The sequence below is a fragment of the Semicossyphus pulcher genome, unplaced genomic scaffold (genome assembly GCF_022749685.1).
Source record: "Semicossyphus pulcher isolate SPU_LCO1_2020_fin unplaced genomic scaffold, fSemPul1.0.p SCAF_17, whole genome shotgun sequence".
Classification (NCBI taxonomy): Eukaryota; Metazoa; Chordata; class Actinopteri; order Labriformes; family Labridae; genus Semicossyphus; species Semicossyphus pulcher.
Window position 1 is genome coordinate 421,890 of NW_027211681.1, and position 72,089 is coordinate 493,978.

Sequence of the window (72,089 nt, forward strand, 5' to 3'; positions counted from 1 at the left end):
CTGGGGCCCCTCCTCATCCCTTACCTCCTCCCCCTCTGCCTTATCCTCTGTAAATTTAACATTCATTTCCACTGCTTCGCAGATGACGACCACCTCTACCTCTCCTGCAAACCAAATTCCACACTCCCACCCCCTTCCCTCTCCTCCTGCCTTTCTGAAATAAAATCCTGGTTCACCTCAAACTTTTTAAAATTAAACAGCAATAAAACTGAAATCCTTCTCATCGGCACCAAATCCACCCTATCTAAAGTTGACAGTTTTTCACTCTCCATAGACAGCACCTCAGTTTCCCCCTCCCCTCAGGTTAAGAGTCTGGGTGTCATCCTCGACAGTACTCTTTCCAATCCCACATCAATAACGTCACCCGGTCTGCTTACTTCCACTTACGTAATATCAGCCATCTCCGTCTTGAGAGGCTATTATAGCAGGTTTGTTTTGTCTGTTTGTCTGTGACAGTGTGGTCTGTGTGTATTTTGTCATTGTGCTTGTTATATCTGTTCGTGTGTGAAAAGGTGGGGTAGGGAGGTAGAGGTGGGAGTAGGAAGGAGAAGGCAGAGAATACACAGTGAGACAGGTGGAGGTAAGTGTAGAGAGGGACAGAAATGGATCCTAAAATAGTTTGAGAGGTGCTGGATGTGAAACTCCACAACCGGTATCCTGAAGGGTCAACGAGCAAGGACAAATTTGTCGTTAAAAGGAGAGCTGACACCTTCATGATGAAAGGTAAGGATGCATGCCATGTGTACTTCAGAAAGCAATGAGCATCTGCTATGGTAAAACTCCCAAAAATTGTAATTACATTTTAATTGCAGATGGCGACCTGCACTACATCTGCAGGCGCAAAATGGAAAGATCGGAGCATCTTGCCAAGGTTGTGCAGAGTGCAGAGGAGGCAAGTGCAATGTTTTGAGAAGTTTAACTCCAGTGAAATTGGCGGACACTGTGGAGTAGAAAAAACTCAGTGCCATCATTAATCGCTTTTATTGGGGAGGAGGAATTAACATTCAGGTTCTTGTGGTGCACAAACGTCTGAAATGCAGTGTGTGTGTATAGAAAACTTAACATTCTGCAATTTAATTTTCAGCTGATAATTCCTCATAGGCCTGCTACATGCTCAAATGACTACTGCTAGTTTTCTATAGTGCAAATTTATGTCCATAACATTTGTCATGATCCTGAAATCATGTTTTTCTGTTTAGATTAACCAATGTGTCCACAGTACCAGGCCAAGAGAGCGATCATCAATGAAAAGCGGGAGTACAAGCCAATAGAGGTAAAGGAAATAATGGCGTACATTGTCAACTTTCCAACACATGCCTTTAATGCTGTTTTTTGTCCTCACAGGTATCGGAGCCTCTCAAACTAGTTGGGATGGATCTGGTGGGTAAACTTAATGAAACAGATGGTGGCAACCAGTACATATGTGTCATGGTTGATTATTTCACCAAATGGGCAGAGGCCTACCCACCCACTAAAGAGTAAGACAGCAGATGAGGTGACAAATTGTATACTCGATTTATTTTGCAAATTTGGTTCACCTAAAAGACTGCCAACAGATCAGGGCTCTGAGTTTCGCAACAAGGTAAAGTAATTGTGCATTATGAATACCAATATGAAACTGTTGTGCTGACATAAGTTTCTATCAATTCAAGGTGAACTATGACTTGTGCGAGAGGCTGGGCATAAAGAGGAGCCTGTGCTCGCCATACCATCCACAGACCAACGGTCTTGTGGAGAAACTTAATGGTACTATACAGAGGTATGTTTTTTTTTGTTTTTTTGTTTTTTTTAATCCTGAGTTATAGTTCCTGTTCCTTTCTGAACAAGCAAATCAAGTACGCTTATACTTGAAAATGTTGCTGTATTGCACCAGAGAACCATCATGTCTGTACTTCAATTTTCCATTTTGAGGTCCCTTAATAAATTGGTAGCTGATAATCCAAAGAATTGGGACAAGTACCTTCCAGTCCACCATGTTTGCTCTGAGGACCAAAAAACAACCGACCACAAAATACAGCCCGTATTTTTTGATGCTTGGGAGGGAGGCCAGGTATCCCTCAGAGGTTCCAGAGGAGTACAAAGTAGGCTTGTCTTTTCATCCTTTAATATTTTTGTATTTGTTCTATCTTTTTGTTGGTTGGTTTGCTGGTTGTTGATCTCAACATTCTAACTGATTTTTGGCAGGTAATGGAAGAGAAGGTCTGTATGTTGGTGGAGAGCGAGACTGTCTGTGAAGGCCAGCAACTTCAGGACTCCACTTTTTCTGAAGTGAAGAAAAATGTCATGAGGAGAGGGGCCAGGCGGACAACTTTAAAGAGGGAGATCTGGTCTTGCGCCAAAATGTGTGTCAGAAGCAAAGGAAAGGGGGGAAGCTGGAGGCAGACATGCTGGGTCCATTCAAGATCCTGAAACTGGATGGGAAAAATGCAGACCTGGTTTCTGAAAAAGGCAAAACACATGAAGGTCCACAATGACCAGTTGACACATTATTTCCAGCCAGAGGAGAGGATCCCTGCCAAATTGAAAAAAGGGATGGATCCTTCTCCTCTGGCTGGCCCATCACAGGCATCAGAGCAAACGTCCTCGAAAGTTACACCTTACAAGGACCCTGAACATCCTGATGCCGAAATATGTGAGTAAACCGAAAATGTACACGACAAATTTAGCATTTCCTAAATAACTGACATTGATATCTTTACAGTAATATGAGACATATGGGCAGGGAGGAGGACACAGACCTTATGGTCAAAAGTTGGGCCTTATAAGGTCTACTCGGAGAACCTTCGGGACCTGGCCCCAGGGAAGGAGTTGGAGAGCGAGGTATTTTACCCTTAATAACATTACTATTGGAGTAATTTCTTTGAGCCTGTTGGAGAAACAGCAGATAACATTATTCTTGTACTTCATAGATTGCGAATGCCTATCTGAGCACTGTTGCCCGAACAACTGGTGCTCTGGTGGTAGATTCATATGCCATTACTTCCCTCTGGCAGGGGAAACAGTAAGATTTGAGAAGAGTAAGTATTTTGTTTGAGTTTTACATTTGCAATATAGTTATCTTTGTTTATGATCTGTTTTATTTATTTTTAGCTTGACCTCATGAAACATGACGTGGCAGTTGGCGCTGTCTGCCATGATGGTCACTGGACACTCATTGTAAGTAATCTTAAATATTAATTGGGCACAAACATGACACTGTCTGTATGAGGGTTTGACTCTTTTGTTCTTCCATAGATAATGTATCTTAAGGAGATGAGGTCTTTGTTCATTGACCCGTTTGGGGCAACTCCAGACAAGATCCATCACTGTAAAGATGTGACAAGGTGAGTGAAATATAAACCATAATTTTTATTAGACAATGCATGTTTGGAAAATATTAAGGGAGCAACACAGGCCACATTAAATACATTTCTTTAACTACTGTTCATTGAGCTAACTCACCCTTAGGAATTATTGAACATGATTCAACTAATCAATCTGTACTCTTAATCTGCACTTAAAAAGTGTCCTGCAATAAGGAAATTGACATGTTCAACCACTGCCCATCCCAAACAGCAGGACACTACATCATGTGGGGTCTTTGTGTGCAAGGTAACACTTTCTTTTTTGTAAATCTCTGGCCATCAGTCATTATGAAGTCATTTATGCTACACATTATTAGCTTGCAGAGCAAATCTTGCTGAACAAAGATGTCCAGTACCCTGTGGACCAGGAGGGTGTGGCCAGGTTGCGGCTGGACATTGCAACGTAATTGTTGAATGATTCAGGTATACAGTACGCTTAACAGTGTAAATGTTGTCTATTACCACTGACACTACAGTAATTCCTGTCTTATTTTTACAGATGACCTTTCCCAGCTCTGCAGGGCCTGTGGCGAGGAGAGCTCATGGGCTGGGGCTGCAACCAATGAGTGGGTAAGAGGATACATTTAACAGGCCAACATTCAGCTTGAAGACTGGGATGCACCTTTGATAGGTTACCTCAACATCACTGGGTGAACACTCTCAATCACACAGCTATTGCAAATGTATAGTTTCATTCACCCAACTTGCATGTCTTAACTTTTGGAGGACAATGGAGCAACTAAGAGCGCATGGGAACACACTGACTCCATACAAAGGACCAAAGCTAAGATTTAAACCCAGAATCTGATAGTCATAACATTTTCAACGATTGCTTCATTGTACATCCTGCTTTGGATGAGTGTGAACCTGTCAAAATGTTTAACAATGCCCTAAAGATTTTTTTCTTTTTCCCTTTCAGATTGAGTGCAAAATCTGTGGCTTCTGGTACCACACAGTGTGTGTTGGCAACCCCTCTACAGATGGAGACTATTATTGTAAAGGTTGTGAGAAATAAAGTAAAAATATATCTGACTATTTTTGTCTTTCCTTCTGTCACAGTATCTGCAATATTTTCTGTGGGTCTAAATGATGATGGGTAGAAAAAGTAGCCAGTTTTGTTAATATATTGTGAAGCTATTTTATTGTCTGGCAACAATATACAATGCTACGAATCGCTCACCTTAGATGCAGAAGGGTTTTATTAAAGCAATTTACAAAAGACAAATTCTGGCACTGGGAATCGTATTGTCTTGTGTCTCCAATGTCCTCGATGTCTCTGTGGTGGTTTTGAGAAATATTAGTATTGAAATTAATAGTGACAGCTGGATTCTGCCGTTCACGCCCAGCAAGCAAAAGATGTACTAGGCCAAATTTTAATAGATTAAGTTAGTTTTTGCTCGCACAGCTTGCAAGATGTATGATAACCAATCATGTAAGCAAAGTCAACAGTGAATACAAGGCTTTGTGTGTCATTTCTTTCACATGGTTTATGTATAGCCATGATTTAGCACTGAATTAGACTAGGCTACGTGAAGTCTGCTTTTAGACCATAAGGCGAAATAGCACAGATGCTTTGGTGTCTAATACCCAGTAAGCTCCAACTGGGATTTCAACATTGAAGTTTGGTTGAAAACAGAGTGAAATCAGTTCTGATCATCTAAGACCTAATTAAAACCTTTTTTTCAACCGCCTAAAATACGGTTACGACATCAACGTGTTAGAAACTAATTTTTATTTAATCACTTTGTTCATTTGTTCACAATAGCAATGAAGGGGTGAGGATATAATGATTGTAGCGTCATTTCTCTAAAATCATTTGGCTGTGTTGGGTGAAATCCTGTCTACACAAAGACGCAATTTCAACACATTTTATCTTGAATATAAAAACCATAAACACGGCACTTTATGGGCTGTATGGTGTAGATGCTGACGTAATTCATTAATACCTAACGAACAATTGAGTGACATGAGAGATCAGTAGCAGACAGAGATAAGAACTCGGTTCGAGTACTGTTGATGCAGGATCGAATCGATATGAAACTAAGTTTGCATAAAATACATTTTTGGGGACTGTGATGCACTGCTCACTTCAATAATAATTTTAGGCATCATGAGACTTGAAAATTGCTGTAAATGTGTGTGAATGTGTATTGAATCTTGTGACAGAAGCAGATGAAATCTAGTCTACACCAATGACTGTATATTTTTATACAGTCTATGGTCTACACACAAACGGACTCGACTTCAGCATTCGTAGTTTTGCTTTTCTGTGCGGACAGATGACGGTTATTGTCGAAATGAAGACAGCTGATTGTTCATGTATTCTGGTCGAGACCACAATGAATGTTGAAATAAATCCTTTCGTGTCTCAAGATACAGCGAAAAGACTGTAGTTATCAATATGTTTATTTCCTAGTTAGTAGACATGGGGTCCTAAAAGGCCACACCCACAACACATCTGCCATACTATCACCAGTCAATTCAACCACCAGTTAATGTGGCACACCGGACAGGGAACTAATGCTACATTAATTGCCCGCACCGGCTAATGGGGACTGGCTAGCTACAGCAGCTAATTATTGAGTTTCCATGGTGTGGAGACGTATTTCCAATTCACTTAGTCCCTGGAGAAGTGGGTATACTCACTTCTGTTTTTGTTCATGCCCTGTTTTTGAGCAGCCCATTCAGCAAAGAATAGACACCCTATTTTATAAACAGTGACATGTAACTGCTCTATTTAGTTCACCCAAAAATGGGTCAGTAGTATTTGCACATTGTCACATAATTTCTGCTGCTTGACCTCCGGGAATAAGTATTATGAAATTATGAAATTACTGACCCAATACTGCCCCACAGCCTAGTGAGAGACAACTACATAATTATTCATTTTGAGTGAACTGTTCCTCATTCCTTACTCCATCCACATCTGAAAATTGGACAATTATTCTCTCACCTTGCCAGTAGTCCATACAGGCCAGTAGTTTCTTTTGTAAACACTCTTGGAACAGCTGATTTGCAACAGATAGTGTAGGCCAGAGTCTGCCACTATTATAATTACTTGACCAGGAGCAGTTTGCAGATATTAAGTCTACAGAAAAACAACAAACGTGATTGACTGACAGGCCTAAATGTAACAAGGTAAACAATGACCAAAAGCTATTCAAATGTGGTAATTCACCCCAGTAATCTTGATTTTTAAGCTTCAGCAATAAAAAAGCGCCCACCCACCGTAGTTGACGTCTTCAACAGCCGTTGTACCGGCATCTTTAGCTGTGGGTGAAGAGGCGGCATGGGCATCCTCTGCGACGGGGGTGGGGGACGGACCGAGCGCGCTACCAGAGTCTGGGCCAACGGAGCTGCTAGCATCGCTAAGAGTAGCTGAGCTGCTGGCTGGTGTAGATTTGCGAGGACATTTGCAATTGAGAAAGGACATTTTTGTTTGAATAGCTCGCTTCATCTTACCTGGCTGTTCATGAACGTTACATAGCGTATTCTAACAGCAAATAGTTTAAAAGGGAACTTACACAATTACCGTTAGGCAATAATTCTTTTCCCAGGTATCACCCGCCCTACTCTGCCTCTGATTGGCTCATCAGTCCTGCATAATGCGTACTGGCCAATGAGAGGAAGCATAGGGTGGGTCATGCATGCCACCATCCTATGAAAAATAATTGGGCAATTTGGCTTGCATACACGAATGTTGCGCATCAGAGGGCATTGAGAAGTGGGTATACGCAATGCTGACTGAAAAATAAGTGGGTATACGCCGGATACCCGCGTATACCCTGCACTACACCACTGCTAACAGCTGAGCTACAGTACGGTCACTAGCGGAACTGAAGAGCTTGTAAATGGATGAGCGATGAAAGAGAGAGCTGAGTGCTTGATCAGAACTACTGCAAGTTTCATTGTGCAGTGGATTAATGAGCTGCACTGATGAAAATCTTATTTTGTTGCAGAGATGAAATAAATACTCAAGGAAAAAAAAGTGTAAGAATAGTCATTATAAGCAAAAGCCCTGCAATAAGATAAACCTTTATTAATCCCGAAGGATATTACAGTGCCAGATAGCTTGATAAAAGTAAAGTAAAATACAAATAATATAAAATCAATAAAAACTTTAGTAAGAGTGAAAATGACAAGGATCAAAATATTCTTTCAGTACAATAACTTAAGGTAGCTTACTGTTGGGATTCACTGCATCTCCAAATTAGTTGTATTGTTGTAATGTCTGTTTAGTCAGGTATTGATTGTAGTTGCGGTTACTTATGCTTACAGAAAGACATTGTCTGCATGCTAAATTAACCTCTCTCTTTTCTAACCCGGCACTCTTAAAACTTACACACATACAATATTTTGGACTGACTTTTTGACCTTTTGACCATCCCATGTGCTCGGTGCAAGTTGGTTGAGACAAAGAACAGCATTCAGTGGCCATCTTTGAATCAGCCATTTTATGAGTTCTTTGTCTCCCCTATTTGCCACTGAAGCCATGTGGTCTCTTAATGGACACATTCTCCATTTTGATCTCTGCCTGTCCTGAGACAGACATGACCTTTTTTCTCTCTCTCTCTCTGTCTCTCTCTCTCTCACACACACACACACACACACACACACACACACACACTTACACATGTAAATATTAGCGTTAGTTAGATTATATGTTTCGTGTTTTACTTCTGCTTTTATTGTCTTTTTAAATAATCCATTGTGTGGAATAAAATGCTGTTTATTTAATGTTGCTCAAGAATGAATACTGCCAATCTCTAATGCGTTTGAACTCCAAATCCTTCAACCTACTAGCTATCAATAATTGGGTTATAGTTATTAATTTAATTATTAATCACAGTCTATATTGATAGTCTAGTATATTTTATGAGAATCAGGTAATTAGATGGTTATTTTCTTAACTTTGTTAAGTGGTGCCCCATACAGAGGTGATTTAATGTAGTTTAAATCATATCAATAATACAATTAATAATTATTTTTAACAATTGTTCATTTCTTTTAATAGCCATTTTTAATACCTTCCTTTACTTAACGAATCTGACTTAGAGGCATAGTCCAGTCCCATCATTACTCATTGTGCAGGATGGCCTATTTCAGAATATGTTTAATATCAGTGGATTGTTATTAAAGCATTACTGCGTAGGCCAACACCACTTTTTATATGTGGAGCTGTTTTTAACTACTTTATATATTTCTTTAAATTCAGTGGGGTAAAAGTATAGATACATTATAAGTTCAGTACTAAAGTAAAGGTTTATTTCTACCACTGTTTATTATTGACATTATATCTAAGAAAGTTTTTATGGCCAGTAAAAATTTTTGACTTACCCACCAATGGCAGGTAGATCAAAAAGCTAATTTTGTACCCTGCTTGGATGTAAATCAGCATGATAAGAACTAACTATAATGACAGGAACCATGTTTGACAAAAACTTATTTGGCTTGCATTTTCATTTTATCTAAAGTCCCATCTGTTAACATGGAGGAGGTGGGCTTTATGACCTATATTGCAGCCAGTCAGTATTTCATTGTTAAGATAATTTCCAGTTTTTTTTTTTGTAGCCCTACTGTGACAGTCATGTGCCGTGTTCAAAATGCCATACTATACTAGCAGTACATACTGACTTGGCCAAAATGTAGTATGTAAGTTTGCAGTATGCAAAATGTGCAGTATACCAAAAATACCCGGATGTCGTACTGATTCTGAGAAAATCTCCAGTATGCATCGGACCAGTCTACCTTGCCTACTGTTTCCCACCAAGCAAAGCACTGGAACGTCACAGCGTCACGGACTGTGGCTGTGTTCAAAATGGCGCACTATATGATACATACTAAATACTATATACTACATGCTATATACTGCACACTGCATTTGGCGGTAGTATGTAGTATGGAGGAGCTTTTCAAATTAATTTTGCAGTATGCTATACCAGGCAGAAATAAGTAATAACTGCCGCTTCTTTAGCTATTGCGTCCCCTTCTGCTGGACTGCTGCTGCTGTCCGTCATTTCAACTGTCGCTTTGACGTTCCAGCACTTTGCATTGTGGGATACTGTAGGCGAGGTAGACTGGTCAGATGCATAATGGAGATTTTCTTTTTGGCAAACTGCACATTTTGGGCGCCGGTTTAGCTCAGTGGTTTAATCGGCGGCCATATACAGAGGCTACAGTCCTCGAAGCGGCGGCCCCAGGTTCAACTCCTGCCCTCTGCCCTTTGCCACGTGTCATCCCCACTCTCTTCCCCTGTTTCCAACACTATCCACTGTCCTCTCAATAACGGCATGAAAGGCCAAAAAAGTAATAATAATTAAAACAAAAAAAACAAAAAAAAACTGCACATTTTGCTTTTGTTTGCATACTACATACTACATTTTGGCCAAATCAGTACATACTGCTAGTATAGCATGGCATTTCAAACACGGCATATGACTGTGACATTAGGACTACAAAAAAAACCCTGGAAATTACCTTAACAATGAAATACATAACAAACCAAGACTAAATTATGACAGGAACACAAACTAAATACAAAACTAAACAATGACAACCCATGACACAAACATAAAGTGAAGTATATAAATCCTGGCCCTTTATTCTCCCAAATGTAGGTTTGAAAACCAAATCCAGCACCACCCTACTGGCTTTAGTCTTTCAAACACAGGGCAACATTATTTTAAAATATGTCATTTTTATTTTATTTTACAAGGCTGTATTATTTACAATAGATGTAATCTAAAAATAAAAAGCTTTTTTTTTATAACCATCCAATGAAACTCATACAGAAATCAAAATAGGCTACATAAGATTAGCAGATATTACCTTGACTTACTCTTGGCCTCAATGAATAATGTTTGATCAGCAGCAGCCATTCTGTTGTTAATGAGGATAACAAAAATCAATGATGTACTTTACATTGAAATGTACTGACTTTAAGTTATCAGAGAAAGCAGACATGCTTTGCTTTGCAAACTACCAGTTGCTAATCTATTACAACTTATTCATACAACCTGTATATAAAGACCTATAGTCTGTGGTGCTAACCTAGCTTAAATATAGCTGTTTTTGAGACGCGGTGTCCATCTTTATATATAGTTATTGCGGTAGCCGTGGAGAAACTAACCAGAATTGACCCAAACTTTGACATATCTTAATAAGTTAATGCAATGGTGCTCTTGATAATTTCATCATTCATGTGTTCATTTTTTAACATAAATCCTAGCATTTGTTTTCTAGTTAGATGTCAAGCTTTTGAGTCATATCAACTCTGTCATCAAAGCTGTAATTTCTGAGCTAGTGAGCTGAAATTATGTTGAAAACAGGGTAAAATCAGGACTGAACATCTAACACCTAATTTTAACTGGTTTCAACCGACTAAAATACAGTTACGTTTATTTTTTCATTAATTTTGATAATTTGTTAATTTCAGCTATCAAGGGTGAAGAAAGTGATAATCATAGCAACATTTCTTCCAAAAATTTTTTTGCAGAGGTGGGTGAAATCCAGTCTACACAACAGTAGGGGCAAACTCAATTATGGTAGCGGTAGCTTGCCGTGGCACATCCGACGTAACACAAAGACGTAATTTCAAAATATTTTATTTTTCACACAAAAATCTAAAATACAGTTAAGCGATATCATAAAGGGAGAAGTTTCAGACATTCCTCACAGAAGGAGAAAAAAGAAGACATGCATGCACAGGTAAATAGGCTGTGCAGCTCTGACCACGAAAGTAGAACAACCCCAGAGGAAAGGGTAAGAAGTTGGTCTGTGTAGTCTTCTTAATAATTGTTGATTTATTTACGATTTGATGTACGTTCTTCATGATTGTACGTCCTGTTTTTTTATTGGCTTGCCATACCCCACAGTGGGTTTTTTTTGCAGACAGACAGCAGCCTATGAAACAGGGAAGGGGGGCAGCTTGTGATGGAGAGAGAGAATGAAGAGAACCCTTTTTATGTTACAATTAACTAATGTCACATTTTTTCCCAACTCTAGTCAATAAATGTGAGAAATGCTTGAGCAGGCCCTGAGTGGGTTAAGTCTGCCAACACAACCACTCTCACCCATTCCCTCTTTCCTCCTTCTTTTCCCTGGAAAGAGGGAGAACCCCTATAGCTTAATTTATTTATTATGTTAATGTGTGTTGTTAGGAAATAAAGTATCTCTTGGTTTGTTAGCAGATACATCCTTACAATGCAAACTATGAGCATGTGAGCATTTTTTGTAAATGGCTTAACAATGTACAAGTGATCAATCACAAACACATGGCAATGTGTGGCAATATTTTTAACAGTCAATTTTAGTGAACGGGCTAGATGACTGTCTATCGTTCTTATTTATTAACTGATTCCCTATTTTTTTTATCCAATAAACAGGCCTTCTCTATGCCAGCATTTGTTTTTTTGGCTCAGTCTGGTGTCTGTGAAGGATCTGCAATGTGCCATGGTGAATTCATTCACCTGTTACCTGTCAAGAAAGATCCGCAAAGAGAAAGTTATTTAGGTATTGCATGTAGTTGTCAATTTGTGTGGGTGTGCATGTGTGTGCTTTTGTAGTGTAAAGGCAGTACCTCTTGGACCAAACATCTTCAGGTAGCAGTGTGAACAGTACGGCTTCTCGTCATACTAAAACACAATTACCGGTACATATTTAATGCATGGTTCTACTTATTCATTCAATCATTTCTAACTACTCATAAATTTCCACATTCATTTGCCTCATATACCTCAGCATGTTGCCCAGGTGTGAGCTGTCTGTTGCACCTTTGACACTTCAAACAGAGAGGGTGGTAGTCCCTTCCTAAAGACCTCTTCTTCTCACCTGAGCAAAAGAAAAAATTGTTAGAGTGCGTTATTTTTTATTGATATTTAACTTAAAAGTCAGTCTTCTTCTCACCTGAGCAAAAGAAGAAATTGTTAGAGTGGGTTATTTTTTATTGATATTTAACTTAAGTCAGAGTAAATGGGAAATGGACTGTACTTATAGAGTGCTTTTCTAGTCTTTGCGACCTTTCAAAGCTGCTTTTACACTACATGTCACATTCACCCATTCCGATTGAAAGAAAACCGACTCTACCACTGAGCCACAGCTGCCCCAGAAGAACTTACAGATGCAAATAGACTGCTTATTTTTTCTAAAACATTATTTGAAGACTTTCAGAATAATGGGACAGTTACTAGTAATTAAATAATACATTCATCAGTACAAATCAAGTTTCAATTGAATTTTAGTTGTTTAGCGCTAAATCATAATCAAAGTTATCTCAAGACACTTTACACAGGAGCAGGTCTAGACCGTACTCTTTAACAAACAAGACAAGAGGAAAATATAAATTTAGCTGGCAGATGATTGGGAAATATGAGAAAGTAAGGCTTTCAGTAAAAAAAACAACAGAACAAAATACATGTGGAATTGATGGTTCTGTTGTGCATCTAACAGGGAGGTTTTAATATGGAAGAGGACTTAACTGAAAAAGACAAAAGGTGGAGGAAACCCAAAGAGCAGCGTAAAGCTTCTTTTGCTAGACCCACATCCTGTTGTTATCATAGATACATGTACATGCAGTTCTGTGTATATGTGTATGTGCTCCAAAAATGTTGTAATGTTACAATGTTACAATTTAATTTAGGAGACACTTTTGTCCAAAGCGATGTACATCTGAAAGTTAAAACAAAACACACAAAAAAAGGAGTAAGATACTGGGATCGAAGTAAAATGTCTTTTTTTTGTCCTCCAAAGACAGAATAAAAGCACTGTATAATAGCAAACAGAAATAAAACAAAGGTGAACTAATGATGCTAACCCAATCCCACTAAAGATGCATATATATGTCAGTATGCTCAAGAACAGGACTTAAATACAAATACAACTAAATAAAATACACTCTGCGTTGCACCTGTATTTGGGAGGATTTGATTTCCATTGCAAGAAAGACTATTATTATTAATTAACCCGCTTTCACCTTTTCATTACTTTTTTATCCACTTGGTCACATTTTGGAAACAGGTTATGCCTTTCTTAAAACCATTCTTCTCATTCACACTTTCTTCCTATTCAGGGAAAATAAGTGAAAGAAACATCCCGAGAGAAAGCTTAAAAACGCTGAGACAATTTGAGAACTGGACAAAGAGAATATGCTAGACATACAGAGGAAGACAGACATGTGAGTAAAAAATGTATTTTACACTCACCAAAGTAAACAGGCTTCCCACAGATTGGACAGTAGCCCACCATGACGTTACATAAGTGTTTATCACACAATGTGGGTGCTTGCACTTTACCTGGTGTGGCGCGAAAATATATCTTAGGAGAGAATAACTGTCAGAGCTGTGAATTGACAGGAAACTGTTGAAGTGCAGATATGTTGCTGTATTGTGAAGTCAAAACCAGGATGTGGTGAGGTAGGCGTCACAGGAAGAGAGAAAAACTGATTTCAGAAGTTAGTACTATTATTGGTGGGAAAAAGGAGATAGACGGCGTCTCTAATCACATCTTTTTTTAATAATAACAGATGTAAGACATAAGACATCATTTTACAGTCAATTGTAAATGGAAATGCTTTGGCTACCCACTAATTACATGGTAGTTAGCGTGATAGATGGAGAGGAAAAGGAAGACAGGGGGAGAAAAGGGAAACAGCTGACAGCAGTGCAATCTGCTTTTTTCGCCCTCATTTATGGATCAGAAAAAAGGAGTTGATCCCTCAATTAAATAGGGAAATTTGGTACACTGCAGGCGGCTGGTGGTTTTCCCCCAGCTCTCTTAGTCTACATGTCTAAGTGTCCTTGGGCAAGACACTGAACCCAAAATTGCTCCCGGTGGCATAGCCATCTGTGTGCAAATGTGATGACTGATTGTCAGTTGGGCACTTTGCATAGCAGCCTCTGCCCAAGACTAGAAAAGTGCTATGTAAGTACAGTCCATTTACCTTTTACTTTCTCTTTTTCTGTAATGTATTACTACACATGCATTCCAACCCCCCCAAGTCATTTATGTACACACAGCAATATTATCTAAGTGCTTCAAAATGCTTCCTGATAAAGTCTCATGTTAGGCAGTTTATCCGAGCTCTTTTCCCAGCCCAGATTAATTGACGAAGCAGTAGTTTGAAATATGTTTGGTGGGACACTGACAGATGTTTTGAAGGTAGTTCAGATTCGAACTATAACCAATTTGATTACTTGGATTCTCCCCCATAATGAGATCTTCCATCCCTTGAGACGGAGCGGTATCTTGCTTAAAGCTGGGTCAAAGTTATCAGATATAATATTTTTAAGTCCTGGGTTCAGAAGTAACCCCCAAAATTTAAGATTTTTTGGGACCCAGTGAAAGTTCCAGTTATGGCAATGTAACAGTACATAGATCAGGGGTCTCAAACTCAATCAGAAAGGGGGCCGAAATTATGCATGTTTAGAAGCACATACCTGTGTAAGCAACTGATGCACACCTTCACTCCATCCTAACAGTGTCCACAGCTCAGAACCTAACCCCAAACATGAATGAACCTGCAGCCAAGAAAAGATACCAAGCATCATAGGGGAAAATAAGAGCAGAGTGCACTTAAACATATTTTTTCTTTTGGAACCTTTTCCCTGTAATTATAGGTAGACTGCTTATGGACTGTACTTATATAGTGTTTTTCTAGTCTTTGCGACCACTCAAAGCTGCTTTTACATATCACATTCATACACTGATGGCAGAGGCTGCTACGCAAAGTGCCCAACTGTCAATCAGTTATCACATTCATACCCATTGGCTATGCCACCGGTAGCAAATTGGGGTTCAGTGTCTTGCCCAAGGACACTTTGACATGTAGCCTGAGGGAGCTGGGGATCGAACCTCCGACCTTCCAATTGAAAGATGACCGACTCTACCACTGAGCCACAGCCGCCCTGCCCTGTGTATGGAGAACCCATTGAAAGACTTAGGGTCTTTAAGTTTTTAGATGTATGGTGGATGAAATGCTGACATATAGAGCACACTTGGTGGGAATGGTAAGTAAATGTGAAAAGGTCACAAATATTATGAGATGTTTAGCTGGGTGTTCTTGGGGGGCAGATAGGAGTCTAATGATGTTGTTTTATAGGGCTATGATAAGAGTCATTTTTGCCTATGGGTGCTTGGCATATGGGTCAGCAGCAAAAACTGTTTGGGTGAAGTTGGTATATTGTTCAGGCCAGAGCTCTGAGGGTGTGCACTGGGGCATTCCGGACCACATCGGTTCCGGTGCTACTGGTGGACAAGTGGTCAAGTTACAAAAAAGTATTATTGTGCTCTGATTCATTAACAGCCTTGATAGGATTGGGGGTGGGGGCCAGACAGGACATAGTGGGGGAAATATCAATCATAATTTTCAAACTGGAGAGACAGGGATGTATTGAGGATTTTTTGTGGGTGTCAGCACATGTTCGGGTTGAGGGCAATGAGGTGGCGGATAGGGCTGCTAGGGCAAGTTTAGGCAGATATAGTGTGGAAGTGCAGGTGCCATTTGACAGGATGGAATGTTGCAATTTAATCAGTGAAACACCACACCATCAAGAGTGGGATGGGATAGTAAGAGTGGGATGCAGAAAACAGAGGACGGAAATTCTTCAATATCCAACCAGTGAAGCCTAGTCATAGATGGAAAATGTCTCGATTGGATGATATTAAACTGACAAGGTTAAGGCTGGGACACTGTGGGCTAGCAAGTGGACTGGTGCTGGTTAGGAAACACAGAAATGGCAACAGTGAACATTGTGGAGTCCTGGAATCCGTAAAGCATGTTTTGATGCATTGCCTTCTCTATGCTAGAGAAAGGAGGATACTCTACATAGAACTAAACAAACTGGGAATTGAATCCTTTTCTTGTGGACCGCTGCTTGGCGATGGGGTGTCTTAAAAACAGAGAAATTAGGAAATTATACGCTTCCTCATCATCACAGACCTATATTGCAAGATATAAGTCCCAGAGGAAAGAAAAAAAACTGCGATGATGTTTCACTGACGGTGGGGGGCGGCAATGTACTAAACCGTGCCTAGTCTGCCGGAAATTAGAAAGAAGTAGAAGAAGAACTTTAGCCAACGTTGTTCTTTTGTGAAGCGCATGCGTAGTGAGCTATATAGGAAGCAGAGTAGACAAACCCGACAGTTTATTTGGTCGATTCATCTTTGAAAAAGCAGTTGCTTTCGAGTAATTGGTTTTCGGGTTATTTACTCATGGTAAGATGAGAAGCTTTTTTTAAATGGAAGGCTGAAATGTTTAGGAAAAATCGGCATAATTTAGTGGACAATTAACATAACGTATTAAAAACTGAGCGACAATGATGTCAGAATGCGACCCGATAGAGACCAGCGAGCCCGAGCAAGACACTGGAGCAACAGCGGTGATTGCTTCAGACTGTAACTTCCACTGCTCGGGCCCTACAAATGTTTTATTTGACGGTAATAGGATAGGTTTTGTGCTTGCGGTGAACCCTGGAGTAGCCGTACGTATTTCGGACTCATGTGAAAGTGTCTTGACAGAGCTCGAGACTGACGGCTCTGGTGAAGAGGCGCTGTTGTTACCATGTTTAACAGGAAGCTCTTCGTCCCCACGGGGTGTTCGAGAGAAGAGGAGCAAGCAAAACAGACACGGCTCGTCGTCGGACAAAGACACCTTGGCCTCCCCAGGTAAACTTATTGTTTCAGATTAACTCCCCTAGATCTGGTTAATGGACAGGTGGTAAAATAGAAAGTTTGGACAGGCTTTTTGTCTCAAGATACAATAGATGCAACTTGGTAAATACATTTTCATGTTATGCAAGCCCTCTGAGAATTGTTGAACCATCTCCAAATAGCTGCAGGTCTTGTGCCTTATTTGGGAACCAAAATCTTGGGTATTAATATGATAAAAAGCACTACGTTGCTGCCTTGGGGCAGTAGATAATTTACTGTTTCTTTTTTTAGCAAACAGAGAATTCTGCGAATGTTATGAAAGCTAGAATCAAGACATTTCCGCAACACAGAATGCATTTATTCCGTGTTTAAATGAAGATCAAGTCTCTGTGTCCTGAGTGTATTTTCCTATCAGTTGATGTAAAAGCAGCATGTTATCATCCATTTGGATGAGAATCTCATCATGAGATGGGCTGTTGTATGAAATATTTGCAAAGCTATTAGCTTACTCACCGGGTCCCATGGTCGGAGTTATGTCCGGTTCCGAACGTAGAATAAGTAGTTCCGGTGAGATGCCAGGGTCATAAAACAAAAAAACTTTTACCCTTCAAAAACAACACGCAGGCAATGGTGATCCATTTTCAACACAATCATACCGGTTTCTCAGGTATGCCGACATAGTAGCCGGTTTACGTTGATTCTGACTGATTCAAGTCATCGTTGAAGAAAAACATGTCGGACTATGAAAGTGATGAGGAAGATGTACCTTTAACAATGGATGCAACGGTACGATCCGTGTCAGGAAAACGATGAAATACATGCGGTGATTTTTTTTTTTTTTTTTATTACTACAGCCTGGAAAATCACAAATTCGCAACATGTAGACATGTATTTTCCTCTGTGTGACAACAAACACCGTCTCACAAGTTACCAATTCCAGCGTGTTCTCTTGGAAACAGCTGATGGGTCACGTCACCTGAGAAAACGGCCTGCCGCAGCCGTCGTGATACTGGATTTGTCAAGAGAGAAAATAGTGCCAAAAGAACGGCGCAGTATATGAAATCGTAGGACGATGATCGTATGTTGAAAATGGATCACAGTTGCCTGCGTGTTGTGTTTTTTAGGGTAACTTTTTTGTTTTCATGACCCTGGCGTCTCACCGGAACTACTTATTCTACATTCGGAACCAGAACTCCGACCATGGGACCCGGTGTGCAAGATTAACTGGTGGTTGGAGATAGTACGGCAGATGTGTTGTGGGCGTGGCCTTTTAGTACCCCACGTCTACTAACCAGGAAATAAAGGTATTGATAACTACAGTCTTTTCGCTGTATCTTGAGACATCAAAGGATTTATTTCAACATTCATGGTGGTCTCGACCAGAATACATGAACAATCAGCTGTCTTCATTTCGACAATAACCTTCATCTGTCCGCATAGAAAAGCAAAACTACGAACGCTGGAGTCGAGCCCGTTTGTGTGTAGACCAGATTTCATCTGCTTCTGGCACAAGATTCAATAAACATTCACACACATTTACAGCAATTTTCAAGTCTCATGGTGCCTAAAATTATTATTTAAGTGAGCAGTGCATCACAGTCATCAAAAATGTATTTTATGCAAAATTAGTTATGTATGGATTCGATCCTGCATCAACAGCACTCAAACCGAGTTCTTATCCCTGTCTGCTATTGACGATTCGTGTTATAGAGTTGTTCGTTAGGTATTAATCAGTTACGTCAGCATGTACACCATACAGCCCATAAAGTGCCGTGTTAGTGTTTTTTTATATGCAAGATAAAATGTGTTGAAATTGCGTCCTTGTGTAGACAGGATTTCATCCAACACAGCAAAATGATTTTAGATAAATGACGCTACAATCATTACATCCTGACCCCTTTATTGCTGTTGTGAACAAAATGATTAAATAAAAATGAGTGTCTAACACGTTGATGTCGTAACCGTATTTTAGGCTGTTGAAAAAAGGTTTTAATTAGGTCTTAGATGATCAGAACTGATTTCACCCCGTTTTCAACCAAACTTCAACGTACTCATTGTTTTAGAATGTCATTAAGGTGAAGGAAAAAAACGTCTATATCGTTTCATATGAAACATGATCGTGGTAGACACATGTTGAATCACAAGTTAATCTGGGCGTTTCACGTTGACACCACACTACTTCCAGCTGAATGTGAACATATATTTTTCACTTACAGGCTGTATTAAGGCAGAAACACATCTCATATTAACTTCACATTAGATTATAAAGACGAGCGATAGTAATGTAAGACTGACAACAAGATTTGTTTGGGAATAATTTATTGACGTTTGCATCGTTTTTAACAGGCATCGAAACAATCACCTACGTTGACGCACACGTAAATTAATTCTTGTCAGTAGCAGTACTTAATGTAGGCTAATTATTATCGGGGGTGGGGGGGCACAGTAAATATAAATTAACTTTACATCAGATTATAAAGACTAATGACATAACACTGAAAACAATAATTGTTTCTGAATAATTTATTTACGTTTGCATTGTTTTGAACAGGCATCGACAAAGACACCAATGTTGACGTTCCATAGTCTTCGCTCTGAACATATCACAAGTTAATTCAACACCGATAAGATTTATACCCACGATCAGACACAAAGCCATATAATATTTTTAATTACTATTTCATTGTACATCGTACTTTGGATGAGCGACGTGAACCCGCCAACATGTGGTACCACACACTTTATCTACAGAGGAAGCAAAGCAAAGCCTGCGACAAATAAAGTGAAATATATCAGATTATTTTTGTCTTTCCTTCTGTCACAGTATCTGCAATATTTTCTGTGGGTCTAAATGATGATGGATAGAAAAAGTAGCCTGTTTTGTCAATATATTGTAAAGCTACTTTATTGTTTGGCTACAATATAAAATGCTACGAATCGCTCACCTTAGATGCAGAAGGGTTTTATTGAAGCATTTACAAAAGCCAAATTCTGGCACTGGGAATCGTATTGTCTTGTGTCCCCGATGTCTCTGTGGTGGTTTTGTGAAAAATGAGTATTGAAATTAATAGTGACAGCTGAATTCTGGCGTTTCCGAGTACGACTCCAGCGTTCGTAGTTTTGCTTTTCTATGCGGACAGATGACGGTTATTGTCGAAATGAAGACAGCTGATGGTTCATGTATTCTGGCCGAGACCACCATGAATGTTGAAATAAATCCTTTCATGTCTAAAGATACAGCGAAAAGACTGTAGTTATCAATACCTTTATTTCCTGGTTAGTAGACGTGGGGTCCTAAAAGGCCACGCCCACAACACATCTGCCGTACTATCACCAGTCAATCCAACCACCAGTTAATCTTGCACACCGGTGAGTAAGCTAATAGCTTTGCATCCACCAGACTACTGGCAAGTATTTCATACAACTTGGTTTACAAAAATCCGAACTATCCCTTTAAGGCCTACTTGAGATTTGTGACTACGTTTTACTTCAAAGAAAATGAAACAGGAATCGCAATAAGGAGCCTTGTGAGTGACTATCGACCAAACAACTTCCCAGGAACGTAAATAATAAAGTAAAAAAAATCCTAAACAGCTGCCCCGGAAACACTTTAAAATAAAAGCTTTTTGAACAAATGAGGGGAGTCAGAACATAGACGTAACAAAGACAGTCATTGAGCCGTACAGTCAGAATGCTATATCGGGCTTTTATTTTGAAAAATCATAACGGAAGTGTTACTTTCCATGTTACTTTCTGTGCCTTTGACATACTCTATATAAAGATATGTTAATAATGCTGTCAGAGATCAATACAATACATTTTCATATTGAAGGCTGAGCTATATTTTATTTATTTTTCGTCCTTACATATACTTGAAATTGTTAAGTTTGTACTAAATTTCTCAATAATAAAATACTTAGTTCTTTTTTTGGGTCAAGTATTTAATTCACACAGGATTATCCAAAAATTGGCTTTACTATGTGGTTATTTTATATAGACTAATTATTTGTTAAATTAGCAGAATACAATTTATATCATGATATATATTGTTATTGAGATATGAAAATCCTATATCATGATTTTGTCCATATCGCCTAGCCCTACTTGGAGACATGTTGCACTTAGTAGATAAAATAACCAGGGGCAGGCGAATATGACCTCAAATTATATTGCAGTATTTCTTTTTTTCTTTTGTGGTACCAGTATTATCTGAATCAGAATCAGCTTTATTGGCCAGGTATGTTCATGTACAAGGAATTTGACTCCGGTTTAACTATGCTCTCTATGTACACGTAAACATTAAATAATAAAAATTAAACTAATATGTACAAGCCTACATTTAACAGTGAATATTAAACTAGTATCTACAAGCCTGCGAAAGAAAATAGTGCAAATATGAGGAGTGCAACAATGCTGAAATATATAATATGATTTAGAAAAAATATTTAACCAAATTATGTAACAGATGGGTTAATTTACATCAATCAAATTATTTATTTGTATAGCGCCAAATCATAACCAGGGTTATCTCGAGACACTTTACAGAAAGAGCAGGTCTAGACCGACTCTTTGTTAAGTTATTTAAAGAGAGGCCCAACATGAATCCACCATGAGTAGCACTTAGCAATTCGGCACATTGGCAAGGAAAAACTTCCTTTTAACAGGCAGAAACCTCGAGCAGAACTAGACTCATGTTGAACAGCCATCTGCCTCGACTGGATGGGCCGAAAATGGGATAGAAGGAGATGCAGGATAGAGACAGGCAAAGAGAGCAACAACAACATATGTTCTTGTTACCACAACAACATATGTCCTTGTTACATGAACAACAACAGACACATACTTATGGTTACAATGCCAATAATAGTGGTAGACTAGGGTGAAGATTGGCTAAATAAATAAATAAATAAATAAATAAATAAGCGAGAGAAGCAGAGTAATGATAAAGGCTGAGGTAATCGTAATTGTAACAGTTGAAGTCAACAGGTCTACTATTGGCATTAGCAGCAACAATAATGATACTATGGGGAAGGCTGATGTTAGTAGTTGTTGCAGTCGAGCAGGTCCACAGCAGCAGGGGGTCTGCAGCAACGATCCTCAGGAACCTTCAAGACAAGGGAGCACAAGAACTCCCGGGAAGATATGTGGTTAGTAATGTTAATGGGACCAGAAGATACAGAGTTAATGAGCTGCATTAATATGAGAGAGAGAGAGCGAGAGAGCGAGAGAAGAAGGATTTTAAATTCTATTCTAGATTTTACAGGAAGCCAGTGCAGAGAGGCTAATACAGGAGAGATGTGATCTCTCTTCCTAGTTCTTGTCAGCACACGTGCTGCAGCATTTTGTACCAGCTGCAGAGTTTTTAGTGACTTATTAGGGCAGCCTGATAGTAACGACTTACAATAATCCAACCTGGAAGTAACGAATGCATGGACTAGTTTTTCTGCATCGTTTTGAGACAAGATGTGTCTGATTTTTGCTATGTTGCGAAGATGAAAGAAGGCTGTCCTTGATATTTGTTTTATGTGGGAGATGAAGGACATATCCTGATCAAATAAAACTCCCAGATTCCTAACAGTAGTGCTGGATGCCAGGCTGATGCCATCTAGGGCAGCTATATCATTAGAGAAAGAGTCTCTAAGGTGTTTTGGGCCGAGCACAATAACTTCAGTTTTGTCTGAATTAAGTAGCAGAAAGTTTCTAGTCATCCAGATCTTTATGTCCTTAAGGCATGCTTCTAGTTTAGATAGCTGATTGGTTTCGTCTGGCTTCATAGATAAGTATAATTGAGTATCATCTGCATAACAATGAAAATTAATGGAGTGTTTCCTCATGATATTACCCAGAGGAAGCATATATAAGGTAAAAAGAATCGGTCCGAGCACAGAACCTTGTGGAACTCCATGACTAACTTTGGTTTGCATAGAGGACACATCATGAACATTAACAAACTGAGATCGATCTGATAGATAAGATTTAAACCAACTTAGTGCAGATCCTGTAATGCCAATTAAATGTTCTAATCTCTGTAACAGGATGTGATGGTCTATCGTGTCGAAAGCGGCACTAAGATCTAACAGGACGAGTACAGAGAGAAGTCCTCTGTCTGAAGCAGTAAGTAGATCATTTGAAACTCGCACAAGGGCTGTCTCAGTGCTATGGTGGACTCTAAATCCTAACTGAAAGTCCTCAAATAAACTGTTGTTATGAAGAAAGTCACATAATTGATTAGCGACTGCTTTCTCAAGGATCTTTGAGATAAAAGGAAGGTTAGATATAGGTCTATAGTTAGCTAAGGTGCCTGAATCTAGGGTAGGCTTTTTAAGAAGTGGCTTAATTACAGCTAGTTTAAAAGACTGGGGAACATAGCCAGTCGATAAAGACATATTGATCATATCTAGTAAAGAAGTGCTAATTGAGGGAAAGACTTCCTTAAGCAGCTTGGTTGGAATCGGGTCTAAAAGACAGGTTGATGGTTTAGACGAAGATATCAGAGAATTTAGCTCAGGATGGTCAATTGGAGAAAAACAGTCAAGGTAAACATCAGGTTTTTGAGCAGTTTCCAAAGATGCATCTGCACCAGTTAACGGCAGGAGGTTACAAATTTTGTCTCTTATCTTTAGGATTTTGTCATTAAAGAAGCTCATGAAATCATCACTGCTGAGGCCTATAGGAATACTTGGCTCAGTGGAGCTGTGACTCTCTGTCAGCCTGGCTACAGTGCTGAAAAGGTACCTGGGATTGTTTTTATGTTCTTCTATGAGGGAGGAGTAGTAGACACCTCGAGCATGCCGTAGGGCCTTCCTGTATTTATTAAGAGTATTTTGCCAGAGTAAACGAGACTCTTCTGTTTTGGTGGATCGCCACATTCTTTCAAATTTACGCGACATTTGCTTCAAGTTACGAGTTTCTGAGTCATACCATGGAGCTAGCTTCTGTCGTTTAATAATCTTCTTTTTTAAGGGGGCAATCGAGTCTAGAGTACTTCTCAGCAAACCCGCAGTACTATCAACAAACTGATCAAGCTGAGAGGGACTAACATTAGCATAAGAGCTTTATGTAGTAAACAGATGTGGTAAAGAATTAAAAGCAGCTGGAATTGTTTCCTTAAATTTAGCTACAGTCCTATCAGACAAACATCTTGTGAGTACATTTTTGTTAACTGGAGAGTAGTCGGTTAATAGGACATCGAATGTTACTAAATAGTGATTTGATAAAAGAGGATTTTGTGGGAAGACAATTAAGTTTTCGGTTTCAAGGCCATAAGCTAGAACAAGGTCGAGGGTGTGGTTAAAGCGGTGAGTAGGCTGGTTTACATTTTGAGTGAAACCAATAGAGTCCAAAAGGGACATAAATGCCATGCTAAGACTATCATTGTCAACATCTACATGAATATTGAAGTCCCCTACAATAATTATTTTATCTGAACTCAGGACTAAATCTGATAAAAACTCTGAGAATTCAGTTAGAAAATCAGAGTAATGCGCCATGAAGTAGATAGTTTCCAGTATTTACGTAGAAAAACAGTGTGCATACATAGTGCCAGATGATGGATGATATTTACATGAATATAATGTGTGTCCAATCCATACAATGAGATGTTACAATGTTACAATTTCATTTAGCTTTTGTCCAAAGCGAAGTACGTCTCAGAATTCATACAACACAACCAATGCTCAAGCCAGGAGGGAACGAAGGCAGTAAGTGCCAAAAAACAGCTTCAAGTGCGATCGGACACTGGTGCCAACAGGCAGTGTGTAGGGCGTTTTTTTTGTTTTGTTTTTAAATAATAATACTCATCAGCAACATCAACAAGATCAGTATAGTCATCATCATGAAAATCCTAGTCAGCATAAACTACATCCTGAATGTCATCATCATCAATAGCATCAATATTATTAAGTGCAGAGGTGTTCATGAAAGAGCTGGGTCTTTAGCTTCTTCTTAAAGGCGGAATGGGACTCTTCAGACCGAATGGTGTTTGGTAGCTTGTTCCACCAACTCGGGACTGCTGAGGAGAAGAGATGAACAATAAACAGTCTTATTTAAAGGTGACATATGTAGCGTAAATGGGCAGCAAGATTAATAACTAATAACTAACTAATAGCAAAAGGATTACGTTTTACCTTACATTCAGTGTTGGACGCCACCCAATTTTGACAAAACAGGGAAAACTTATAATTAGTTAATTAATAACTTTAGGCTCATGATCTCAGGGTTGCTACGAGGTTCTTGGTCATGGTGTACAGTGACTTTACCATTTCATACACACACAAATCACATGGATCAAGGTCTTTATAAATGAAAGGTTTATTGAACTACTTCTAAGTGGAATATTAATGAAGAAATGAACAGGGACAATAAATACAACGATGAACAATAAATGAATGACAACAGACCACATTTTAGAAAGCATCTCTGACTGGTTTCTTTGATTTTTTTAGAATTAAATGTGATTTAATTACTAATGCATCGTTCGGCAGTTGAGTTTAAAAGGGCACTAAGGAAGATTGTGAAGCAATTCAAAAGTAATTCTAATTTTAAAAGACTTTAGGTTTAATGTTAATTAATCCTAGTTAATTTAACATCAAGCATCAACACATGGGAGATGTAATTGTATCACCTGATGATCATCTGATGGGTGTGGCAGCAGGCTCTCTTTTGGCGCTCGGGCCTTTTCAGGACAGATTTTGTCTCTCGTGGCTGATCGCGGTTTCTCCATCTCTCTCTCTCTCTCTCTCTCTCTCTCTCTCTCTCTCTCTCTCTCTCTCTCTCTCTCTCTCTCTCTCTCTCTCTCTCTCTCTCTCTCTCTCTCTGGCTCAGCAGGAAGCTGAATCATCTTCATCTTCACTCCCCTTTCTCTGGCTGGGGTGAAGTCTGTGGCAGTTTTGCCAGACGTCGTTCGGGAGTGTCTTTTGTGCAAAGTCTCCTTTAAAGGTTGCTGGATTCGGCTTCTTCAACACGTTCAGTGCAGCACGGGATCAGCATGGTGATACTGGCGGCATTCTGCGGCCCAGTACACAATAAGGCTGTTCTTGACGGCTAAGGACTTCAGGAGAGGTTCAGGGTCCATAAGCTGACAGCAGAACCTGGGACAGGCCATGTGGCCAACCCCCCCCCCAAGGGGGGGAAGAGAACTCAGAGGAGTCAGGAACAAGAGTAACAAGAGTAACAGGACAAGAGACAGGAAGCGAAGAACAGGAGAAGAAGTTGCTTGGAGCTTTATAATCTTGGGACCAGAGGGGTCTGGTCTCTGTGGTCCCTCTCTAGCCACACCCATGAGGAGAAGGCTCTGAGATTGAGATTATTTCTTTTAAAGCATTACAATCAATATTGTCTACTTCACATATTTAATTCTTCCATATTTAAAAGTTGGGCTCTGTCAACTACAGAACGATACAAGCACTTGATATAAATTGTTGAATAAAACCTGTTGAAAAGGGATTAAATGAACTAAACACTTAAACAACAAGGTTGATGGCAACATCCGTTATGACGACAAAAAGTATATACATTTACACGTACACATCTGCATATGCACAGGTAAACCTTTCTGCACATCACATGAATGGATCAAATGATCTCACGTGTCCACATGTGGTCTTCCTTTGTTAGCAGACAGACATGAAGAAGGAGAACTGCAGTTTCAGATTGACGTTAAAACAATTTTCACAGTATTGAAATATGTTAGCTCCGCATACCATTACTTTAAGTACATTTCAATTGCATAGGAGAATCAGTCACTTTAGTCCTTATATTCTTTGCAGAAAGGATGTGTCTGCATGTGAGTTATCTTCTCTGGAATGTGAGAAGGGTCGTAAACTTGGGGGATGGTTGGTACCTAAATTGACCATTTGTACCAGCACTCTTCTACAGACTCTGCATGTGTCTTTTCCAATGATCAGAATACTTTGTAAATGATGCAGAATTAACTTCAAGGCGATTCTCGCTACACAGGGTTTTTCCACAACGATTGTTCTGAGGCTCTGTGACTGTTAAGCATTCATCAGAGTCACACTGTGGGAAGAAACTGTTTTTGTGTCTTGTTTTGGCATACAGTGTTCTGTAACATTTACCGCAGGAGAAAGTTTTTACAGTTTTTGTCCAGGGTGTGATAGGTCTGCAGTGATGTTACCAGCCCTTCCTGACCCTGGACCGGTACAGGTCCTGGATGGAGGGCAGGTCGGCCCCGATAATTGTTTTTTCTGCAGACCTAATTCTCCGTTGTTGTGTGTTTCTGTCCTATTTGGTAGCAGATCCAAATCAAACAGTGATGGAAGTGGACAGAACAGACTGGATGATGGCGGTGTAAAAACTCTGCAGCTCCTGAGTAGGGATGCAAAAATTTGAGATTTCAGTGGGAAACCTTTTAGACTTAAACTGTTGCTTGCTGCCCTTTGAAGAACAGACGGGAGGAAGCAGGTCACCGACTGCAGCCCTTGAGAGGACTGTTTTGTCTTCCATGGACTACATGCTGCTTTACTGCTGTTTTTTTTACGTTGCACTGAAAGCCAAACTGTCACCGCTACGCAATTGATTGTAAGTGACGCGTTTATATTGGGCGTTTTTGTTGGAACTTGCAACTTTTTTCAGTTTTTCCGGCAGGTTTTGCAGACAGGGGATCCGTCGTCTTGAATAAGTCCTAGGCCCTTCTTAGTGTACCTGAAGTGCTCCCACCTTACTCGTTTTTTCCGTGGATGCAAAGCTTCGCTGCGTGATACCTCTGCCATAGAAAAGCTAATGTAGGGGGCCTTCTCCTGAAGTCCACTGTCATCTCCACATATCGCAGTATTACAAAATGAAAATGGGTACTCTACTCAAAACACAATTTATAATCATTTTGCTCTATTGTTAAGGTAAGGGAACATTTTTAAGCAGAGAAAAAAGAAACTTATGTGTTCATTGGTGCAAAATAGGAATGAAAATGAGGTAAAGGCCTTCATGTGGGATTTTGGGAGGAGTAGCCTGCTCTTTTTTTCCCGAGCTGTGAGTAAAATGTATTGGTGAGACAATACCCTATTTACTAGGGTACTGCTACTCTCTGCCTATGTGTCTGCTCTGTTGCCATTCGTCATGAGCTGCAGTAAATCTAAATCGATGTCCTAAATTGCCAAAATTACACAACTTACCTTTTGAATTTTTAACCCACTATTCCGTTTTCATAGCAGCAGGTGAGCTCGCGTGAAGGAGGGTCATCTTTAAAGATGTTTGGTGTCTAAACGTACAAAACCAACCTAGTTATAAATTATATCATAATTATAAAGCACCAATTAAATTATTTTAAAATAAAATGGTCCGTTTTTAACACTGATGATTCTCTCTTTATGTGTGTGTGTTTCTCTGACAAGCATATGTGAAGATGCCGCTTGCGACAGGGATGGCAAAGGTAGAGCGCAAATTAGGGGTGGGCGATATGACCCAAAGTTTATATCATGGTATTTCTTTTCCTTTTGGTGGTATCGGTATTATATCACATTCATTACAAAATGAAAAGGGGTACTCTACTCAAATCAATGATTCTAGCTCCTTTGTCAGCGCTAGGGAACACATCTTAGCAGAGAACTTTTTTTTTTTTTAAAGAAACTAATGTGTTCCTTCGTCAAAATAGGAATGAAAATGAGGTAAAGGCCTGGCCTTTAAGTGTTTTGGACAAAAGCGTCTGCTAAATGAAATTGTGACATTGTAACGTTGTTTTTCGAGGAGTAGCCTGCCCTGTTTCAAGCTGTGAGTGAGCTGAGCAACATGGGTCTGAGCAATAAAGAATATTTGGGGAAGTAATCTAAGACTTTTGTCTTATTATCCTCACTCAGCCCTGTTTTGTCCTCTTATGATTTCAAGATATCTGAATTTAGCAGATGGTGGACTGACTGGCTTCACATAGGAGATGCTGACATACTCCTTCTCTGATGGTAGGGCTTCACAATATTGGGAAAAACTGACATTGCGATAGCTTTTTGTTCTGTGATATTTATTGCAATATAAAAAAATACAGGAAATGTTACCAGATAAATGCAGTGCGTTTTCATGTACATAGAAACAATTAACAATTATGCTTATTATTTAAGACTTTTAAGTCTATTTCTATTTTATAAAACTGTAAGATAGCTTCCTACATTTACCACACTTGGTTTAGCGACCGCAAATAGACTAACAGGATGCAATTGGGTTACTTGTCATCTACCTTTTCTCACGGTTTTCAAATGTATGTTTAATCGGCGTGACCAGCCCGGTGACTAGGGCTGGACCTTATGGGCAAAATATCACGATATAGGATTTTTTTCGTATCTCTATCATGATATACATCACGATATATCATGTTTTCTGGTAATTTAACAAATTATTAGTCTATATGAAATAACCACATGGTAAAGCCTATTTTTGGATAATGTGTGAATTAAATATGACTTTATTAAATTTTATTAAACAAATAAAAATTACTGAGTTTCCATTTTCGGGGCTACAACCTGTCAATTCCTCCTATATACAGTTTTTATAACTTATCCCTGTTCTAAATATACTTTCTACTGTTTTTACCCTCCATTATCCCTTTACCATCTATCATTTAGCATTCAATATGTAGATTAGGTACCAGGAATATTACCAATATGTTTCAGTTATTACTGTTCCTATAACAGCGGTGTTGATCATTTTGGAATAGAAGAGGTCCTTTCTGATGATGCTTTGAGGTACACAACACTATATTTTAGAAGTTGCAAGATGGTGCAGCTTTTAGAAAAGCCATTTGTGTTTAAAAGTAGCACAATCTGTTTTCCCAAAAGCAAATCTGAATATTAACCATAACTTTTTCCTGCACTAGGAGCCAATAGTGGGGACTTCAACCATTTCCCTGATGATCCAGAGTTTGCAGATACTATCCAAATGTCAGAACAAGCTATCGAGAATGGTGTCTTTCCAGAGAGGATTTCCCAGGGTTCAAGTGGGAGCTATTTTGTGAAAGACCAAAAAGGGGTGAGAGGGGTATAGAGGAATGACAAAGATAAAGGAAAATGGAAGGAGAGGATGTACTATGGACCAAAAAATAGATTTTAACATGTTACATTATGTAAACAATTTTGTTTAGTATTCCAATTTATTCAGCTACTTTAGAAATTCTTGCAGGCCAATAAACATGTTTTATGACATTAAAGCTTACTGTAAATTCCCTATAAGATGTGTCTGCATTTATATGAGAAGAGTCGAGCAGCAGAAAGGAGTAAGTGGGAGAAAAGAAGTTTGAGACTCCAGAGAAGGAAGAATTTACAACTTGCTGAATAAAGCAGAAAGGAACTTTTCCATCAAAAACAGATTAACATTAATATTAACAAGTGAAATATTCACTAAAGGTAAAGGATGCAGATCTCTTACATGTTAGCAGCATCTTTGTCACTTTATATTTGTTGCTTATAAGTTATTACTTACTTACTACTTAACTAATAAGGTCTATTAGTAAGATCTGTCATTTAATGTCTTTATGTTATGTGTTTTCCCATTGTCAAAAAGCATTTTTGATAGACTTTAATAGTTTTTTACTTTCCTTCTATAGAAAATCATTGGTGTTTTCAAACCAAAGTCAGAGGAACCTTATGGTCACCTTAACCCCAAATGGACCAAATATTTTCACAAGGTACATTATAACATGTTTTATTTGTGTAGGATTTTAAATTGACATTTTACAACTCTCTTTACCTTAAGTTTCTGGTAAGGTTTATTTGTTGCCCTCTTTCTTTGTTTCTCTTATTAGCTGTGCTGTCCCTGTTGTTTTGGCCGAGGCTGCTTGCTGCCTAACCAGGGTTACCTCTCAGAGGCTGCTGCCTCACTCGTTGATATCAAGCTCGGCCTTGGAGTGGTGCCGAAAACAAAGGTGGGGATGTTATACATGTTATGGTATATTCATTTTAATGACAGTAAAGTTTAACAAAAGATTTCTGAACTCCTGTCTATGTTATGAAGTTGAACAGTAAGTGATACCATATTGAACATGGATGTACATTGGTACATTTATCACTGTATGAAACACTTTCCTGCAATGTTAACTAGGGATTGGCATTTGAGGGGTGGGGGATGTGCCCAACTAATTTATAATGCGTTCCGCGGTCCATGTTGTGCATGGTTGTCAAACAGAACTCTTTGATAGCTGCAGAAGTCTCTGCATTTAATGGCGGTTAGCAAAATGCTTTCAGATTCGCCTACAGTCTGGCGGTAGTACCGCATTACGACCAAGCATCTGTTAAGACGATGGAAAAAATATATTTATCCCTTATATCCCTTTTCATTATCAGGTTGCTTATCTGGCAAGTGAGACGTTCCACTACAGTGCCATCGACCGAGCAAAATCCAGGGGGAAGAAGTATGCCTTAGAGATAGTCCCCAAGGTGGGAAGACGCTTCCACAGAGTGGGCCTGCCACCCAAGGTAACAGAGGGTGTTAACTCTTCATGATCTTAGGTCACCAACTCTTGAATGTTTTGTATGAATAATTGATGCAACAGTAAAGCATTTTATTTTTTTAGAATAGAGTGCTTGAAGTTTTGCTTGTGATTAATGTAATTTTTACTGTTTCTTATCCAAAACAGCCCTATCTACAGATATACACATTTGTAGATGTTAAATGTTGCTAAAAGGTGCTTGAAAAAATGTGTATGCAGAGATTAGCTCCATATTTTAACTATCATGCTCTGCTGACATTAAACAGTTTCACAATACAACATTGCACCACACCACATCTCCAAATAGACATCTAAAAACTTTAAGCGCTGCAGTACAATGGTTTTCCAGTTATCCAGAGTTTTCTGTGTCATAAAGCTGGCTGTCTTTTAAACTGCCCATGCCCATCACCAGGGTAACTTTGCACTTCTAACCTGGGACCAGGTTCTGTTCAAGGTTTTGGCTTCAAAACGGCAGTAATGTGCTGCCCTTTCATTAATTATTTCATGACGATGTTCTCCACGGCCAATATAGATCCTCAGCTAAGGTTATATGTAATATGTGTTCCTGACTAAACTACTGAAATCATGTGTATTATTGTTGAAGGTTAGCCTAAAAGTTGTACTACATGTAGTTGTGTGAACGTTTTGTGTGTTAAAATAAATAAGCCTACATTAATTAATCTATTAACACAATTTTCTGCAGCATTCCTCTCTTGCCTTTTTGCAGCAGCAGTTTTGGTTTTTACCATTACTTTTTGTATATTCATGATCGCTTCTCATTTAAATAATCTCACTGAAGCAGACAGCTGATGATCATTCCTTTTTTTGAGCGGAAAATTACACGTTAAACACCCCTTTTTCCCTGAAGCAGAAAGCCTGGGTTACAGAGAAAGTTGATTACCACTATTGTGATTACCCGTTATCTCTAAGTGAGGCTTGATGTTTTGCTTGATGCTTTGTTGAGCCAGCTTACTTAAAGAAGGCTGGGGTATGTTGAGCTTTCCTCGTAGTACAGCCCTCAGTTGTGTTGAATGTTGTGTTTTTGTTTTAAGGTAGGCTCATTTCAGCTATTTGTGGAGGGTTACCATGAGGCGGACTACTGGCTGAGGCGCTTTGAGGCAGAACCTCTGCCAGAGAACATCAGGAAGCAGCTGCAGTCGCAGTTTGAGCGGCTGGTAGTGCTGGACTATGTTATCAGAAACACAGGTAAGGGTTTGTCTGTGTCTACTTTTAAACAATATTTACTCATGTTTACATTTTATCCATTTACAATCACTGTTGCCAGTGATCATTTGCACTTAATATACTTGCTAGTTTAGTGTTTAGTGTTGAATTCTTGGTCTTCATCATAGCTAATGAATATAATTCTTACAAACACATACTTAACACTCTTTAATTTCCATTTTCTCTTTCTTTCCCAACTTAGATCGAGGAAATGATAACTGGTTGATCAAATATGAGAAGCCAGGAGAAAGAGGACAAGGACAAAAGGTGAGTTTTAATCAAAACATACTTAAGGTGTGTTCAGACCTATTATAGAACAAATAGTCACCCTGATTAAACTGCTTCAATGATTCATTTACATCGTAATACACAGCTTTCAGAAAACACATACACAAAATAGCTTAAATTAACACATACACTTGTATTAGGTACTTATCAATAGTGGTACATACAGTTGATAACAGTCAGCACGGCCCCTGTTAGGAGAAGCCGGTCAGAGTTCCTACACGGAAATTAAGCTGAGCACTGCTGCAGACAGGGCCACGAGTACCACATACTTTAGCCACTTAAACTGAAATGTTCTTTTTAAATGTAGGACTCTTTTTAGTGTACACTGTATTTTTGTTTTTTGTCACCGTTTCACATTTACACCAGGCAGCCCTTTCCCTTGGCACTATGTCTTGCTGGCTTACCGGCTGTGGCTCAGCGGTAGAGTTGGTCGTCTTTCAATCGGTAGGTCGGAGGTTTGATCCCCAGCTCCCTAAGGCTACATGTCGAAGTGTCCTTGGGCAAGACACTGAACCCCAAATTGATCCCGGTGGCATAACCAACGGGTAGGAATGTGATAACTGATTGACAGTTGGGCACTTTACGTAGCGCCTGCCATCAGTGTATGAATGTGTGTGTGTGTGTGTGTGTGTGTGAATGGGTGAATCTGACATGTAGTGTAAAAGCTGCTTTGAGTGGTCGCAAAGACTAGAAAAGCACTATACAAGTACACTCCATTTACCATTTACCTACGCATGCATCACACGGTATCGGATCAACTGTTTGGGTCAGCAGTTTGTATGAGAGACAACAAATAAAAGAAAATCCAATATTATGAAAATGCTGAAGTGCCGTTCACTGTGTTGACTAAAGGATTTTGTTTTTTCTATGCATGCCTTGAAATGTATTATGCCCTATGTCAGCTGTTTTGGTCAGAAAGTGCTTCGGTGAGCACGGACTGAAATCAAACTTAAATTTTCTGAAGATATCATTGTTGGTGCTTGCTTGTTTTGAACCGCATGCGTAGGTATACAGGGCCATTGTGTAGAGCAAGACATAGTGCAGAGGGAAAGGGCTGTCTGACATAAATGTGAAGCGGTGACAAAAAACAAAATATAGCGTACACTTAAACTGAAATGTTTGTTTACATGTAGAACTCTTTTAATGGTGCCTAAAGTACATGGACCCCATCTGCAGCGGTGCTTAGCTAAGCTTCTGTGTAGGAACTCCACCCGGCTTCTCCTAACAGGGACTGTGCTAACTGTTTTCTTCTGCAGTGGTTCTCAAAGGGGTCCGCGAACCATAGCCTGGGTGTCCGCAAAACAATTATGATAAATTTATTATAAATTATAAAATTGTGCTGTATCTTTACAGCATGCATTATTATAGTTAATGAAAACTAAGACTAAGAGTAAAACTAGCAGTGAAGAAATAACTGAAATAAAAATAAAAACGACAGTTTTCAAAAAAACGAAAACTAAATAAAAACTACAATGAACAGAGCAACACGAACTAAAACTGAATAGAATTGCAGATAAAATCAGCCTTGTTGTTTTTGCAAAACCACTTTGTCCTATTCTGTTTGACAAGAGACACTGGCCTAATAAAAAGAACCTAGAATAAAAATGACACAGTAATAGATTAGTTCCAGAAGGTGGCAGCAAAGCAAAATTGCGTTTTGTAAATCATAGATTAGATTAGATTAGGTAAACCTTTATTGATCCCACAATGGGGAAATTTTCAGTGATACACTGCAGCAAATAAGAAAAAGAAGCACACAGTGCACAATAAATATTAAAGACTTCTGAAACATTTGAAGTTATACAGAAAATACAATACAGTGCACAAAATGGTTGGACGTTTTATACATGTATTGCGCATATTGCCAACAGAAATTATTTTCTGTTTGGATGTGTGTTTTTATTGTTCTACTGAGAGCAGAATTGGTTGAACTGAAGGAAGGACTTGCGGTACCTCTCCTTCACACACCACAGGTGAAGCAGTCTGTTGCTGAAGGAGCTGCCAAGTACTGTTACTCTGCCATGCGGGGGGAAATGTTCTCCATGAGAGATCTGGAGCTGTGGTGCTGCTGCTCCAACAGACCACTCCATAACACATGGCTGATGCCACTACAGAGTCATAAAAGGTCCTCAGGAGAGCTGCCTGCACTCCAAAGGACCTGAGTCTCCTCAGTAGATGGAGTCTGCTCTTGCCTTTCTTATAAACGGCATTGGTGTGATCTGTCTAGTTCAGTTTATTGTTCAGGTGAACACCCAGGTACTTGTAAGAGCAGTGCAGTGAATATGCAGGAGGGTTGTGGGGAAGCTGAGGGGAGGGGGGTTGAGGTGGAGGTTGTGTAGTCAGAAGGGGGTGCAGACAGTAGGGGTTGCAGCAGGGTGGACTGGGCAGGGGGACAGGTGGACGACTGTTTAAAGATGATGTTCAGGTCATTCACCCACTCCTGGTCCCTTATCAGCTTTGTGTTGGAGTCCTTGTGGCCAGAGATGGTTTTCTGGCCTCTCCAGAGTCCGCTGATGTTATTCTGCTGCAGTTGATCCTCCATCTTCCTCCTGTAGCTGCTTTCCCCCTCCCTGATCTTCCTCCTCAATTCTTTCTGCACAGTCTTCACCTCCTCCTTATCTCCTGACCTCTTTTAGTGCGCATGCGCCGCCCGCACGTGTAGCCTGTTACAGTTGCTCCGGTTCCTGATTTTTTTTTTTCTTTTTCTACTTTATGTCAGGGGTGATCCACGGTTTACTGATTGCAAAATACCGTACAGTCCTGGAAGGTTCAGTCCCACACAGTTGACTTAAAACAATCCTTGAGAGCCTCTTCAGCCGGGACCATCTTTTAACAGTGCGGGTGACAGATGGTTGTCTATGTACAAGAGGTTTGTACACGGATAGGAGGTGGACCAGGTTTGGGCAGATCTTCCCAGGGGAGGGAGAGGAGATGATGTGTATGCCTCCTTGGTGTCGGCATAAAACAGTTCCCGTATTTTATTGTCTCTGGTATGGCAGGTAACATATTGTGTGAAAGTAGGCAGAGTGGAGGAGGGAGAGGCATGGTTAAAGTCCCCTGTAATGAGAAGAAGGGCCTGTAGGTGCTGTGTCTGCTGTCTGATTGTGAGTGGAGGACATCACAATCCTGGCTGGCATTAGCAGAGGGGGGAACATATCGTAATAACATGCGAGGATTCCTTCGACAGATAGTATGGCCTCATGCTCACAGCTAACAGCTCAATGTCCTTACTGCAGGAGTTTTTCTTTAATAGTGATGTGCCCAGGGTTACACCATCTATCATTCACAAACACATCAAGTCCCCCACCTTTCCTCTTACCACTGTCCTTCGCCCTGTCATAAGCTGAAATCCAGCGCAAAGTGGTGTCCGGTATTAGCTCCCTTAGCCAGGTCTCAGTAAACAGCATAAAGCGACATTCCCTCTGGTGCCATGTCAATGGCGCTCACTCGTCCATCTTATTGGAAAGAGATCTTACGTTCCTGGTAATGATTGCAGGGGGTGACGCCTTTATAACGTTTTCTCCTGTTGCAGTGTTCTGCCCCGGCACGGCTTCCCCTTCTCGTTCTCTTGAGCTTGCAGGGAACATCAGCCTTTTGCCGGTTAGCTTCACTGTGCTATGACGGGCTTACAGCTGATCTTGGTAGTAAAATCATATTTGATGTCATGCAGTCTTTCATCCTACATTTTTCAGCTTCTTTAAATCAAGATTTTCCTCACAATGCCTGAAAAACTAGAACTAAATTAAAAGTGGAGAAAAGATGAATGGAGAGTCCCATGGTGTGGTTGGTTTCGAGGAGACAAGCCAGAAAATGTTCTGTTCAGCATGCTACCAACACATTTCGGATGCCAATAAGAGAACTATTAGTTTCATTGTGGGAACTAAAAACCTAAAACTGTTAGCGATAAAAGCCCAGGAGTCATCTAAATGTAAAAAAAATCAGCCTCAGAGGATACGGCTTCAATGAAGGCACTTACCATACTGAAGAATGTCAGTATTTCCTTTTAAGCATTTAAATATTTACCATATGAAATATAGTAGCACATTTACCTAAGTAATAATAATATTGTTAATCTTTTCTTATTTTTCACATGCAGTTACACATTGTCGGTTGAAACAAGAAAGTGGCTGGTAAAAAAATTGAGTGGCTTGTTGAATTTGAAATCCACCAGCCACAGTGTCAGGTGGACAAAAAAGTTAATTTCCAACCATGGTACACGGTCTAAAAAGTTTGACAACCACTCCCTTAAAGTATTTGATATTTTCTGTACTTAAACCCCTTTAAACCCAAATCCACAAAATCCTTCTAACTGTGTAATTTAGGGTCTTGTGTACATACTAGTAAGCATCTTAAAAGTTTTAGAAATGAGTTTTAATCCAAACTCGAGTTTTTGCCATTCTTTCTTTGTTAACTTCCCTGACGCTGGGGTTAAATTGGGCATGGTTATGTATGATATTTATGTCATAAATTTCCTTGAACCAATCCACCACAGTTGTCCCGCCCTCACAGGTGCAATAACACTTCTCGGCTCGCCATCAATCTTCCTCTCTGAGTCTGAGCTAACTCCTGTCCACATACCCCGAAAGTCTCTGCACATACCTGTTGCAATTAGCTACCTAACGATCCCCTTTTTCCCCATCATGCCTGTGTGTGCTGCCCCCGATGCACATCTACCATTTTAGATGACAAGGTGTCATTCTTTTATTTTCTAAATGCGGCGGACTTGGAGAAGCAGCAGTGTTTCCACTACATACATTTAGTGAATTGTTGCAGCCGCTGCTTCAGAAGTTGTAATTAAACGACTCTTTGGAGATTTCAGCTTCAAATCAAGGATCGTCCATCCTCTCCTCATTAAGGAAGAGCACAGAAACAGTGAACTCGCGAAGTCTTGGCAACCAAATAAACAACAGCGGGAGCCAGTGGGGCCAGTAGTGGTGCAGAGAGCAGCGGTGCAGGTGTGTTGGGGGACTGAAGCAAAGTTGTCACAAGTATTTTGTGAATTAAAACTTAATGAGGTGAAGAAGAGAGTACAATTAAAGTTTCTAAGTAAGAAATAACCATAGTTTTGATATAATCTGCACATGCGCACATACCTGGGTGGTACAACAAACCATTTACCCTGCTGCTGAAAAAAATCCTAGTTCCTCTAGCACGTGGGAAACGCTGCTTTCCCACACGCCATTGTTGTGTTGACAGTTGCCACGAGAACGCGGATAGGTGGATTCCGGCAGGTGTCAATCAACATGGGATCTGCAACGCCTACACAGCTACAATGGTCTGAATAGCTAAATGAGCTGTTTTTCAAGAACATTTTCTCAGATTTTTGTGGATGCTTTATGACACACTCAACTCTGATATCATACTGTATATGCATTTTTGCTATTTCAAGCCGAGTTTCCAGGGCCTTTAAAGATGTAATCTCGAAGATCTCAGCTGTTCTCTTTGGTGGCACCCGTGGCGATAAACGGTAATTGCGGGAGCACACTTGCCAGATATCAGTGTTCAGAGTTTTGTGACATCCACGGTTGGCTCCGTTGTAACAGTTGATTTTCCTCGCTGAAGGTCGCTTTACTTTTTAGACTGTTTGCCTCATCTAAGTATTGAATTTGTTTCTGTTTCTTTGGATCTTCACTTTGAAGTTGTATCTTTAGTCCTTGATCTTTTCTTTTTTTGTTCAGCCATAATGTTTACTCGCAAAACTTGGTGAGACCGGAAAAGCAACCGCTTAGCTCTGCCTACCCTCTCTGGCAGACCAAGCACGACTGGGTAATGGAAAATGCGTCACAAACTGGGCGCCGCTTGTGATTTTTTTCGCCACAGACACCCAAGTCCTTAATTCTGCAAATGCAAAGGCTTTCATCAGTGGGCCATAGGCTCAATCGCCATTTTGTTACCTTATTCATAGATGGATAGTGAGTTAACAGACTTCCAGATCGAGTTCGAGATTATTACTTTAAGTATCAAAAGTATTTTTCTCATATTAATTGTACCTAATTCAGCATTGAAAGTAAAAGTAAAAGTATAAGTATAAGAACAAGATCTTAATAAAGAAGAAAGTGATCAGAATATTCAAATATGGTTGAAGTGAGGTTCAGCCATGAGCCTATTTTGCCTGAGCCTTACTTTGAATGATGTTCTGGTATTTTATTTTTAACTGCTTCATGTATGTTTTTCTCCCGCTGGATTGATCCTAAATTGATATACATTTTTGGTCCTATTCCAGTCGTGATTAAATATTTAATAAATAGACCAGTTCAAACTTACGCGTTCACTCGAGCAGCAGTTTCTTCCCACTCCGCTTCTCTCTCTTTTGTAGCTGCAGCCGTGTTACTTTATTTTTCTAAAACATGCTTGTATTTGCTGAACGTCCGCATGAGGATTTCGAGCTCCAGTGGTGTTACTTAGGAGGACCTCTTTTTTTGTACTGTTGCCATGGTGAATTGCGGTATCTGGGCTCCATAAATGCTGGCTTTTTATAGTCAGCGTGCACATACTTAGCTCAGGCTGAATCTTCTCAGGGTTGAGTGAACTAACTCAGATCAGCTATTCTGAAACCAAAAAGCCAACGACTTTCAGTTCAGGGTAAATCAAACCAGTCAGGGGTTAGACTGAGGGTTTGTTGAACCTCCTTTCTGAAACGGACCCCTGGAGTTTGCATGAACGGAGCCTGGGTCTGTTGAAGGTTGGCAATGCTGCTTGCATTTAGGTGGTAGGTTAGGTTAATTAAGTATTGGAATAAGGGAACAAGGGGAGGGGTTTCTTCACTGAGCATTTAACCTTATCATTAGGGCACAAGTATCTTGTGTTTAATTCAAAAATGCTGGTTACAACAACCAGAACTCTATCTGACTCCCTATTACCAATGATTACTTTACATAAATGAGCAAAAGGTTGTTATCTCTCTGCCGGAAAAATCAGGTTTTTTCAACTAATCTGCACGAGTAATTAATCATTCAGTAATTAGTTGGTGACAACCTCTCTTTTTCTCTCTCTATAGGATACAGAATGGCCAGAGATTATTTCAGACTCTTGCATCAAGATTGCAGCAATCGACAATGGCCTGGCTTTCCCCTTTAAACACCCGGACGAATGGAGAGCCTGTATGTTGGTCACTTTCCTCCCTAACCTAATTTCATTCATGTCTTGTCTTTCATACCAGTTGTCAGTGTGAATCCTTTCTTCTTACTAATGATGTTGTAAAAAGTCTGTTCTGACTTTCATGGCAAAATGGCAAATGTCTGTCACAATTTACCAGAGCACTGCATGATAAAATTATTTGTTTAGATGAAATTAGTGTCTATGATTTTGTAATGTGAAATACAAGAGACGTTTAATATTTTATAGCTTTGTTTTAGACTGTAAAGCTGCTCTCAGTAAGGCCTTTCAAAATGATCAGTTAAATAAGTTTAATTCACTGTCTTGTCTGTACTCAAAATACTAAGGTAGAGCGAGCAGACAATTGGTGTGGTTAGTAATTCAGAATGGAAATGTGGCATTGTGAAACTACAACATTTTGGTTTTTGTTCCGATAAAACAAACAAGGTGTGACATGTTAATTATTGAGCTTCAGAGGACTTCTTTTCCCTTGACAGCAACAGGTTAAAATTTTCCTTCTTTTATAGTTTCCAGCAAGGAAACTATAAGAGAAGGAACATTCATAAGTTATTGTAGTGCGTGAACACACTGGTGCCAATTCTCCTAACAGCAAGTAGTATTTTACATATGTAATGTATGTTTATATCAGTAAATAATCAACCATCTAACTGTTGATTATATTTAACATTAGCCAACTCTCAAGATTGTTGGTAGGTGAATACAAGGCCTAGATTTATAATAATGTGAGGGGGTTTACAGATCCAGTCTTAAACGCCCTGAAAGGCTTGTAAACGCGTTAGCCATCCTGATAATATCAAACATGTTTAATAATTGGGATTTAAAATCTGGATGATGAAAGTCCCTACTTTCCCAGCGGGACCACAATGGCCAATGAAATAAGGAAGGAGAAGAAGACGGAGTTGCTGACAATGTCTCCAAGTAATACTAAACATTCTAGCCACTGAGGCTAACATTTGCAAGCACACTTGTGTTGATAAAGACCTTTTAGGGAAAATCATCTCATCTCATGCAAGGGTGCAAGGGTCTTAAACTCAAGGCACGTGGGCCACATCCGGACCTTGAAACAGTTATATCTGGTGTTGAAGAGCATAATAATCTTCAGGTCCGATTCAGTGGTTGGTTCAGATGAGTTTTATTCACTGTGCAGCCGAGAGAGATCATCACAGCAAGTTTTAGAAAACCTCTCTGACTAGAGTCAGCTCTTGTCAGAATATATATCTTGGATAACAGAAAACAAAGGGCTAACCAAAACGGCTATGCTAATTGAGATAAAGCAACAAAGAGCAATACACAACCAAGATGAAAGAAGCTATGGTGTCATTCTCAGAGGGTGGTGTCTGGGGGACCCAACTAACAAGAAGGTTCAAGCTAGCTTCTCAAGGCTCATACAGTGGTATTAGGGGTGAAGAACTCACAGCCTGATGGCTAAACAAATGTATAGAAGGAAGTTAATCACAGGGGTTCCTTTGGAAACTTCAAAACCTTGATTAACACTGATGTGATAGCAGGAAAGAAAAAAAAGAATACACTCTGATGTTGTTCTGCTCTGAAGTTACAAGACAATTTGTTGAGAAAATTTTAACAAAAAGTAGAAAGATGGAACGAATTGTTAAGTAAACCATAATTATTTACAATGTTAACAAATACAGAATTAGAGCCATGATTTCTGTTTCCACACTGGCCTGCGAGATAATATCATATGTCTGGCCCACTGGATACTACAAGACTCAGAATACACTGCAACAGCAGCTGCGCCAATCAAGACCTGCGAGCACTGGCTGTGTGAGTTGGCGTTTCTGTGCGATTTTATGAAGCATCTCACTAGGGTTGGGTATCATTTCAATTTTAACAATTCTGATTCCGATTTCGATTCTGCTTATCGATTCCGGTTCTTAACGATTGTCGATTCCAATTCTTTGAAGAATTTTTCAATCAAGTACTACTACTTGTGCTTTATGCTACAAGCTTCTACTTCAAGCTGGTACAACAGATCCGCCTCAAAACTCAGTATTTAACACTGTTGCCATGATGAGATTAGATAATACGTTATTGGTAACAGGAAGTTGTTTCTCTGGGGCTTGATATACCTGTACAGTCACCAAACTAAGTTGACATGTCCACAGTAGTGAAATGAGAAGTTTGTAAGTGAGTGTCATGCACGCTTCCATGTGTCTTTGTTTCCTTCCATGTTTCTTGATTCCTTCCATGCTTCTTTGTTTCCTTCCTTGCCTCCTTATTTCCTTTATTGCTTGTTTTCTTCCATCTTTCCTTTTTTCCTTGTTACTTTTATTCATTGTTTCATTGCATCCTTCCTTGTTTCCTTCATTCCTTGTTTCCTTTCATCTGGTTTCCATTTTTCCACCCTTGTTTCCTTTATTCCTTGTTTCCTTCAATCTGTCCTTGTTTCCTTCCATCTGGGTTCCACTCTTCCTTCTTCCTTTATTTCTTACCATCCTTTTATCATTCCTTGTTTTGTTCATTCATTGTTTCCTTTCCATCCTTCCTTTTTTCCTTTTCATCATTCCTTGATTCCTTCCTTGCCTCCTTGTTTCCTTTATAGCTTGTTTTCTTTCATTCTTCCTTTATTCCTTGTTTCCATTCCATCCTTCCTTGTTTCTTTTATACATTTGTTCATTTCATCCTTCCTTGTTTCCTATATTCCTTGTTTCCTTCCTTCCATCTGTCCTTGTTTTCTTTGTTCCTTGTTTCCTTCTATCCTTCCTTGTTCCCTTTATCTCTTGTTTTGTTCATTCCCTTATTTCCTTCCATCGTTCCTTTTTAAATGTTTTCCCTGTTTTGTTCAGTCCTTCTTTTATTCATTATTTCCTTCCTTGTTTCCTTTATTACTTGTTCCCTTCCTGCCTTCCTTCTTTCCTTGTTTTGTTTATTCCTCTTTTCCATTCTTCCTTCTTCCTTCTTCCTTTATTCCTTGTATTTCCTCATTCCTTGTTTCCTTCTATCCTTCCTTGCTTACTTTCTTGCTTTCTTCCTTCCATCCTTTCTTGTTTCCTTCCTTCTTTCTTTACTTTAATATCGTTTACTTTCCATCCATTTATTTTTTTAATTTCTTGTTTTTTTCCATCTTTCCTTGTTTCCTTTCCATCCTTCCTTGTTTACTTTATCCCTTGTTTCCTTACATCCTTCCTTATTTCCTTTATTCTTTGTTCCTTTCTTCTTTATTGTTGTTTATTTCTTTCTTCCTTCCACCCTTTCTTGTTTCCTTCCTTCCCTCTTTCTTTCATTTATTAATGGTATCTTTCATCCTTCCTTTATTCTTTTATTTTTTTTAATTCTTCCATCCTTCCTTTATTCCTTGTTTCCTTCCATCTTTCCTTGTTTCCTTTATTCATTGTTCTTCTTTACTTATGTTTATTCCTTCTTTCCTTCCATCCCTTCTTGTTTCCTTCCCTCTTTCTTTCATTTATTACTTGTATCTTTCATCCTTCCTTTATTCTTTTTTTTTTCCATCCTTCCTTGTTTACTTTATTCCTCGCTTCTTTCCTTTATTACTGGTTTCCTTTCATCCCTTCTTGTTTCCTTTTTTCCTTTTTTGTTTCATCCTTCCTTGTTTACTTTATCCATTGTTTCCTTCCATCTTTCCTTGTTTCCTTTATTCCTTGTTCCTTTCTTCTTTACTTCTTTTGTTTATTCCTTGTTTCCTTCCTTCCTTCTTGCTTTATTTCTTTCCTTCCTTCCTTATTTCCTTCATTTCTCACTTTCTCCCATCCTTCTTCTCTTCTTTTATTTCCATCTTTGTTTCCTTCCTTCTTTTTTTTCTTTTATTACTGGTTTCCTTCCATCATAATTTTGGTCTCAAAGTGCACCAAATCCATTTAACTTTGAAATGTACAATAAAAAAATCCCTGGAAGCATGCCCCTGGACCCCCCTACAGGGTTTTGAGTCTAAAGACCATAGTCTCACAAAATCCTGTGGGAAGCACTGTATTTGGTAATAATCATAGCGTCATCTGGTAATAGCCAATAGTAACTCCCATATACAATGTTCAGTTTGCGCAAAAATTTGGAGCACATCCTGCAGTTTCTGTACACCCAAGCGTGCACAAAGGTGCAAGGGCCTGTTAATGTTTACGTATCCTGAATTGTGTACGTGTTGGAGATTAGGGAGAATAATATCTAAAGTTTATACTCATTTGTGGGGTTTTGCCATTCTTCAAAATTGGTTAGGATTTTAAGATTGCAGTTGTCTGAGCCAGACTTCCTGGTTCATGTTACTTTGTTTATCAATTAAATAGTTTTGCATTTGCACTTTCTGTAGGTAACCTTAGCCAGTTATATTTGACCTTAGACCGTAACCTGCTGATATGGTATGAGAAGGACGGATTGCTATCTAGCCAGATACCCAAATATTTATATTCAGTGACCTGGTCTAGGACAAGCCCCTGTGAGAGTGGTGATGTCTCGGGTTGGAAGGGGTACTGAACCCTTTTCCTAAACACCAACAAGACCATGGTCATGTGGTCCGTAAAGGAGGTTTAAGGTGGAGAAGGCCTGTTGAACCTTACGAAAATAGCAATATGTTTTTCAATGAAATAGAGAAAAGGGATAGCTATTGTCCACAATGGCTAAAAATCAACCACCGGGAATGAAAAACTGCCCATCCCCCCATTGCCTTACACTACAAAGACTGTTAAACCGAAGAAGACAAATGAGGAAAAACAAGCTAAAAAGAAAGAGTTGGACCGAGACAGTAACGAAACTCGAGTAAACATCAGAGCGGCATTTCTGAGGTGGAGAGAACTACAGGACCTGAAAGGATAAAAAAGCAATGCTGAGTTAGACAGTTCTGCTTGATAGGTAATTACCCCTGCCTAATTTCTGCGGTATTTGTTTTCAAAGAATGTGTCCACATTGCTAAGATGTCTGTGGTTACTGTGACGTTGTGTTACGTTGGTGTTGCAGTTGGGCTAACGTTAGCCTGTCTCCAATGCGGCTGCTGTTTAACGTTGTTTCATGGCAGAGTGGCTGAAAATATTTTTTTTTAAACAATTACAGTGCTGTCACAACTTCATATTATAACGCAATGTGTTTTCTTTCCACACCCTGCAGGCTCACAAAGGGGCATTCTTTTCTGGTTCTTCATGTTTCCATTGCTGTTCACTGGTTGTAGATTTACATGCCAACCAACGCCACTTCTTATATAGGCTGCACCAAATTCACAGACACTGATGAAAGAGGAGCCATTTTCCAATGTTAATATCAATTACATTTAGAACAAAAATTACCAGCATGGTAAATAAATGTGATCAAGTAAATATAGCTATCAGCATGTGAAGAGGCTACTGCATAAGTGGCCATGTGTTTTCAACATTTTGTAGGCTTTATACCTTAAATGTATGGCATACGATTTATTCAACAGAGATGTTCATATTTCTTTTCCATTATTCTCTTACATTCTCTGATTAGGCCGATTTGCTTTAACTGTCCTACTTTGCCCATATCACTAAGAGAGCATTTTTATTTTTATTTTTTATCTTTTTTTTGGATCAACCAATCACAGCTTCTGCAAGAATGTCATACCTAGCAACGGGGTCAACCACGCCTCCTCACTAAGATAAAAGTTTCTGTCCCCTTCCTTCCAGAGTTGCTCTGAGAGTGTTCCTAAATCACTCCTAAGCTAGGATCCCTTGCTAGGAGTTTTTAAGCTAAGTTTGGAGCTCTCTGAGTGTATTCCCAGAATGTTTGTGAATATGGGCCCTGGTCTCTTAAACCCACAAAGTTTGCCCGGAACCTCGATGTCATGATTGACGAACAGCTTACCGTAAACATTCATGTGTCCTTGATTGCTCGGTTGTGTTTGCCCTGTACAACGTCAGGAAGATCAGACCCTGCCTGTCAGAGTATGCAAAACAACAGCTGTTACAGGCTCTGGTGATATCATGCATTGACTACTGCAACTCCCGACTGGCAGGCCTTCCTGCATGCACAGTCAAACCTCTGCAGGTAATCCCGAATGCAGCAGCGCAACTGGTATTCAACCAACCTAAAACAGCACACGTCACTCCGCTGTTCAAATCCTTCCACTGGCTCCCAGTTGCAGCTCGCATCATATTCAAAACCCTGTGCGAATTATGGGGTATGACGATACGATACAAATGCCACTGCGCCAATAACCCTTTTTCTCCACACACTTACAGCTCTGCTGTAACTGAAGTGCTAATAAGCACTGGCTTGTCCCTCTATCTATTTCTCTATCACAATATGCATCTTCTTTGTTTCCATTGTCATAAGTTGCATTTTCCAGTGTCTCCCAAAAAACACAAATGCCATTTTGCATTTTTCACCTGCGACCCTGTTTTGTGAAGGAGGCCCTCTTTTAAAGACGCTGGGTATCAAAGCCAACGTGGTTCTGGATGACATCGGCACTACTCCGCGGCCCTTTAAACCTCTAAACAGCACCATAACAAGGTCCACATTTAACAGGAGATTTTGTACCAATGGCGTTTCATTTACCTCCGAAGTTGGAATTCGGAACTGGGAATGACGCCCCCGAGTTGACCGCCTACCAGTACAAGTCGGAAAACCAAGTTGGACGCCTCCAGTAAAACAGTTATTGTGCTTGCTCTCTTGGAATACAGCAACTACAGAACAAATATGAGGTCCACAACATGTCCACAGATAGAAATTGGACAGTACTGTGTGTATGACTAAGTCAATGAGACACAAATAAGACAGAAGGGCTAATAAACAGTAGCTATATGCGCGGACAGCTCGAGCAGTGGATAACAACGCATATTGCGGTATTTTGCACATACAAACACCATTACAACATGTCCACAGATAGAAGTTGGACAGTATTGTGAGTACGGCTGATTCAATGAGACACAATAAGACAGAAGTGATAATAAACAGTTAATACTACAGCTTTCATTCACTGTTTATGCACATAAAGAGGTGCAGATATGAGGTCGGGTTTGCGAGGTCCCTCCGACTTTCCGAGTCGGAAATCCAACCTCAGGGGGCGTTTCAGTTGAAATTTCCGACTGGGAATTTGGAAATTCCGACTTCCGAGTACAAATGGAACAACCCTCTGTCTGACAAGCATGTGTATAGAGGCTTCTTGCAACAGGTGTGGGAGGGGCACAGCGAGAATGAAGAATGTTCAGTAATTAATCAATTGTGGATGAAGATCTTGGACAGGTAAAATAAGAAACAATAATATACCAAGGCGGCCTACCCTGGTAATGTCTATGTGTAAGAAACACTGTGATAATATAGCAGACATGAGTACATTTCAGTTCAGTGACACATAGTACTTTTTATATGCACTTTATTTTCATATGATGTTATAGCATTTTCATTTTAGTTCAGTGTCTTTAGTTACACAGTTAGAAAACATATTTAGGTTGTGGCATCTACATTTGAGTATAGTGACACATTAGGAATATTTGCACTTTATTTTCATATGAACAAAATAAGGCCTTAAAAGTATTTCATCTGGTTTGAAAAGTCTCAAATTTCGTTTACAAAGATCTTAATTTTCTTCTGGTCTTGCAGAGAATTCAAAAAAATACCATAATGTCATAAATAACTGTCAGATGTTTAAGTGTTACTTGTCCGTGTTTAACATTACTCTTTTTAATGTGACCGACTCTACAAGAACTGTTAACATAAGTGCATTGCATTATGCTCTTGAAAGTGCTGGAGCTTGGCGTGAATCAGCTGTCAGAAAAGAAAACTAAACGTAGCTCCTCGCCTCGCCTGGTCTATACAGGTCTGTCTTAACTGCCGGGAGCGGTACCCGTTCAGGAGTTTTTGTCATGTGTATATCATGTTTCATTTAATCGTGCTAACTCGGTGAGTAAGATACCAAGCTAACTGGTTTAAGGACTGACTTTGTGGAGATAACCTCATCCGTCATCCACAGAAAGTGGATCAGCATCAGCAGCCAGTGATCCATGCAAATTTGTTTCAGGTTAGTTAATAATAATAATAATAATAATAATAATAATAATAACTTTATTTATATAGCACATTTAAAAACAAGAGTTTACAAAGTGCTTTGACAACCAAGCAAGCAAAGTAAAGCAGAGAACAAGCAGAAAACCAGCAAATCGCAAAACAAGCAACTCACACAGGCCCAGCAAATCACAGAACAAGCAAAGCACAAAACCAGCAACTCACACCGAACCAGCAATTCACAAAATAAGCGAAGCACAAAACCCAATACCCAATAGGCAACAGGAGAACCCGCACAACCAAGACCAAGGGGACGAAGCAGGAATAAGTAGAAAGAGTAAATAAATTTAAAATAACTAAAAGAGATGAAAGAAAGGAAATAACGGAAAAAGAAATAAAAGCTGTAAAAGCAATAGGAGAGATAGAAACCAGTAAAGGCAATAAAAACAATAGAAGAGCTAAAAACAAGCAATAAAAAGAAATAAAATCAGTAAAAACAATGGGAGAGAATAAAAGAGCTAAAAGCAATGCAAGCAATAAAAAGAAAGAAAATCAGAAAAGCAACGAAAGACATTAAAGCAATAAAAGCAGTAAAGGAGATAAAAGCAATTAAGGATGGAAAAGTAAGAATAAGGTGAGATGACATTTTAAAAAGATAAATAAGAGCCAATAAGAAGACAACATCACATTAAAGCAAGTCTATAACGGTGAGTTTTAAGAAGCGATTTAAAAGAGGTCACTGATTTTGCAAGCCTTATCTCCTCAGGCAGGTTGTTCCAAAGCCGAGTTGCCCTGATGGCAAAGGCACGATCCCCTTTCGTTTTAAGCCTCGACTTCGGAACGACCAGAAGGCCCCCACCTGACGATCTAAGGCTGCAGGCTGGCTCATATGGTGTCAACAACTCTGGGATGTAGCCTGGAGCCAGACCCATACGTGCTTTAAAAGTGATCAGTAAAACCTATTGTAAAAGTAACTGGAAGCCAATGTAGAGAAGCCAGGACGGGGGTGATGTGATGTCGTCTGTTTAAGTAGAAGTAGGAAGCCTAGCTGCTGCATTGTGGACTAGTTGGAAACAAGAGAGCGATTTCTGGCTGATTCCGGAGAGGAGGGAGTAACAGTAATCCAGTCTGGAGAAGATGAGAGTGTTGATTATTTTTCAGAGGTCCGGTTGGGTAATTATTGCATTAGTTTTTGAGATGTTGCGTAATTGGTGAAAGCAGGACTGTACAACTTTCTTTATATGTGGGTCGAAGGTTAGGTCGCAGTCGAATATTATGCCAAGGTTTCTGGCAGTGAGCTTTACATTATCAGCTAGGGCGCCAAGGCCGCTACCGAGATGGTGGGTGGAGTTATGTGGATTGATTAGTATTAGTATATACATAGAGTTGTTTAATTGTAGAAAGTTCTCAGCCATCCAACAGCTTAAGTCACTGAGACAATCTTTGACAGCAGCTAGACTCCAAGGGTCCCCAGGTCTCAGTGGAAGGTATATCTGTGTGTCGTCTGCACAGCAATGAAAGGAGACATTGTGGCGCTGGATTATTTGGCCAAGTGGAAGCATGTAAATTGAAAATAAAATCGGACCTAAAACTGAACCTTGCGGTACACCACAGGTAATTGTAGTGGTAGAAGACGAGTATTTACCTATGGTGACCGCAAAGGTTCGTTCTAAAAAGTAAGAATAAAACCAAAATATGCTTATAGCAGTGAGTTAGTGAGGTTATTGCTGTCTGCACGCTAGCAAACACTGCGGTTTGCTCGCCCGCTATGTCAATGAGTGTCTTTTTCAGAGCCATATAACTTTGTTCAACTGCAGCAAGGCTTGTCACCATGATGACCAAGAATATGGAGGGGAGACTCTTATCACATCATAACAGAGAAGTCCATGTGCGGGAGCAGGTCAGCAGACTGTTGCGTGTGGTGATGTTCAAAGAAAATGAATTACAAATAGATTTTTTAAAAAGCTTGTCTATAATATAAGATAGCAGTGTTAAGCAGCTGGATTTCTCTAATTTTAGCTCATTATTTTATAACAAGTTACACAGCCAGTACTTTAAATACATGGTCCCTAAATTTGTAAGCTTTTTAATTATGTATATCTTAAGATTCATTTAAATCTGACTAATCCCTTTTTTAATCATGACTTTTAATTTTATACACATTTTTCATTGTATTCTTCAAACCTTTACCAGTATTGCCATGTTTGTATTAAATTTAATACAATACACTACAATACACCCCAAAATATATCTGCATCATATTATCAACTGTTTCACCAGACTTTCCACTGTGTTATTTAAGTTTCATTTTTGTGTTAAAAGTTTCACAGTGATGGGTTCATTTTCTGATTACTAATCACATTTAATTAAGTAGATGTTCAGATTTTTGTTAACAGTTTATTTGTAGACTGTTCTCAGGGTGATGAGAATGTTTTGTTCATGTGTTAAAATCAGCACTCATAATGATATTTGATTTAGGTGCTACAGAAACACTTTTATTAGAATTTTGTATGCCATGCAAAAAATATTTGTTTTCTATTTACTTAATTTTTGATATATTTTGAACATACTGTATGTGAATTTATCTCTTAAATATAACCATACCACCATCAAACACAAGTTTAACACTAAAATTTCTCAAGAACTAAACATTTTATTGGGGACCCATTCGATTTCCCAGGACCCACTCAAATCACCACCCATGGGTTTCGGGTACTCACTACATTGAATTCCTATCAACATCATTGCTTCACTTTTAGTTTTTAACACTAAGGATGTTTGCTGAACATGATTGGGTGTGGCACAGCCCCACCTTTGAAATTTACCACCAGCCGCCACTAGTTTAGACTAGAATTATCGATACAAATAAGGTAAACGATAAAATATTTTATTACAATTCTATTACAACAAAACATAATCATAAACGCAGTAAAATAACTGATTTAAAAAACATTCATAAAATCATTCATTTAATCATTCTTAATCTTCAACAAGGCTGAGAACAAATTTGAAGTGCACATTTAGATATATTAACACTTCAGGTGTTCTCAGGTCCTGAGACTGTTGCTGCTGCCATGTCCTGATGGGCTGTACTTGTTCAAGCACTGTAAACACCTTAATGAGGTCAGATTTATCACAGAGTTCATGTTTTTATGACTCCATAAAACAACATGGTAAGAAAGCACCGGGCGATAGATGGGCTCTTTGTTGTCCATCTGCGGTTGATTGTAGTTTTTTACATGGCAGAACCATGAGACATCAGTCACATTCACTGAGTGTAGTGCAGTCAGATTCTCTGAGCACTGTGGTTGTCTTTTCCTTACTGCTTCTGAATTCTCATCACATCTTTCCTTGACCTCATGATGTTTTCCATCAAGGTCAAGGAAAAGTGGTTAGAAAATAAACGCAGAAATTAGTTGGACTTTTTGATCGCAGCCCTTCTTCTTCTGCTTCTTTTTTTTCTTTTACGTCTTCTACTACTTCTTCTTCGTCTTCTATTTCTTCTACTAGAACTTGTTGTGAGAGGTAGACTTAAACTCCTGTTATGTTGTCTCCTTTCATCAGACCCATTCCACTGGGCATGGCTTCCCCAGGCTAAGGTAGCCTTCTCCCAGGAGACCAGAGACCTAGTGCTGTCACGCCTCTCTGACATGAACTTTGTCCAGGACCTCTGTGAGGATCTCTATGAAATGTTCAAGGTACAGGCCACCTCATATCTTTTCTTTGCTTTTATTCTTTCTGGTTATACAGGTTTGAAGTGACGACTCTTTGATAATCATGTAAACAAATGGTTACTTGGCAGCAAAGACAACAATGTAGAACACCTGCTGACAGAAATTATTTATTTTTCTCTTAAGGCGGATAAAGGCTTTGACAAAACTATGTTCGAGAGGCAAATGTCAGTTATGAGAGGACAGGTGAGTTTTTGTTTATCTCGTATGTTTTTCAATCTGTTGTTCCCGTCATAGTCTGTCTTTTCACTTTCAACAGTTGCCCCTAATTTTTTTGTTCTTTTGGGGGGTTTTTCCCCTTGTATATCATACATGCTTTCCTTTCCATTTTTTCAGTTCAATTCAAAGGCTTTTTTGGAATGAAGGTTTGAGGAACAATTTTGCTTAAGCATCAATGAACAAAATAAAGAATATATGGACAATTGTTCAAATGGCAAAAACAGTAGAAGTAGTGCTGCACAAGTTTGTAAAAAAAGTTGACATCTTTTTTCCCTGACGTGGTAATAAGTATATATGTATGTCTGTACTGTTTGTCTATATATATATACACTGCTCAAAAAAATTAAGGGAACACTTAATCGTCACATTATAACACCAAGTCAGTTAAACTTCAGGGATATCAATCTGTCCATTTAGGAAGCACAAGTGATTGTGAATCAATTTCACTTGCTGTGGTGCAAATTAAAGAGACAATAGGTGCAATGGAGAGGCAAAAGCAAGACAACCTCCAAAAAGGGAATGGTTTTGCACGTGGTGGCAACAGACAGTTGCTCTCTCCTGATACTTCCTGACTGATTCTTCTTTTTGTTTCCTCGTTTTGTGTTCTGCTAGTGTCTTTGTCATTACTGGTAGCATGAGGCGGTACCTGCAGCCCAATCAGGTTGCACAGGTAGTCGAGCTCCTCAAGGGTGGCACATCCATACGTGCGGTCGCAAGAAGGTTTGCTGTTTCTCTCAGCACAGTCTCAAGAGCATGGAGGTGATACCAGGAGACCGGTTGTTACGTGAGGAGAGCTGGACAGGGCATCAACCCAGCAGGACCGATATTTGCTACTTTGTGCGAGGAGGAACAGAAGGAGCACTGCCAGAGCCCTATAAAATGACCTCCAGCAGGCTACTGGCTTGCATGTTTCTGACCAAACTGTCAGAAACAGACTCCATGAGAGTGGCATGAGGGTCCGACATCTTCAATGGGACCTGTGCTCACAGCCCAGCACCGTGTAGCTCAATTAGCATTCGCCAGAGAACATCAGAATTGGCAGGTCCGCCAATGGCGCCCAGTTCTCTTCACAGAAGAGAGGAGGTTCACACTGAGCACATGTGACAGACGTGAAAGAGTCTGGAGATGCCCTGGTGAATGTTATGCTGCATGACCGGTTTGGCGGTGGGTCAGTGATGGTCTGGGGAGGCATTTCCTTGGAGGGCTGCACAGACCTCCATGTCATAGCCAATGGTACCCTGACTGCTGTTAGGTACCGGGATTAAATCATCCAAGCAATTGTTAGACCTTATGATGGTGCAGTGGGCCCTGGGTTCCTCCTGGTGCAGGACAATGCCCGGCCTCATGTGGCCAGAGTGTGTTGGCAGTTCCTGAATGACAAAGGCATTGATGCCATTGACTGGCCCTCTCGTTCCCCTGACCTAAATCCAACTGAGCACCTATAGTATATTATGTATTGGTGCATCAGACCCCGCCAAGTATCACCACAGACTATCCAAGAGCTCACTGATGCCCTGATCCAGGTCTGGGAGGAGATCCCCCAGGACACCATCCGCCGACTCATCAGGAGCATTCCAAGACATTGCCGGGATAGCATACAGGCACGTGGGGGCCATACACACTACTGAGTCACATCATGAGTTGCCATGATGACATTAACGTAAGTTGGATCAGCCTGTGATTTCAATTTTTTACTTTAATTTTGGGTTTGATTTTGAATCCAACCCTCAGTGGGCTGATGATTTTGGTTTCCATTGACCGTTGTTACATCATTTTGTTCTCAACAAATTATACAATATACATCAGTTAAGAATTTCAACCTGAATTATACGTTCATTAAGATCTGATCTTTGATTTAAGTGTTCCCTTAATTTTTTTGAGCGGTGTATATATGTATGTATGTATATGTCAATGTATGTACTGTATGTATGTATATATGTATGAACATGGATGTATATATGTACGTACGTATGTATGTATGTGTGTAAGTCTATATTTATGTGTGTGTGTGTGTGTGTGTGTATGTATGAATATGTATGTATGTACATATACATACGTATATACATGTAGGTATGTTTGTACATATACGTATGTATTAGAGCTGTCCCTTTTCAATGGAATTTGATATATCGTTTAAACCTGGTGAAATATTAATAGTTCCAATTGGAATGATGTGATCGAATTAAATATTGAGGCAGTCGTAGGCTTTCATATCCACAATCATACCCTAAACTGTACATTAGTTCTGTTTATACAGCTACCGATCACTCTTTTCTCTGGCCTTCCGCTGTTCTGGTCCCGGACACGTAACTCATGCGCACACACTTCCATTCTCTCTCTCACTTGCTCTACCACCCACTCTCACACACTTAGCTCTTCCCAAAACAGAGCTACTCTTGTAGTATAAGACCGTGCTACAGAACTGATAATCTCAACACCAACGCACATCAGAAGAGCTGTATGTACCACCAAACCCCCCACCCCCTGTTACTGTTCAATATAATTCGATCTCCATATCACACTGAATTCGTTCAAACTTGATTTTTGGGAAAAGTGACAGCCCTAGTACGTGTGTATATGTATGTGTGTGTATATACATGCATACATATAATGAGTCAAAAATAAAACCATCTATTATCTCACATCTTTTATACAATGCTTGGTTTTTTAATTGTATACATCATGAACCCTGTGTGTTACCAGGTTTTGAACCTGACACAGGCACTGAAGGACGGCAAGAGCCCTTTCCAGCTGGTCCAGATGCCACGGGTGGTAGTGGAGCGAAGCCGCTCAGGCGGCCAGGGTCGGGTAGTCACTCTTGGCAATGCCTTTACACAAACCTTTCACTGCAAGCGTCCATTTTTCTCTTCTTGGTAGTAAAATGTCACTAAGGAGGGGAGATGAGAAGAGACGTCTGCAACAATCTGTTTTTGTCGGGAAGCGAGGGAGAGGATGTGATTGTCACACAGGAAAGTATTGGAGGCCAATTCCTCATTGTGTGATGAAAGTGCAGAGAAGAATGGAAACTGGAGAGGATGGAATACCAGCCTCCTAGAGACCTTGAGGTTGTTTGATGGCAGTTGGGCTGTGGCTACCATGGTACCATGATTATAGGCCTTTTCTATAAAGGTAGGTTTGTTTATTTTTAGAAATAAGAATGGTTTTCACCAAACCAAAGTACCTACTAGAGTCTCTTGCAATGTCTCTTAGTGGGGCTAATAGCCAAAGAAGAAGCACTTACAAACCACAAACTGATTTATCTGTGGTCTAGTGGTGTTTGGGGTATCTCAAGGACTAGATTTACAGGTCTCTCCGAGAAGTTTGTTTTGTGGTTGTTGTTGTTTTGACTGTTGTGGTTTGTTTACTTACCTGGGATTGTGTTTTTCCTTGATTTGCCTTGTATGATTACTTATTAAGATATATATGTGCACTGCTGGAGGTCTTTGACCAGTAACAAACCACCTAGGAGAGCAGCCTGATCCGGAGCAGGTTATGTTCGAGATAAGAGATCAACCTGTACTAAACACCACCTAATGATCAATCAAGTCTCTTGATACAGGAGCTTTAAGAGCTGATCGTGAGAGGAAGGAGGGGGAGAGACCGGTAAAACACTTCGCTTTACCGTGTGATTTTAATATATTCATGAAAGATTTTCATTGTGCTTCACTGATGCACATCTACAATATAGGCTGATAAAACCACTGAAGCCTTGCAGTTGTTTTAGCCTACTTATAAAATATAAAAGAAAGCATTCTTACCTTAAAATCCGCTTTAGAACCTCTTTTATTTTTATTTGCTCCATAAATCCGTTTGATACGGCTGGGGCTAGGCCTGAAAGAATAAGTCTAAATCTGTTCTAAATGCCACAAAAATACATCTGCAACATATTAATTTAATGTAATACATGGGTGCTATTATGGTCAATATACCACGCTCTCATGATGGAACAGTGATATAGACTTATACTCTGTGATTTTTTTGCCAGTTGCCCCTCCTGCATTCAGCAGGTGCAGCTGAGTGGATTTTAGTCTGGATTATGTTTTTAACTTCATATCTTATAGTTGCTCTGATTTTGTAAAATATACCGATCAGCTGACGACAGACTTGTCCCTATGTATTATTGGTCATTTGCTGCAAACAACCCCCCCCCCTTATATGTAAAAGCACTCATTGAAACCCTGTGTTGACCTATTGAGTTGATAACCAGCTTCCTGTGATCGCTAAGCAGGATTGCTTTCATTAGGTATAAGGGAAGCCAGATCGGGAAAAGATACCCTGGGTATGGTGAACTTGCATCGTAGTATAGGGCCCTGGTCAAACCACTCTTTACCCAGGATTAGTTTTCTAAACCACAACAAACCCAGTTTCCTAAACTGTCACTACTGCCAAAATCTTTTTCTGGAAGAAATATTTGAAAGCCTCTAGAAATTTTTGTTTTGAAACTTGAATATTCAATTTGGAGGAGGCTGACTAGCAATAAACATATTGCTTGAATGTAATCTGTTTACGATTTCTGTACTGATTCTTGATCCATAACATTTCAATACCAGTGAATGCAGTCAGAAATAGACCTTTTATCAATGAATGTATTTGTTGTCTGGAATATGTAATTGCTGGCAAGCAGTTTCCTCTTTGACCTTGTGAATTGGGGGAACGCACCCTAATCCGCCACTTTATAATAGATTATATGAAGAAGAAAAACTAAATGAATGAAAAATGTATATTTAACAGATGAAAATAAAATGTGCAAAAATCTGAATCTCTTTTTTTTGGTCAGTGTTTTTATATGCACAGAAAAGGGTATGAGAAATAAGAAGCAGTGGTGCTGTAGAATTAGGCTTTTGACTTACTATTGAGGCAAACTACATGAATAAAAATATGTACATTTACTGTCTTTTAAACCAGTGACAAGTCCATTAAACTTGTAACCTATATCATTTGTCTAACTCACAGGATGTAGACTGATTATAAGCCTGCCACTGGCTGCCTTATTAAGACAATTTTGTCCCTTTGATCAACATTTGGTCCATGCAAGGTAGCTAGTCCTGGGGATTTTGCCATGTAAATGCTAATGCTCTGCTCCACAAATGTTCTACCAAAACTAGTTCACTCCCACAACTTACCTGGATTGCATTGTCCAGAAAAGTTTAAAGAAATAAAAACTTCTGGAACACATTAAATTATTGTAAATAATGTTGTCAATTATAGGTCTCTTTTCTTTTCTGATTGTTGTACTCGGGGGATCAGTTCATCATAAATCCCACAGATATTTAATTTTACAACAATATACATCTGAGTAAAGCAGCAAAACCTCATATTTGAGACATTTTAACATGTGAATGTTTAGCAGTTTTTCTTGATAAACACTTAAAAAACTCCTCACATCAGGTTGAATTATTTACATTTTTAACTGGTTATGTAATAGTTTACATTTAATAGTGATGTGGCTTTAAAAAACACAATAGCATTGAAATCTTAATTTTCAGTATTCAGGTGCATTTCAGGCACTTAATTGTGTGGAAATATCTTTATTTAACCAATTTCAATATAATGAATCAATATTTTAACTGCCATTATTGATATGGTAATTTCCCCTAAAACCCACACAAAAATGTAATTACTCAGAAAGAGAATTGTGTTAATTGCTTCTCTTGTGCCTTTTTAAATTAATTCTAAATTAACAATGAACAAGGATTAGTTTACTGTTGTTGGCTGACTAGTCTTGTTTCATCACTGCTTGCTGTCAGACAGAATTATATAAATATATTCCAAAGTTGAAGACCTAACCCACAAACCTTCCATAATAGCCATAACTGTTTTCTAATCTGAGACTTAACCACAGTAAGGGGATTTATTTAGTGTTTAATGTTTGCAGAAATACTTTATTAATCCCCAGGGGGGAATTTGAGCGTTACAGTTGCTCTGAGAGAAAGCATAGAGAAATATATGGCATGAAAAAGTAAAAAAAAAAAAGTCAAATATGTGCATTATACACTGCTCAAAAAAATTAAGGGAACACTTCAATCAAACATCAGATCTTGATGAACGTATAATTCAAGTGCTGTTCCACTGTCAGATCACAGAGAGTCTGAGGGCTCTGATGCGGACTTTACAACGCCAAATAACGGACTTTCCATGAGTCCGCATATCTGCAGACCTTCCTGAGGGACTTACCCAGGGTTCATAGCGAACTTGGTGACGTATACAAACGTGATTGCCCAGCCCCCCACTTAATGTAACAAATGTTCGTACATTGAAGTAGGATTCAGTAAAGTTTCACCAAAAAATAATAAGAAATGTAAACAGTGCGAGCATGGACGGTGACGGGAACCGCAAATACCTTTATCTGTAAGTGACAACCATTAAATATTTGCAAATGATTAAGATTAATGCCTTTCTGACTTTTGATAGTTTGTTAAATAAAGCTTATCTTATCTTAAAATATGTAAACACTGTAAGACACACAAATACATGCTGCAGGTCGGCTTTTTTACTTATTAGATTTAATGGCCCATCTGGTTTCCAGGCAACGTGCGATGCCATGATAGTGCGTCCCATTCCTCATTTTTATGCAGTTCTCACACCCTCACGGACTCACGCACTCACGCCTGATGCCATTAAAGTCCGTGAGTGTTCAATACTTAGGCTTTAGGGTGGAGATTGGGATTGGGCCATAGGCTGCTTCTCATGTCTCTTAAATTGCATCCATGCTTCCTTCACTTGCGTCTTTCACTTGCGTCTTAGTCCCTCCCACCAGATATGCATGGAGAGACGTGAGGAAACCAAGAGAGGAGAGAGGGAATGTTTTTTAAGAGACATGATACCTCCTTTCCGATGAAGCGTCACGTACAGCGACGTCCGTTTGTGATGACCGCGTCAGTCTTCTTTAACAGCTGTTTGTGTTGCACACGTGCTCTGTATTAATTCTAATAAAACACACAGTAACAGTGTTTTCTCTCAGTAACCCAAGGGTGCTTAATTCAACTTGAAAGAGGTCCAGTTAGAGATTTTTTTTCTCAAGCAAAGGTCCGGAACATCATAATGTCTGACCTGCGTTATGATTCAGTACCATACATTTGTACATTTTGAATGTCTGTCAAATCAAATAAAGAAAATACAATTAGGCTAAATAGTTTTTACAACAACGCTAATAACTTTTACACAGAGCTCTCATAATTTAACAATAATAATAATAAATACTTCAATATTGGTAAGGAAATGTAGTGTGTGTTTGCATGTTGGGGGTCTGGGGTCCCCCCCAGGAAATTTTGAGTGTCAAAACCTTTATTTCCTGTATTTTTGGTTTATTTTATGCCCCAGTTTGTGATGGAAGTGTCTTTATTTGTAAATGAAAACAAATAATATAATGTCTGGTACTACTGGTAGTATAATGTTGTCCATGCAGAAATTGAATGAAAGAGAGAGACAGCTTTACCTCTTTACTTAAGCTGCTGTCTCTCTGCCTCCTCACAGAATGATCAAAAATTTTACCCTAATAGGGGGATTCACTTTATATTTCATTTCATGTTTGCCAAATTTTATTATATGTTTTGCCGAAATGCAGTTGCATTAGACTTTTTCTTATGGTGAGTCATAGTGAGTTTTAAAACAGGCAATGACTATGAAATAAATAACATTTAAACGCACTGTACGTTGACGGACTGCTGGAGAGAGCGAGGGGGAGAGAGAGAGAGGGCTCATACCGGTACATAAAAGAACAGAACTGCGTAAATAAGAGGAAAACTAGTCATGATGATGAAGCCTGATGTAGCCTTTTGTAACTCTCAGGTTTATCAATGAAGCGTTTGAACTAAACTGCAGCCTGGAGTCTCTGTTAACAGAGACAAACGGAGTTACAGTGTCAGACAATGTCAGTGTTTAATAATCGCCACAGTCACGGAACATATACGAGTCTGTCCAGTCTTAAAAGCTCGGTTTTCTCTACTGCTCTCATTTTAGAGCACGCCATGTCTACTTTACCCTAACTCACTAATTTTCTCCCACTGTATCTCTGTAACTCTCTTGTCGAATAGCTCTTCAGTCTGTATCTACTGGATCAGTCGCGATCTGAGTGACAGATTTGATTGTCTGAGTAGCGTCACGTCAAGTCAAGTTTATTTATATAGCACATTTAAAAACAACCAGAGATTGACCAAAGTGCTGTACAAGTTAAAATAAACGGCACACCAAAACAACAAAAGCAACAATATATAACAACAGAAAAAATACAAAGCACAGCGTGAGTTGTTGGCTTGCGTTCGTCAGCTCGGTATTCCTACCTGGTTTTGTTCCTTTTCTTCTGCTGATATGCGTTGGCAAAACCTTAGATAGATATAGGTCTATAGTTATCTAAGGTGCCTGAATCAAGGGTAGGCTTTTTAAGAAGTGGCTAAGTGCTAATTGAGGGAAAGACTTCCTTAAGCAGCTTGGTTGGAATCAGGTCTAAAAGACAGGTTGATGGTTTAGACGAAGATATCAGAGAATTTAGCTCAGGAAGGTCAATTGGAGAGAAACAGTTAAGGTAAACATCAGGTTTTTGAGCAGTTTCCAAAGATACATCTGCACCAGTTAAGGGCAGGAGGTTGTCATTAAAGAAGCTCATGAAATCATCACTGCTGAGGGCTATAGGAATACATGGCTCAATGGAGCTCTGACTCTGTCAGACTGGCTACAGTGCTGAAAAGGTACCTGGGATTGTTTTTACTTTCTTCTATGAGGGAGGAGCAGTAGACACCTCAAGCATGCCGTAGGGCCTTCCTGTATTATTAAGACTATTTTGCCAGAGTAAACTAGACTCTTCTGTTTTGGTGGATCGCCACATTCTTTCAAATTTACGGGAATTTGCTTCAGGTTACGAGTTTCTGATTCATACCATGGAGCTAGCCTCTGTCATTTGATAATCTTCTTTTTTAAGGGGGCAATCGAATCTAGAGTACTTCTCAGCAAACCTGCAGTACTATCAACAAACAAGCTGAGAGGGACTAACATTAGCATGAGAGCTTTCTGTAGTAAACAGATGTGGTAAAGAATTAAAAGCAGCTGGAATTGCTTCCTTAAATTTAGCTACATCTTTTGAGTACATTTTTGTTAACTGGAGAGTAGTCGGTTAATAGGACATCGAATGTTACTAAATAGTGATCTGATAAAAGAGGATTTTGTGGAAAGACAATTAAGTTTTCAGTTTCAAGGCCATAAGCTAGAACAAGGTCGAGGGTGTGGTTAAGGCGGTGAGTAGGCTGGTTTACACTTTGAGTGTAACCAATAGAGTCCAAAAGGGACATAAATGCCATGCTAAGACTATCATTATCAACATCTACATGAATATTTAAGACTCTACGATAACTATTTTATCTGATCTCAGTGTCATGGTTTGGAGTTTTCGTGTTTGTATTTTTTCCTGTATTCTCCTTTTCCTCCTCCCCTTTGTGTTTCAGGGTGTGCGGCAGGAGGCGTGGCTGACCTACTTTCTGTTTCGTGGGCTGCAGCTAAGGCACACCTGATTCTCATTAGACAACTAATCATCTCTCCATATAAACCTGGTCTTCACTCCAACACCTTGCCAGATAATTCCGTCCTGTTTGGTAGTGAGTCACAGAGTACTGAACTGAACTACTGAGTACTGTAATATCATTATATTCCCGTTCTGAATTCGCAATTCGCAAGACAATTTTTTGTGACCGGTTTTGTTCGTCTTGTTTTGTTCGTCTGTTTTCGTTTCATCGTTGTGTGTGTACCCTTGACTCATTGATCTTTGTTTTCTCAACGTGTCAGCACTTTGCCTTGGCTTATTGTTTTGTTTTGCGTGGGAATTGTAATGCCTGGAGTGAGTGAGTGAGTGAGTGAGTGATTTGTGCTTGGTATATCAGCAGTACCTCGAAACAACATTTTGTGGTGTTTTACTGTCTTCCGGTGTATTGTTTGTGTTGGCTGTAGATTTTATATGCAACTTACATTTTTCTGTTACGTTTTTTTTTTTTTGTTTGAGTTGCACTATGTTTCTAGTCAGTTGTTATGCCATTTAATGGTTGTCTTTTTACTCATTATTTGTATTAACAGCATAGGCTGGAATATTTGATGCAAGTACAGTAGCCAAGCAGAAGCAGGCAATACAGAAAAAGAATAATTCATTGTATGTGTGGAAGTGTACTTTCTGAATTAGTCAGAAGGCATGTTCTTTTTTAATTACCTGTTTTCTTATTTTATTTTATTTTTTGACATTGATAACAGATAACAGGACCTAATATTCCCCTTTTTGTTGCTTTGTTTTATTTTTGCAGTTTGAAATTGTTGTAGTCAGACACAGTATTTTGGAAACAGTCACAACTGAAACTTTGATTTCCCCTTTTTATCCTATACAGTTTGATTTGTTAAATCTTTTACTTTCCTTATTATTATTTATTATTATTGCTTTTAAAAATGTTATTTCATTTACCTTCTTATTTTATTTATTTTTCTTTTCCCCTTCGTTGGTTCTTGAATTATTTTAATTTTATTGTCTTTCTTAATATCTGGTGAGTTGTAGATCTTTCGCTGTCTTCCTAATCTTACTGTTTCTGAAAATGTTCAAAGCCAGAGTAGATATAGGCTCCTGACAGGGGCAACCTAGCATGGGACATGTATGTTGGTAGTGATTGTGTAGCCGATGTGCCAGAGCGATTTTAGTGGACACAGAAAACCAAGAATGTTTCACATTAGTGAGATCATTTGACAGTGTTGTATTAGAAGGACCGTAGAAAGATTTTGCAAGTGAAAGAAAGGAATAGTAAGTTGATAAAGAAGGTTAATTGGTTGAGGTATATGACCTGGTTTGAGCAAAGTGAAGGAAGGAATTCAGCCAGCATTTTAGCCAGCTTGAAAGACACTCGAGACAAACATTAACAAAAGAATATTGGTTCTGTTATTATTCTTGTGTTACAAACATGCCTTCCCTGAAAAAAAAAAAAAAAAAAGCCTTTTTTGTTGTTGTTATTGTTGTTTCTTTTGTTTCCCTTTGTTGAGGGTTTGTGATGCTCCTACGACAGCCGCGTAGTAGCCCCACATTCCCTTATTCCTCAGTTTGCTCATGTGGCATATCAAATGACACATGAGCAAAAGGAGGATGGTGGCTTAAATAAATGAGAAGCACATTTGTGCTTAATTTGAATAAAAAATAAAAATAGATTTGCAGAATTTTGCAGCTTTCCAAAATCTACTACAAATGAATGTGACCATTCAAAAAGACCACCCTCCTCCTCAAGGATTTTTGTTTAATATCTTAAAGAAAATGTTCTAATTATAAAAATGTTGTTCATGTTTTTTTTGTTTTGTTTTGAAACTGTCCTTTCGATTATTGAATTTCTTTTATGCATCTAAAGCCTGTGATTGTTCATGTTTGTTTGTTTTTTTTTTTTTTCTTTTAACGGATATAAGTCTTTGCCCATTGGCTTGAGGAAAATGAGAAACAACTGACAGAACTGGAGAAATGGATGAACACCTATGAACATTTAATGAGCAGCAAATATCTCCTGACACACCTTCCATAGATTTCCCACCATGATATTGATGATCAAAACTGACATTAACTTTTGCAGTGTTGCAGTTTTCCTCTTCTTAAGCTCTACTTCGACAGACAATTGCGGCCAGAGGCTTCTCCTGCTGATAGTGGTAACTACAACATCCAGCCCGATGATGCAACTGAAGGGATACAAGAGAGAATGCTCTACAGCCCAGGTGGACCGACACATCCCAAGTCCTGCTGACTACAGACAATGCTGGAACAGCCCATCCCAAGTCCTGGCGACCACCGACACCGTCTTGAAGTGTGATGGATGACCTTCGTAGATCCCCTCCTCCCACTGCAAAAGAACCAGTGCCCCCCAGGATGATGATATCAACCAGCGTTCAACTGATCGGATGCCCACAGAGGACACCAATGTTGCGGCTGCTGACCACTCTCATGACTATTGCTCCTGTAACTCCTTGACACCACTGGCAAGGGCCAGGAGGACAAACTTGCTCTGGAAAGTCCCGCTTCTACAGAACAACAGCCACTGCTGACCAACAAGGAGGAGTATGTAAAGACTTAATGCAGTCCCCCGTGCTTGGAATATGGGAGACACTGGACTCATCTTCCAAACCTTTCCCACAAAGACTTCAATTACTTCCCCATAGTTCCCCCTTTAATGGTTTTCCCATCTCGGACTGTGTCACGTCATCTTTCCCATCACATAGTTTTATGCCCAGTTGCATTCTTCCCCTGCAAGCAAGTGTAAGCTCTGCTACCCCGCCGCCATACCAGAATCAGAATCAAACGTCTCCATACCTCTCTACAACCACTGAAATGGTCTATCAAAGGCACCGGAGAAGGTCATGAATGGGATTTTCAAACTGTGACTATGTTTTTTTTTCTTTCCAAATACCAAAAAAAAAAAAAGGCTTCTACAATTTGGACTTGAGACTATCATCTTCATCCTATAGCTTGTGTACAATACACACTCATACTGCTGAAAATGAGTGCTTCCCCATTTCACATCCAACTGTTCACTTACCCTTCATGAACTTTTCAATAGATCCTTTCACGAATTGTGCCACATTTAATGTCTAATCTCTGTTGATGTTGTCCTATAAAGGACAAAAGGAGGAATTGTGGAAACAGAATTTATGGCTTTAATTCTGTATTTGTTTACATCTTAAATAATTATGGTTTTCTTCACAATTCGTTCCACCTTTCTACTTTTAGTTAAATTGTCTCAACAAATTGTAACTTCAGAACTGAACAACATCAGAGTGTATTCTTTTTTCTTTCCTGCTATCACATCAGTGTTAATCAAGGTTTTGATGTTTCCAAAGGAACCCCTGTGATTAACTTCCTTCTATACATTTGTTTAGCTATCAGGCTGTGAGTTGTTCACCCCTAAGACCACTGTATGAGCCTCGAGAAGCTAGCTTGAACCCTCTTGTTAGTTTGGTCCCCCAGACACCCCCCTCTGAGAATGACAACATAGCTTCTTTCATCTTGGTTGTGTATTGCCCTTTGTTGCTCGATCTCAATTAGCATAGCCCTTTTGGTTAGCCCTTTGTTTACTGTGACCCAAGATATATAATCTGGCTAGAGCGCACTCTAGTCAGAGAGGTTTTCTACAACTTGCTGTGATGATCTCTCTCTACTGCGCAGTGAATAAAACTCATCCGAACCAGCCACTGAATCGGACCTGAAGATTATTAATTTCTTCTACAGTACTCTTCTGTGTTTCTCGTTCAAATTATTCCCAGTGTGTCTCCTGCATAAGTTTGCCTAAACATTTTTCTTCTCTCGTTTTTTCTAGTGTGTGCCTCGCTGTGGTTTTGGTCAGCGCGTCTTCTGCCACCTGCTCCGGAGTATTTTGGAGGTTTTGTTTTTTGTTCTGTGTTCACCAGTTTACTCTGCTAGTTTTTTTATTAAAACACTTGAACTGAGCCTTGTGTTCTCTCTCCGCTACTTCTGGTCCTTCCAAACTGAAAACGTGTCACTCAGGACTAAATCTGATAAAAACTCTGAGAATTCAGTTAGAAAATCAGAGTATGGGCCAGGTGGGCGGTATACTATCACAAATAAAACAGGCTGTAAAGTTTTCCAAGCTGGGTGTGAAAAACTCAGAACAAGGCTTTCAAAAGAACTGAAACTAAGTTTTGGTCTAGGGTTGATTAGAAGACTAGAACTGAAAATAGCTGCCACTCCACCACCTCGCCCAGTGTCTCGAGGAATATGAGTATTAAGATGACTGGGAGGAGTGGATTCATTTAAGCTAACATATTCTTCCTGACACAGCCAAGTCTCAGTTAAAGAGAGTAAATCAATATGATAATCTGATATCAGATCGTTCACTAATAGAGATTTAGATGACAGGGATTTGATATTTAACAGACCACATTTAATTCTCATATTTTTTGGCATAACTTTGGTTGTTGTTTTAAAAATTAAGCTTATCTTATCTTAAAATATGTAAACACTGTAAGGCACACAAATACATGCTGCAGGTCAGCTTTTTTACTTATTAGATTTAATGGCCCATCTGGTTTCCAGGCAATGTGTGATGCCATGATAGTGTGTCTCATTCCTAATTTTTATGCAGTTCTCAAACCCTTACGGACTCACACATGCCTGACGCCATTAAAGTCCGTGAGTGTTCTGTCCCTCACCGGGAACGTGCCTCAAAGTCTGTGAGTCCGTGAGTGTGGAGATTGAGATTGGGCCTTCTACTTCTTCTTCTTCAAGGTTTTTACACCAGTTGGCGTCCATGATGTTGCATTACTGCCACCATCAGTGTTTAACCTCTCTGTTATTTTAAAGCCGTATTTTCAATTAAAAATCCACACTCAATATACCAACAAATGTCTCCCAATTGACGAAGTAACGAGTAACGAAGATTGTTCAGGGAAATGTATCGGATTAAAAGTACACATTTTACTCAGGAAATGTAGTGGATTAAAAGTAGAAGTTGTCAGAAATTGTCAGATGTCAGATACACTGAGAAAATACTTAAGTCCTGTAATAAGTACTACTTTGTAACATTTCACCACAGGACACCTGTGTTTAGCCATGTGTCCTTTAGCCAACCTCCTGTACTGCTGCTGCAACAGACAATAGACCAATGGGTCACTGAAGGTCTTGGCATTGAAAAGACATTTAGTGGCTATATTCCAGTACCGTGGGATGTGCACAGAGGGCAACAATTCTACCAACCTGCAGGAGGATGAGAAGTAAACTGTAAGATGTACAAAAAGAACATTGTAAATATGAACCTATTATTGTGTCACAGAAACATAATAGACAGACTAAATAAATTTTTTAAATTTATTTAGGGCCACTTTTGGAAAGGCATCTAAATACAGACAAATTATAGAAGTTAACTGACTTACATAATGCATATAATAGAATAAAAGCCAGATAGCTGGATGTTACCTTGTAGAAACATAGGGCGAAAAGGAGAGAATGAAAGGGCCGATGAAGATATATATATATATATATATTTTTTTTTTTTGTGGTGTGCGAAAGAGAGAGAAACACCAATCACATGTGATATGACAATTGATATATTATTAATTAAAAAAATTACTATTGCATAACAGTTTCTGCACAGTACTCTAAAGTTAGTCAAGAATTCTTTACATTATAACAAGTGAAACTGTAGCCTACTGGAAATAGATCATTTGTAATTTTCAAGAAAATGTCAAAGCCTAAGTGTCCATCTCCAGTTAACTTTCCCTGGGGTGAATATCAACCAGCAGAAGCAGTGTCTACTCTGCAATGACATGTATCCTCTTGCAATGGGACCTTGCAACTTTCAGTACTTTCAGGTTGGCGAAGCACAGGACGAAAAGGCAGAGTGCAAAGCTGCTGCAGTGGAACAGCCCTGTAAAGGGCGCATAAGCAGCCAACTGCAACCTCTTCTCCCTGTCCAGATGAACGGTACAAGAGGCATAAGTGTGGCTGTAACTTTCCCGGCCCATCAGCAGCAGAGTCAGAAAAAAGTTGAGAGAGTGCAGCCAGGAGTACGCCATAATTAGAACTATTTCCCTGTGGCGCATCTTACTGGAGTAGCTCAGGGGAAACAGCACCGCTGTCCACCTGTCCATGCTCAACGCGGCCATGCTCAGCATAGAATTAGTGGTGAGAAAAGTCTCAGCAAAACTGACAGCTTGACAGAACACATCCCCGAAGGATTTTACACCTTTGGCCACTTCAGGTTGCAAAGTGCTCTGTGTTTACTTTCGATCATGCGCACTATACAGCACTTCCTGTCTCGCTGATAGTGCCGTGCACCCTGCACATGCAGTCGGTAGCTGGCTCATGTGACACTTGAGCAACACTCATGCAAAGAAAGAGTTAATGTCAGAGATGTGGATGCTATGGTGTTTGCAAAATAAATTACTCTGCCTCCAAAAGCTGACATTGTATTTTTGCACAGAGGCCCTAATACATGTATATATAGTTCATCACGAGAAGTACTAATCTAATTAGCTGTGTTTGCCGACATGCAGGGGTGTTATACTAAAGCTTCCATGATCATAGTACTAGACGGAAGGAAGATTTGTTATGCTTTCTCCAGGCTTTGCTAATTAGCTGTTGGCTAATAGGCTAACTTTCTTTTGATAGTGTTGTGCTAATGGAGGCGAGATGGACGTTATTAATCCACTTATCCACAGGTACCATGTCAATATGCTTATCTAGACGTGCACGGTATCCAGGCGCAAAGTAAAAAATATCAGCTCCATTGCCGCTTTGTCTTTGCGCACATTTTGCGCACCTCTGAAATATCATCGCATTCTCTGACCTCTGTAGTCACCTTGACATTGTGCGTATTGTTATTTTCACAATCTAAATTGAATGATTTTTTCACTAGGCACTGGCGAAAGTAGACAAGTCAGTTCTCCTCTCATTTAGCTTGGTTATCCAGCTATATGTCAGTTTCCACACCTTACATAGGTGTAGCCTCTAAAAGTAAACAGCATGTCCGCTCCGTTAACTCATCTTGTGGCAGGCTGTTGAGGTGGCTTTGGGCAGCCTCTCTTTTACACTCTGGGATGAACTGAACATGCCTGAATTCTTGATCCAGTGTAAAGGTAACAATAGGGATGGATTCAGTCCGCTCATCGAACTCAATATGGACCGCTTTTCCAACTACTGTCGAACTGTGTTCTTGAAAGCACACATGGCTCCCAAGTCAGGTGCTCCGATGCGCAGAGTGGTGCTGATCATGTTGAAAATCACTGGATAGATGCAAGTTCACACCACATGCAACAATAAATTATTTCAGTAGCCCTGGCCAAAGGTTGCAGCTGGAATCAGCTGTTTCACCAGCTTCCACTGCATTGCTCTCATGAACGGTCTTCTGCACGCTTGGTAACTGTTTCATGCATGAGGAGAGATTGCACTGCAATCCTTTCCTCAAATAGCCACTGGAGCTTGACAACTGTGATAAGCGACTAGTCAAAGTCAAGCATTAAGCGTTATCACACAGTAAAGTTGACAATTCAACTAGTCCGTGCAACTCCTACCGGACACTTTGTCATGGAAAAATACCCTGCACAACGCTTAACAGCTATACAACACAAAACAAGAGTACAAGCCACAGATGTCACTCGTAATTTGAGTCTCAGAGACACTTATCTAAGTTTCCATATGGTCATGTTCAAGCAAACTACTTTTGACAACCAGTCACAGAAGGATTTGAGTCAGAGAAGAAGTGATGTACAACTTACAGGTGTCAGTGTAAGATTGGGGACTACGTATTAAAGGCAGACGCAAGAAATCTACTGTGCGCATTAAGCCAAAGCAATTCTTGTGCCTGGTTGGTGTGTCTTGCAAGTGTATTAAAACCAAGAAATCACACTCTCCTATTGCCTGTTTCCAGTTTCCTGTTGTTTGTTTTACAGAAATTACAACAACACACTTGCACACTTGAATTTTGATAACTTAGATTGTTAGGGGAATCTGTAACAAAGACTTCTTCTTCCTTAAATTACACCACTGGCATCAGGAAAGATAGGGGTAAATATACTGTTGAAGGAAAACGACTGAAAGAAAAAACATTGTGCAACATTGTGAAAGAGCAGTCGGATGCAAGATGAAGCCATGAAAATAATAAATATAGCTTATACTTTAAGTGACATTAAGGTGGGAAATTTTTTTAAGTAGCTAAAGTACGCTTTGCTCTAAACCCCAACCACATCAGTACATAGCTCAGGGTCTGTTTCAGTACTCTGGCCTTTCCAAACAGAGCCCAAGCAGACTGCAGTAGCTAATACACTGATTTTTGACAAGTACATCATACACTACTCCATAAAATCCAAACTATGGCTGTTACTAACCTGGTAACATGAAATCCCCTGGTATGAAAACTAATGCCTAATGCTAATGCAATCCTTTTTGGTAGCTTCTTCCGGGATTATTCCTCATGCCTTTTCGCCATGCCTTTCCCCCTGATCGGATCCTCGCCATCTCACATTCCAGTCTCTGGATCCTGTATACACCTGTTGTCAGCTCAGCTGATGAAATCTGGATCCCCCGCCTTTGCCCCTTTGATTGTACTAATTTTAACTCCCCAAAGTCTACTGGTTGAGGAGGGGGAGTAGTGACTATTTTTACGAAAAGTTTTAACTGTTGGTAGCTATCGCCAGACTTTTACTCCAGCTTTGAACTGAACATGTTTGAGCTGGATCAATGTCATCTAGTTCTGTACGCTGTGATATATCGACCTCCTAAATACAACAAGGATTTTATCAATGCTGCTATGACTCACTCAGAGTCTCCTTGCTTATTACTCCACTTGCAAGAACATCATGGATGCTGTTGCTCCTTTTAAAATGATCAGGTCAAAACCTAAATGTGAACCCTGGCAAAATGACACTACTCCTGCTGTCAGACAAGAATGCAGAAGAGCTGAACGCAAGTGGAAAAAAGATAAACTTCAAATATCTTTTCAAAATTTATGGGATAGCTGGTGCAAATACCAGAAAATTGTTAAAATTCCATGAACCTAGTATTTCTCTGGTATTATTTTATTTGTTACAAACCTTGTGCTCTTTTCAGCACCATCAATACTGTTCTTAATACTCCAACCTGTTTCTCTTGATGCCTCCTCTGAAACCTGTGACAAGATTATGACCAATAGAACAAACATCTCACTTCCTTTGCATAACCCTTCTTTCACCGCCACTTGCTATGTTGTCTTTAACCAGTTTGAGCTTCTATCACCTGCAGATATTGTCCCCCTCTCAACCTTTTAAAAAGATTTTTTGAGGCCATCGGACGAAACATCCAGGCAATGATAAACAGTAATCTTGCCTCTGGTGTAGTTCCAACTCATTTTAAACATGCTGTAGTGCAGCCACATATCAATGTTACAATTTAATTTAGGAGACGCTTCTTTTCAAAGGCATGTACATCTGAGATTTAATACAGCACAAGTAACGTTTAAGACAGGAAAGAACAAAGCCAGTCAGTGCCAACAAACAGCTTCAAGTGCTATCAGACACAGGTGCCCACAGGACAGGGCACCTGTGTCTGATAGCAGGCAGTGCACAGGACGTTATCAAACAAGACTAGATGAAAACCTAATATGTGGCTGACTGCATCAGGTCAATGTGCGCTTTTGTGGGTGTAGCAGCATAGAAATATATTTATTTCTTTATGCAGTGTGCTGCTTCAATTAATGGAGTGCCACTGGTGGCCAAGCATTTAAGCAGCGACTCCCCCCCTGCCCCTTTCTTTTGGGCTCCCGTCTGTCACTTCCGGCTGCGACGGAGCGCGTGCGTGTCTCTCTCTGGTTGACTGTGGTGAGTGTTCTTATCTCTCTCTGCGTTATTGTGCATGCTCGTAGCTGGCTAATGCTAGTGTGGTCGCAGGTGAGATGCCGGTAGCTGCCTGGGTCTCTCTCCTGCCCTCCTCTCATGTGTGTGTGTGTGTGTGTGTGTGTGTGTCTGCTGCTGCTGAGAGGTATGTAGAGCTATCAATGTAGGCATAGACGGATTACCGCATGGGCAAAGTGGGCATGTGCCCAGGGCCCCAGAGCCAATAGGGGCCCTTGGCCTTCAGAGCTGTTGGTTTTTTTTGGTACAATTTAAAAAAAATATTGGAATGAATGTGGTTTTGAAAATGTATGATAATAAAATAATTTGAATGTTTTAGAAATTATAAGATTAAATCAGTAATGTGTGATGACACAATGACGCAAATACCTACGCTGGGGGTCAAACATACAGCGCGTTTTCAAAATGGAGAAGCAGGCGCTCAGTGGATCGGCTAAACGAAAACAGAGGAAAGAAAAAGAAGCCAAAGATGCCGCTTTGGTGCAGCAAATTCCATCCATCTCATCATTTTTCACCAGAAAAGTGAGGCAAGATGATGGTACTCATAGCAGTGGTGCCAGTACTACAACTCACCGGGACGACCTGCAGGATGCTAACACTGCTAGCTCAATCTCACCGGAGACGTTTGGTAGTGGTGGAGCGGCGCTGCCTCCTACGGACACCAGCGGACAATGCTGGCAGTACTACGGCGGGCAGCAGTAGCAGGGGCCAGGCGGCCGAGCCAGGTCACCCTGAGCTAAGTCCTTTTACATCGCCAGCGGAGGATGAGATGTTAGCGGCCGGGAACAAACCTGAGAGTGCTGTACAGCAGAGGGATGATGATGAAGACTCCTGGTGTGAAACTGTTACTGA

At 39.6% G+C, this 72,089-nt stretch overlaps 2 protein-coding genes and 1 pseudogene across 2 annotated transcripts; 1 reads left to right on the plus strand and 2 right to left on the minus strand.

The window, feature by feature from the left end:
* Positions 1 to 10,965: 10,965 nt before the first annotated feature.
* LOC138594456 (cysteine-rich protein 1) lies at positions 10,966 to 13,686 on the minus strand. The gene is made up of 4 exons (XM_069665550.1): positions 13,544 to 13,686; positions 12,079 to 12,173; positions 11,923 to 11,977; positions 10,966 to 11,819 (listed from the first exon to the last, which is right to left on the minus strand). Exons 1-4 carry the CDS (start codon positions 13,584 to 13,586, stop codon positions 11,809 to 11,811), a joined length of 204 nt encoding a protein of 67 aa, XP_069521651.1. The 5' UTR covers positions 13,587 to 13,686; the 3' UTR covers positions 10,966 to 11,808.
* Positions 13,687 to 16,471: 2,785 nt separating this feature from the next.
* Positions 16,472 to 56,802, plus strand: pi4k2b (phosphatidylinositol 4-kinase type 2 beta). The gene is made up of 11 exons (XM_069665549.1): positions 16,472 to 17,003; positions 29,806 to 29,957; positions 30,532 to 30,612; positions 30,730 to 30,849; positions 31,268 to 31,399; positions 32,466 to 32,619; positions 32,840 to 32,904; positions 39,923 to 40,025; positions 51,523 to 51,656; positions 51,816 to 51,875; positions 54,612 to 56,802. Exons 1-11 carry the CDS (start codon positions 16,655 to 16,657, stop codon positions 54,783 to 54,785), a joined length of 1,524 nt encoding a protein of 507 aa, XP_069521650.1. The 5' UTR covers positions 16,472 to 16,654; the 3' UTR covers positions 54,786 to 56,802.
* A 7,685-nt stretch (positions 56,803 to 64,487) lies between these two features.
* On the minus strand, positions 64,488 to 68,625 carry LOC138594308 (G-protein coupled receptor 26-like; annotated as a pseudogene).
* Positions 68,626 to 72,089: the final 3,464 nt, after the last annotated feature.

What these genes read in the sequence shown, in the direction of transcription:
- LOC138594456 (XM_069665550.1), bottom strand. Translation starts at nt 13,586, where the DNA reads ATGGTGGGCTACTGTCCAATCTGTGGGAAGCCTGTTTACTTTG. An exon ending in TGGGAAGCCTGTTTACTTTG is followed by an intron (nt 12,174 to 13,543) that starts GTGAGTGTAAAA and finishes TCTTTTGCTCAG; the next exon opens with GTGAGAAGAAGAGGTCTTTA. An exon ending in CACCTGGGCAACATGCTGAG is followed by an intron (nt 11,978 to 12,078) that starts GTATATGAGGCA and finishes ATTGTGTTTTAG; the next exon opens with TATGACGAGAAGCCGTACTG.
- pi4k2b (XM_069665549.1), top strand. Translation starts at nt 16,655, where the DNA reads ATGATGTCAGAATGCGACCCGATAGAGACCAGCGAGCCCGAGCAAGAC. An exon ending in GGACCAAATATTTTCACAAG is followed by an intron (nt 30,613 to 30,729) that starts GTACATTATAAC and finishes TTCTCTTATTAG; the next exon opens with CTGTGCTGTCCCTGTTGTTT. An exon ending in CTATGTTATCAGAAACACAG is followed by an intron (nt 32,620 to 32,839) that starts GTAAGGGTTTGT and finishes TTCCCAACTTAG; the next exon opens with ATCGAGGAAATGATAACTGG.